This window comes from Dendronephthya gigantea, unplaced genomic scaffold (genome assembly GCF_004324835.1).
Source record: "Dendronephthya gigantea isolate DGI-Jeju-01 unplaced genomic scaffold, DenGig_1.0 000126F, whole genome shotgun sequence".
In the NCBI taxonomy this organism is placed as follows: domain Eukaryota; kingdom Metazoa; phylum Cnidaria; class Anthozoa; order Malacalcyonacea; family Nephtheidae; genus Dendronephthya; species Dendronephthya gigantea.
The window spans coordinates 321065-393153 of record NW_021163136.1 but is presented as its reverse complement, the minus strand read 5'-3'; the positions used below and the strand labels follow the sequence as shown (position 1 = coordinate 393153).

Below are 72089 nucleotides of genomic sequence, written 5' to 3'. Positions count from 1 at the left end.
AGAAACCCTTGGTGCGACCTCCTTTAAAGCAAGTTCATAGAGAAAAGAGACTTGAGTGGGCGAAAAACTATATGAAACAGAACATTGAGTTGCACACGCAGTGTTAAATATGCTTGTTTCAATAAAGGTGACCTTGGTTCACCTTTAGCAGCATATTTTGTGAGATATTCCACATAAGCATAGTGATCAATAACAACTTCAATATCACAATAGTTCTCCATCCCTGCAGTTGAAGACGTTGGTGATTATTTAACCTAGCATCGTTTTGTTTAGTCACAATTTTAGCTCAATATTGTTCATTATCTCCTGAAGCGTGGTTTTTTTTTAGGGTGTCTTGGGTGTCATGTAGAACTTACAAAAAGATGTGTTAACCGTCTCCATTTCTCTTCCTGAAAAACCATTTACCCGACGCGGAGTTTTAGCAGTCATCAATTCCATCTACGATCCTCTCGGTTTTGCAACACCAGTCACGTTACCAGGATGTCTTTTATTACGACAACTGATGACGTTGGGAAACGAAAAAAAAACAAAGAATGTCCTCTTGGATGGGATGATACATTACCTAGTTTACTTTGGATGAAATGGCGTGAATGGACAGTTGCTCTAAATGATTTGCAAGATATCCTTATTCCAAGATGTTATCCACCAGAAAACTCGCACGAAATCAAACGAACAGAAATCCACGCCTTCTCAGACACCAGTCACTATGCAATCGGCATTGCAGTTTATTTAAAATTGATCAATCAAGCCAATGATGTTAAAGTGACACTTGTATTTTCTCAAGCGAAATTGGCTTTTAAGCAAGCGACGATAATTTTGAGATTAGAACTGTGTGCAGCAGTCCTCACAGCCAGAGCAGTGAAATGGATAACACGAGAACTTAAACTCGAGATTGACGAAATCATTTTCTACACTGACTCCAAAGTCGTACTTGGATATATTCAAAATGAAATTTGTTTGTTTTATGTCTACGTCGCTAATAGAATACAAGTGATCCGAAACATCACAGAGCCCTCCCATTGGAGATATGTTGAATCTACCGAAAACCCAGCTGATATAGTAACAAGAGGGAAAACATCTAAGCACTTAACCATCAGTTGTACAACAGCTAAGAAATCCTTCTGCTGCAGAAGTAAGGCAGAGCGAGATGGTGATGATCAAAACCGTCCAAGGAGAAGCGTATGCTGAAGAAATCACTACCCTCCAATCATCTCAGGATACAGTTTCATCAAAATCCAACTTGTATACTTTAGATCCATTTCTCGATGATGATGGAGTTCTGCGTGTTGGAGGGCGATTGAAACAGATGCGGACCAGATGTTTCAAGAAAAACATCCCGCTATAATACCGAAAGGATGTCATTTAGCAAAGCTGGCTATAATGCATCATAAGAAAGTTTACCACCAAGGAAGACAGATCACCCATAGCGCTGTAAGACAAGCAGGTTGGTGGATTGTCGGGGCAAAAAGACTGGTTTCAAAACTCATCAGTCAATGTATAACGGTGCAGAAAACTCAAAGGGAAATTAATGACCCAGCATATGGCTAACCTACCTTCCGACAGACTAGAAACACCACCACCATGTTGGTTTTGACATATTCGGACAGTGGCAGATATGTACAGCAAGGCTAAGAGGAGGGGCTGCAAACTCAAAAAGATGGGGTTTGGTTTTCACTTGTCTGAACAGTCGAGCAATCCATATCGAAGTTTTGGAGACAATGGAATCTAGTTCCTTTATTTGCGCCCTTTGAAGATTCTTCGCCATTCGTGGACCACCGTCGCTTCTGAGGTGTGATCGGGGAACAAATTTCACAGGAGCAAAATCAAAGTTAGATAAAGCACTGCAAGATGATAGCGAAGTATACTGCGGAACAAAATTGCGAATGAATTTTCAACCCCCCACATGCTTCACATTTTGGTGGAATATGGGAGAGACAAATTAACACTATTAGACGAGTCCTTGATGGAATGTTTATAGATCTCGGACCTTCCCAAATTACCCATGAGCTCTTGTCATTCTTATGGCAGAAGAAACAGGAATTGTGAACTCACATCCTATTTCTACTGTGCTGTCCGACGCAGATCAACCTCAACCCTTAACCCCAAGACCACTTATTTCACCACCTGGAGTTTTCACTTCCCTCAACCTATATTCTCGTAGACACTGGAGAAGAGCACAGTATTTAGCTGACCAATTTTGGTCTCAATGGAAGAGTGAATATCTACAAAACCAACAAAGGAGATCAAAATGGAACGAACGTAATCGAAATTTAGCCGTAGGAGATATTGTCTTGATTAAAGATGAGACACATCGTAGTGAATGGTCCCTTGGAAGGGTGGTTGATGCAACCACAAGTGAAAATGACAAACTAGTTCGAAAAGCAAGAATCGTAAGTTGGAAAGATGGGGAAAAGAAATCATATCTGAGATCAATTAACCAATTGGTATATTTAATGAGTACATGAACAAATTCTATAAGTAATAATATAAAGAACAAACTTTAGCTTATTCTTGGACGAGGAGTGTCACAACTAGGTAATTAGCATGTAACTAAAAGTTACTATCGCAAGTGAAGTGCTGCCTTCGTGCACAAACTACGTCCATTGATGTATTAATCTAAAAGTTGTTGACAATATGCTAATGACACACTGTATGTTAATTTCATTTCGTTGGCAAAACATCACGCATACACAATGTGATTATACATGGTATTTGTACATTTTAAATAAGAAATACTTCTAGGGTTCAAAGCAACGTATCCAATGAATACAATTCATGGTACCAATGAGGAGATCTAAATGTAGTAAAATCATTCTTTACTTCAAAGGTGTCAACAGGATATTGAGTGAAATATAAAAAGTATCAAAACAATCTGTTTTAATGTCTTTGTGATCAAATTAGTTCTTATGTTGGTTCTCCAGATATTGATATTGCATTTCCCATCTGCTAAACAAATGTATGACAACAGTCTTTCTTTTCAATTCTGTAAATGTCTCATGTTTATGTACAGTAACATTTGGTTTTCATCAATGTTCATAACCAATGAGTTGTCAAAATTCATGACCATACAGCGAACCAATATGATGGTATCTGTATCCAAAACAATTGTGAAAGAATTCACACCATTAGTGATGATGTAATATGTCCATAATATTTTGTTGCAGCCAATTTTGTATAATCCAGCTGTTCAGATGGAACCACACAAACTAATGATGAATTTAAATTTAGTTCTGAATTCCAAAACTATATAACAAAAAAGGAATAATTAATAAGTGAAGATTTAACCTAATATGTATGGAAGGGGCAGGGAGGCATAAAAATAGTTTAAAGGACAAAACTTGCCATTATCTATTGCCAACAATGATAATTTGGATGAACATCAAACATACAGTGTAATTGTAAGTTAATTGATTGGTTTATATATTAATATGAACAAGTTAAAATTAGGGCAAAATAAGTATATATACATGAGGATGTTACTCGGGAAAGGGGATGATTTTGTAGTAGGATATGACACCGAGTGGCAGCCCGCCATGGCAAGCAGAAAATTCTACTTGACCACGGCAGGATTTGAACCCGCGGCCTTTGGTATACTAGTCCGATGCGCTGCCAACTGAGCTACATGGCCAACACGGGTTTTTGATATTTCGAAACAATACTAGTTTCTTCGATATCAAGAGCTTATCAGCTCAATAGGTGGATTAATTATTTGCATGTGGATGGTACTCGGGAAAGGGAATGATTTTGTAGTAGGATATGACACCGAGTGGCAGCCCGCCATGGCAAGTAAAAAATTTTACTTGACCATGGCAGGATTTGAACCCGCAGCCTTCGGTATACTAGTCCGATGCTCTGCCAACTGAGCTACATGGCCATCACGGGGTTTTTGATATTTTAAAACAATACTAGTTTCTTTGATATCAAGAGCTTATCAAGCTCAATAGGTGGATTAGTTGTTTGCATGAGGATGATACTCGGGAAAGGGAATGATTTTGTAGTAGGCATGCATGGATGGTTGACGTGTCAGAAGTAATTTTGAGTCATCAATTGTTGATTCACCTTTGCATAGTTGTAACAGTAAATATCTGAAATGAACTTGCTCAGGTGTCATACCTTGAACACAGTGATTTACCGTGAGTTTAACAACTTTGTCAAACATACAATATGCTTGATAACCTTGTTCACCAACAGCATTTGATGGTTTAGCATGGTAGAGAGGTTTGCCCGCCACTGGTGGTAATTGACCTGGATCACCAGTTCATATTACTCATCAATAGTGTATCCTTCTTTGCTTGTTTTTATCCATGTTGGCATTTCGTGGATTTGTTGTTCTAGATAATTGGTTCTGTCAAGATGCCAGTCATGAGTTGACTCTGGTGTTTGCTCTGAGTTGTCAAGTGGAGTATTAAGATCTGACAATATCATCCACTCTTCCTGAGTTCTCTCCTGTTCTTCAGAAGGTTCATCTTCTGGTTTTTGACTTTGAATGACAGATAGTAATTTGTCAAACCAGTCTGGGACATTAGATTGTCCATAAGGTGTTTGCAAGAATTCTTCCCAAGAGTTAATTAAAATATTATCTGTTGGTTACATCATGCATTGTTTTGGGTTGTTTGCCAGGGTTTATACCTTAAAAGTTGGTATTTACAGTTAAGTCCAAAATTTGGACCTTTGGGATTAGGAGAATATGTTGGAAATATTCTTCGCCACTATGTTAGGTTTACTTGAGTTATTAGTCACACATGTATCCGTGGCCGCTGTCACTAGTGTCAGCAGGCGCAGGTCTTTGTCTCAGATTGGGTCGGCCATTTTTTGTACATAACTACACATTCATATTATCAAAATGTTATTTACTCTTCTGGCATTGGTTTAATCAATTACTGGCGTAGTGGCAGCGTCTACTACGAACCTAAACTGAGTTAACAATCTCAGATAGCCAGAGAGTACAGGAATGGCCGCATTACGTGCACCGAAGCAGTGGTGTCTTACGAAGACCGAAAATATAAATTTATTTGAAAGTTGGAAGCAAAATTTGATATACACTCTGTCTCTAAACCCAAACTTTGCCTCGTTTCTTACTGAAGATGGTACTTGGCAAAAGAAAACAAAATCCAACCTTTTACGTGGCTTTCAAGATGACGCGGATACGGTACCTGAAGCTAGACGTCGTGCAGCTCAGCAGAAAGTGACCATGTTGGAGTTAATGTTAGGACAAATTGCAAATTTTTGCCCGTTACCTCTCGAAACTCTATTATAAAAAATAGTACTTGTATAGAGTCCATTTGGAGCGCCATTAGACTGCATTTTGGTTTTCAAGCTACTGGAGCACATTTCGTCGATTTTGATGAGATTAAATTAGAGCCTAATGAACGTCCGGAAGACTTATACCAGCGCTTGATTGCATTTGTCGAAGACAACTTACTAATGGCGTGCTAATGGCGTACTGACACATGATGAACAACTTACTGAGGATGAAGAGCTAACACCTTCACTAGAAAACTTTGTCGTACTTACTTGGCTCCGTTTGATCAACCCGGCACTTCCACGGTTGGTTAAGCAACGTTATGGCACTGAGCTGCGTTCTCGGACATTAGCATCTATTAAATCTGAAATATCTCAAGCACTGAGCTCACTGCTGGATGAAATTACGTCTAGTAATAAAGCAAGGATAGATTATCCGTTTTACTGTGGAAAAACCATCTTGTGTTCCAATATGTCCAATCACTGTCTCGTCAAAGTCAGAAACTGCGTTTCATGAGCGGCAACAGTTGCCTCTAAGACTTGCCTGGGCTCTAACAATACACAAAAGCCCAGGACTAACTCTTCCAAAAGCTAGGATAGATATTGGCAAAACAGGAAGAACTGCAGGAGTTTCATACGTGGCCATAAGCAGAGTAAAGTCGCTTTCATCTTGCGTCATTGAACCCATGACATATGAGCGATTAACAAGCTTGAAATCCTCAGCTAATTTACAATACATGCTAAGGGAAGAAAGCCGCCGAGATCATTTCGCACAGACTACCAACAGCAGTGCATTTTAAATTGACAAACAATATTATAGGTTTGAAATTATTGAATAGACATGGGATTGTGTTGTAGATCCCATTAACCTTTATTCTGTAGATTATCTTTATTTTTTAATGTTAACTGTATGTTTCTCTATGACACTATGTTTATATTATATTTATTGTCATTGTATGTGTGAAAATATTATCATCAGCACGTTATTTGGAAAGTTTTTTATTCTGTTTTTGTACCCCACTCCCCCTTTACGACATGTTTTAGAGTAATTGTATTGGATTCTTAAAGTTACGCTCTTTTGTTTTCTAGATTCCTCTTTCTGGATAAATATATAAAGGACTAAACAGCAAACACAATGACATTACTGCCACCCAGACTCTGAAATTAATCTCTTCAAACAATTGGATTACAATCAATAATGAAAAACACAATGAATCTGCAATACTGTTATGTGCACTCATTTCTTAAAAATAGGTACGCTAAGCGTACATGTATCTGCAAAGTGCGAATGGTGGGATCGAACATGCCATGGAGGAAAAGTGAAAAACTGAGACGCAAAACTAGAGTCAGTTAGAATGTACTGTCTATAAGCATGTAATTTTGGTACTACAAAGCAATAAGAATTGAATGATTTTTAAAAGTATCAGTCTGACAGTTGATAATACAATTAATTGTTTTTCTGAAACTTTCACTTGAGGTTTCGTTCATTATTGTTTGAAATGAAGAAAGTTTTGATATAAGTAATGTTAATTTTTCTACTTTGGTTAAATTTATCATATGAGAGATGACAAAAGTATAATTTTAATTTTAATAGAGGAATACATGTAGATAATATATATTTGTACAGATAATTAAATGGGGAAGAAGACATGATAGGAACACCAGAACAGCAACTAACTAATTACAGCAGGTAGCAGAATCTGTGATATCAACTTCTTGCAGAAACTAATTCGACAACATAAAGATTTAATGAAACTTGCAGAAACTAATTCGACAACATAAAGATTTAATAAAACTTTATGATGTCATTTTTCAAATAACTTAGGTTCAGAACCTTCTGCATAGTAGTTAATGATAAACTCATTCCCAACTGTTGTCAGCATACAGGATGTTGCCAATACACTTTAGGTAGTAGTTTATAAAGCCTTCAACAACATGAACATTTCTGTTGTTTATAACCATAGTCTGTGTTGCGAAGACAAATGAAGTGCTCATTCCAAGAAAATTTATTAGTAGCATAATCCATGTATGAAGTTCTTGAATAGAATTATACACAGCATGTCAGATCCATATACTGTAATAATTGTCTTATGGTGACATGGCTCACTGGTATATAGTAATAGGGACAGCCTTGTACCCATCGCGTGCAATGAATAAAATCCAAGGCTGCATATGACATGGTTGCTATTGATGTCTCCTGGATTAAGAAGTAAGTTGAACTTCACTCATATATGCTGCAGCATGTCAGAGCCATATAATAGCATTGTGTCTTGGTAACGAGGTTGAAACACAGCATGGCACATCGACGTACACAATGGATAATGTTGTGTTGCAGAATCCAGTATATGCATTTATAACAGATCCAGTCTTGTAAATGTTGAGTGCCATTAATAAGATCGCAGCCTTGCATGTAACACATGTGCCGATCTTCTCAATTTATGACAAGTGTCAGTGTTAAAATTCTGGTTGTCCTGCATATAAGGTATAGTTGAACAAATTCATCCAACCATTATCCAGTATAGATAATTATGTTTATTGTCTTCATCTACAAAAAAAGTTTATGTTAGACTTGCAATTGAGGGAAATTGCTGGTAAGCAGTACTGGTGTAAGTGGTAGTAAGACACTATAGTATAAAGGAGGGTAGCGGGAAATATATAAAATGGCTTACCTGGTGTTCCTGTTATTGGCACTCAAAGAGAGAGAGAGAGAGAGATAATAATATTAAGGTGGAGGAAGGGGCAAGAGAACCCCCTCCCAGTTTTGAATCTAACGATAGTAAAACTTAAATTATATAGTTTATATAACTATATATACTATTATGACTGGTTCGAATGCTACAAGTACTAGTACTTCCACCTGAGGCCAAATATTTGCTCTTTAGGCAACTACTGCATGACTGCATAAATTATTTTGTTTTAATAAAAACAATTGATTAATGCACATATTGCTCTGTGATCTGAAAAATATGTTTGCAATATGTGTGACTTGTAAAAAATTTGTATAAATATGATCTATTAAAGTGTGATATCTGTAGTGATACTGTTTATCAATTGTCTATAGTTATTATAATTGATGAAGAAATTATATAAAGGCCTTCTAATGGTCTCGTCCAACCAATTTACATTAAAGTCACCTATGAAAATGTTGAATTGAGAAGTACATAACATAAAAATCTCAGTTAATGCCACTATCAATTGTTGCACTAGAATTTTGGGTGATCGGTAAATACCAATAATGGTAACATGTGAAAGAATCATTACTTTCATAATGGTTATCTCAATACCATTAATATTTTGACAATGTGGATATCCTGGTAAGAACTCAACTTGGCTAAAAACTGCCATACCACCCAAAATGTCTTGAAGTCAAAGAGTGCCCATCAATTTCATACATGATATCATTATCTGACCTCATACATTGTGTTTCAGAAAATATATTGATATCCATATTTGTAAAATTGAGATTGTATTGAACGTCATCAATATATTTAATGACCGTGAGTTGAGGTAGCATAATTTAAATGACACTTGGTCTATCTTATAAATAGGAGTATAACAATAAGTTTCAGTGCACGTTCATTCCTCAACAATTCCATTTCAGCTGCAACATGAGGATTGACAGCTATTTTTTCTTCACAAAGGTCAGTGATATATAAACCTTCAATTGTTGTTACCCTGCTTAAACCAACATAATGTATATGTGGTATGCTTCTTCTTGTATTGAAATTGACAACAATTCTTTGTTCAGTGTCACCTTGTGAACGATGAATTGTCTTTAGCAGCAGCAGTGGAAACTGCTTTCTTACAACTTGTGCAGTTTGGCTCCTGCCCACATTTAACTGAGTAGTTATTGGTTTAATTGGAGTCCATGTTGACTCAATACCTTGAACAAAAAGATTTCGATTTTCATGTCTAGTTTTCTCACCAACATCAGAATTATCAAACTGTACCCATCTCTTCTCAACTGAAAGTTGAAGGTTTGAAGCGATTTGCTTTGTTTTCCTAGGGTCATCTGGTATTTGACTCAAAAGTTTGTCTGGAAGTTGAGCGGAATTAGCTCCTATGACACTGTCCACTGCTTTAATGGCAAACTTTTCTCCACTTGCTTCTTTATGTACTTTGTCATTGAATTCATTTACCTTTTGGTTTCGTATAAACAAATGAGGCGCATCCATAGGCTCCTGTATGCTATTTGCTTTTATTAATCTTTCTTCAAGTTTCAAAATGTAATTGTTGGTATGTTTGCCTTCTCTCAGCCTATTTAATATTTCAGCGAAGACTTTGCTCTCTCTCTCTCTGTCTCATTATTTCTTGAAGTTCATACATATTAAAGTGATCATGCCATTTATTAGGAGCAAGAATTGAATATTCTGAATTGTCTAGATCCTTAAATATATACCTGTCCATTACAGGTTCTAATTGAAATAGATCACCAATTGCAACTATGCTCACACCACCAAAGTCATCTCTACTCCCTTTAATATCTTTCAGTCTCTTATTTATTTGAACATTAAACATTGTACTACCAACCATGGAGAATCATCTAAAAATATAAGTTTTAAACCACCGAGTTGACATCTTAGACTATGTGCACACGAGCGTCGTTTTCGAGCGTTTTCAAAATCGTTTTTATCCAGTTTATCGATTTGACGCCCTGTCCACACGATCCAAGGGAAAATATACTTAATATGTTAAATTAGCTTCAACTTCTATTGTAAATTGACGGTGTTTGAAACCGTTTTGGCGTAAAAACGAAAATGAAAACGCTCGAAAACGTTACCGTGTGCACATAGTCTTAAGGTGTTTAGCCTGCCCGAATCAAGTGGTTTGTAGTTCTTCAAGGATTGACATGCTGGTATTGCAAGTGCATTATGAATTGTGTTACCTTTAATGTTACATGCTGCTTTGCCAGTTGGTGCAAGAATTAATATTTTCACTTGATGGAAATAATTGCCTGCTCTTGTGTTATAATATTTTAATGCAGCTTGATAAAGACTCTTTGTCAGATGAGACTTCCCAACTCCAGCTCCACTGAGAAAACAGTAGAATGGATTCTCAGAAGTTTTAATAAGATGCAACACATGATAAAAAAATTCCTTCTGTTCTTTGTTAAGTTTTTGCACCATTCCTCTGTAAACATCATCCTGTTCTTCATGTAATATTAGCTGCTCAGTATTTGATGCAGTTGAAAGAATTCCAAGATCAGCAGATAGGTCATAGTTTCCATTAAATTCTGGATGAAGGTCCTGTGTACCTTTGTCTTCATCTTGACGTTCAATGTTTTGTGTTCCTGGAGCAATAAGATCATAGTTATTATCATCCATATTATTTAGCTGTTGTTGGATATCATTCAGGTCTTCACTACAAATACGCATACTATTCACAATGCTCGAAACAAAGCACGAAGAAGAAAATAACACTAATTATCATGCATAATGTATTTAAATGAAGCGTATAAGCCCCAAGGGGGAATGGTGGCTATAAATTAGGTGGATCTCACTGCATCTCCCACTTCAAATTCGATCGAGCATCCAGGAAGATAGCGGCGGCTTTTCTAAGGATCCACCACGAATTTTCAAGTTACAGAATAACGTTAAGGAGTATAGTATAATGGCCGAGCAACCGCAGATGCCAATTGCACCGATTAATGAACAATAACCTGAAGAGGAACCTGTAAATGATCAACTGGCTCAGAATGAAGGCGAAGCGGTTGAGAATCTCGAGGTATACCGTACATTTTGTATTCTTTTTATATATAGTTTAAAGTGCATGACCTTAGGCGCGTGGGTGCGGCTCAACTGAACAAATGTTTTTAATCCGGTTGAATTCAATAAAATTTTTTAACAGTATTTGTACTCAACTGAACTAATTTGTTTTTTTACTCGTAATGAATTGATTTTGCGTTTTGCTTGCAAGGAGCCGCCTAATAATCACTAATCAGGTGTATTACCAAGCATGATGTATGGGACTTTATGGGACTGAATTTATACATGTATAGACTGATAATTGATTGTGCATTGTTTGTGTGTTTTGATATCTTACTCGTAGTGAGCTGAATTTGTCAGCAAGGGACCGCCTAATAATAACTGTCGAGGTTTATCATGATACATTAACCCCTGAATTAAATTTGTATATTGATGTTGCACTGAATGTGCATAGTTTACTTGTAGTGAAGTGATTTTCTCGGCAAGGGACCATCAAATGATCTCTGACGAGGTTTATTATGAGACATTGAGCTCTGAATAAATTTGTATATTGATGTTGCACTGAATGTGCATAGTTTACTCGTAGTGAAGTGATTTTGTCGGCAAGGGACCGTCAAATGATCACTAACGAGGGTTATTATGAGACATTGAGCTCTGAATTAAATTTGTATATTGATGTTGCACTGAATGTGCATAGTTTACTCATAGTGAAGTGATTTTGTCGGCAAGGGACCGTCAAATAATCACTAACGAGGGTTATTATGAGACATTGAGCTCTGAATTAAATTTGTATATTGATGTTGCACTGAATGTGCATAGTTTACTCGTAGTGAAGTGATTTTGTCGGCATGGGACCGTCAAATGATCACTGACGAGGTTTATTATGAGACATTGAGCTCTGAATTAAATTTGTATATTGATGTTGCACTGAATGTGCATAGTTTACTCGTAGTGAAGTGATTTTGTCGGCAAGGGACCGTTAAATGATCACTGACGAGGTTTATTATGAGACATTGAGCTCTGAGTTAAATTTGTATATCGATGTTTCACTGAATGTGGATAGTTTACTCGTAGTGAAGTGATTTTGTCGGCAAGAGACCATCAAATGATCACTGACGAGGTTTATTATGAGATATTGAGCTCTGTTTATTGAATTTGTATATTGATGTTGCACTGGATGTCTCAATATTGATTATGCACTGCAAATACAGGGTAGTTGCTTCATAATGATGATTATATTTTTTCGAATTTTGAATCCCGTGGTTTCATTTACAGGCATTAAATAGACAATATCTTGAATTGAAAGCTAAAGGCGAAGCACTGACCACTTCGTCTGTAGACAGTTTGCGAAACTGGGCGTCTCATCCCAGTGGGGAATTTTCCCGCTTTGAGGCAATCGATCTTCTTGAGGCTATCAAGAATTGCGCGCAAGCTACCTTATGAAACGTTGCGCTCAAAAATGGAATGGAACGTCGGATGAACAATTCCGGGCGTTTTTTATGCCCTGCTTAGGCGATAAGGATCACAATAAGATACTAGACATCATGGCCAAAGTCGAGAAACGTTCCCGCCCTTCTCAGGCATTGAAGGAACAGAGATTCGCCACGCCAGAGGGCTGGACCGTTGTATCGCCCTCTGCGATGTTATTACTGTCAACAGTGGGGACATATAAAGGCAATTTCTTTCAAGTTGAGGCGAGTCACTGAGGGCCAAGGGTTTAGTCGTAATACAGCAACAAGACACAAAGTAGCCTTACTATAAGCCTGTTATACGTGATGGATGTACTTGCTATGTTTTGCAAGTGACTTATTCCTGAATCTTTTCTTTTCTATGATTGGAATTCACCTGTAATAGGTACTTGTTGTATCGATGTTATATGAATTCACGTGTGTATGTTGTTCCATCATTAGTGACTATACCATCTGTTGAAGGATGTTTATTATGGGACCTCCATTGCATATCTGTGTTTAAAATTGGATTTGATTAATAAACTTTCACATAAAGTGTGTACAAGTTCCCTGTTTGGTTCTGTTATTTGTTTGTGTGTATTTTGCTTTCTGCATGATCATGTGAGGTTTCTTCCCTCTCTGAATTCCTCTTTATGTGGACTTGGGTGGGTGATGGCTGTGAAAACAGAGTACCTCAATCAGCTCTCCTAGTTATGCTGGGTCGCAGCCGTTGCCCCCCGCTGGTCCATGGGGCCCCATATCTTATATTGTCATTTTTATTCATACTCCGGGGAGTTGTCTATGCTCATTCGGTCCCTCGCTGCTTTTAGGCATCGTCTAGATTAGCATGGGACTGGGAGTACAATTCCTGTTCCGATCATTAATTAGCTTCAATGCAACTTCCACCACAAGATATACGATGGGTTGATTCGATGGGTAGCCCCATATGCACCGGCGGGGGTCGGCGGCTGTCCCACCAGAAGTCATGAAGAAAATAGTTCAGGATGAGACTTTGCCAACAATACAAGATTTACGTTTTCGAAACCCTTCTAGCGTGGGAAAAAGCATACTTCAAGGCGGTTTTCTTTAGTGGGGACAGACCGGGCGACATGGGTCAAGTCAAGGTGCCAGAGATACTTCGATTTCCTAACAATGACGGGTTTTATTCAACTGTTTCGGGGGCAAAACGCTCCGAGATGGCAGTTTTAATATATTTGGTCTAAAACGTAATCCTCAAGCTAGCATTTGCCCGGTACGTGGTATTGAGCAGTATATGGCGACAGCAGAGCATCTTAAACTTAATTTGAGGGATGGATGCCTATTGCGACTTACAAATCCCCAGGGTGCTATAGTTTACAGGCCATTCAGTTTATCGACCGCTGAAGCTATAGGCTCATAACATAGTTAAACGAAATACGGAGAAACGATGGTGAGACGCTGCATGGCTTCCGGGCTGGGTGTGCAATCACACTTGCTCTCTCCGGCGTCGAGCTCTCCGAAGTGATGGACCATGTGGGGTGGACACAACGTCATACCGCCCTTTATTATCTCCAATTGGCGAAAGTTCTCAACCCTGCAAGGACGTCGGCTTGCTTGGCCCGGGTGGACTTAGCAGGAGTCACGAAGGATTGGAATGATGTCAACGAATGTAGACAATTTGTATTTGCTTTCTGGAGCGCACTCGAGTAAGCGTCCTCGTAATGGGTTACATGTACCGACGTTTTATTTGTTTTTGTTTTTTTTTTGTTTTTTTTTGGGAGTCAGATTTGGGGTTAAGGTGTGGGATTAAGGTTGGGGTATTGAGGTATATGTTTGGGGATTCTATTTTGTGTGTGATTTGGTACTTTGTAGACTATAAACAGATTTGGACTATAACATAATGGTCCTGGAGCGTCGAGATCAATGCCCCCATACTCAAAACAAAAGGAGTGCAAGTGAGAGCATTGGAAATAGAAAACTATTCACAATGCTCGAAACAAAGCACGAAGAAGAAAACACAGATTATCATGCATAATGTATTTAAATGAAGCGTATAAGCCCCAAGGGGGAATGGTGGCTATAAATTAGGTGGATCTCACTGCATCTCCCACTTCAAATTCGATCGAGCGTCCAGGAAGATAGCGGCGGCAACCCACCCGCCCAGCCCGATCACTGAAAATTCGTGGTGATCCTTGAATACGGATGCACTTGTACCCACATATGCACCTGAGCGCTCGATCAATGCTCCCATACTCAAAACAAAAGGAGTGCAAGTGAGAGCATTGGAAATAGAATACTGTTTCATTTGCTAATCTATTGAATCTTTAACTTGTAAATAGCGCTGTTGGTAGGATGAACAATTTTTAATTAAGTCTATTGTCTCATTTCTCCATGATGTGAATAACATAAACTAATTCAGGGTAATGTCTCTAGGAATCAACTTTCTTGTTAAAAAACGCACTTCGGATAATTCTGGCTTTTGTCCTTTTCTTATTCTTTTGTTTACTTTCATTTTCCTCATTATAATTATCATCATTATCATCCAAATTTGTTTCAATTGGATAGTTATCAATATCTAGTTCACAAGATGGTTTGATGTGTGGCTTACCACAAGAGTCATACCATGCAGCCCAATCGGCAAGTGATAAATTGTCAAGTCTTGCTGGTCGTTTTGTGTAATGCTTTATTAAACCAGATGCATAAGCTTCTTCAGAGTCATCTTCCATATCATTATTAATTTCTTGCAGCGGTTTTAGCAGTTGAACTCTTTCTTCAGGAGGTGCAGTATTGATAAATACAACTTGACGAGAAGATTTTCTCATTGGAAGTTGCAATACTATATATACTGCTTCTTGTGCACTTATTTAAACATTGTTCAAAAATTCATTTCCAATATCTCTCACTTGTTGTTTTTGACACTAGAATTTCCCCTTCTAGCTTCCTCACAGGCAGTTCTCAATAGCTCGCTCGTGCCTTTTTGGGCTTTGGATATATATGATACAATGTACATTGCACATGCATATACATCAAGTACAAACTGAATGTCCATATTTGCACGCCATGCACTAAGACATGCAGCATTATAATTGTTGAATCCTTAATTCATTTGGCTTTCTTTTTAAAAATATGGTTGAGGCCTTCAGGCTGGATCGAACAGCAAGCGAATAATTTTCCTCTGTTAGTTTAAGATTCACCATCAATTGGTCAAATGAAATATCATCACCCTCTTTCATTTCATTTAGATGTTTCTTTATAAACTTCCAAGTATCTTTATTTTAAACAAACGAGACAACATCACAGTCAAAACCCACCCCAAACTTAGGAGCATTTTGTAGCCATATTAACATATGAATATGTGGTGATCCCCTTTGTTGATATTCTACTCTGTAAAACCAGTCTGAATTTTTTCCTAGAGGTGCAGCATTACTTAAAAGGAACTTTTGCAGAAAGTTTTGTATTTGATAATCAAAATGCCTAGCACATGTCACTGGATCACTCTGAATTAACCTGCTTTTCTCTTCCCAGTTCAGGTTCTGAAGTTCATAGTCAGTGTATTCTTTGTTATCAACAAGATTACCAAGTATTCTTAGTAAATGAATCCATTGTGTTTCCGCAGAAGAGAAACTACAGAATAATGAAGCAGATCTAACTGCCTTATCTTTGCAAATATATCCTTCTTGGCTTTTTCAAAATATGGAGGTGAACCGCTCAGAGCTCTTAGAAATTTAAAACCTTGATCATGGTGAATCATGTTGTTTATTGCACCTGGTTGTTTTAGTTGACCAGCAGTAATTAATTGTCCTACCATTTTGTTGACATTTTCTTAATGCAACTTGTGATTGCCCAAGCAAAATCTTCATTTGCAACTTCTTTGTTTTAAAGAAAATATTTTCCACACACATTGCAGCTCTTCGGTCAGACTGCCTTAACTCAGATTTGCAATTATCACTATAATGGACATCAGTTATCCTATTTGTATTGTCTGGTCGTTTCTGTCCACGAAATATACCAGGATATGCCAATTCTTCTGAATATTTATCCCTAAATATACTCATATGTTTATTACCTTCACCAGGTGCAATATTCAAGATATGCTGACGTTCATTATCAGTGACAAAGTCTGGAGATGTTAACATAGTGTCAGTGACTCCAGCCGGTATTTCTGCCTCGTCTTCACTCCAGTTTTCATCATCATCACATGCTAATGTTTGTTAGGTCTTACTGTCTGTGTCACAATCCACCACTTCAGCTGTGAAAAGCACGTGTAGTTTTAGGGTGGGTCACGTGACTCGAAATATGAACATTGCGGACATTTGGCCTGTTGTTTAATAGAAGTGAACATGGCAATGACTGTAGCTCCTGATTAGAATTGCAAATTAAGCGCAAATTATCTTCATATTTTGGTTATCTTTATATCCAAACAATAGTAATATGTCTATAGAAACTCCAAAAATGAAAAGTAAGTGAAGCAGGTATTAAATATAGTATTTTCTGAATTTACAATACATCGGCGTTCGTGATCAAAATGGTCGCGACCAAAAGATGCGCTTGGGGCACATGCAAGAACGATTCCCGCTATCCACATTTGATGGTTAAAAATAAGAACAACGATCCTGTATATTTCCATCGTTTCCCGGCACCAAAAAGATCGCCGAAGAAGCGTTTAAGGTGGATAACATCATGTCATTGAGGCGATAAGTTTGTCTGTTCAAAGGACAGCTACATTTGTAGTTTGCATTTTGTGGGTGAGAAAGGGCCAACAGCAGAAAACCCAGATCCCATTTCAGCGATAGCAAGTGAACAACAACAGGTAAAAATTATGCAACAGTAAGCTTGTAAATAACCTCTGGCTGATTCGTACGGTTTTCATTATAACCTGTTTTCATTATAACCTGAATGTTTATGCTTCACGTCACTGAAGGTAAAGCAACTTTCAAGAAAGCGCAAACCCACCGTGCGAACGTTAGAGTACCCAAAGAGACAAAGGAAGAAGTCTGAAAACGATGTTGCCGTATCTCTTTTGAATTTGTCGGAAACTGTCCCTGTGCTCGAGCCAGAGCCAACAATACCAGTACATACCAAATCCGTGGGGGAATCCGAAAATGAAACACTGTCTGTTGCAAAAACTTTGGTATCACTAGCCGAGAGCCAGAAGGAACCAAATATTGACAACACTGAATCTTCTTCAATTGACATTCAGTCACCAATGATTGACAACATTAACCCAGAATCTGCCATTAGAGAAAGTTCGACACAGGTAAATAGTGAGATTTGTGATTAGTTAGTCAATGGTACGAAGTGAAAATTTGTACTTTTAATGAGTATCTTTTTTATTGCTAGACTATTATTACTGCAAATGGTATTGGGTTATACACTAACCAAATGTTAGAAAACCCAAAGATGTTACGCCGAAAGCTGTTCATGCAATTAGTAGAAAATAAAGATAAGACTTATCACTACACAGGTACAATATATTTATATATTTATATATATATATATATATACTTATATATTTATATATTGTAAGATAGTACAATACCGTATTAAAAAAGTAGGTTGCATCTTGGTGGTTGCTATCTACAAATGCATTGCTAAAGAGACATGCTTCCCTTGCAGGATTGACAAAAGATTGTATGGATTTTGTATTCAGCTCAGTCAAAAAAAAAGCTAAAAATCTAATTATGTGGAAAGGATTTAAACGAACAAAAAAGAATGGCAAGAAATTGCACAAGAATTACACTAAAGTATATGTATAGTCTATTCACATTTTTTGCTAATACTAAAACAAGGTTGATGTATTATTTTGTATTATCTCTGTACTAAAATATTGTACTATATTTAGGCAAAGAAATTACGTACTATTTTAAATGAAAAAGAGCAATTGGTATTTACACTTGTCCGTTTGCATCATTCTCCAACTCTGGCTGTGCTCTGTGACTGGTTTGGCATATCTTGTGCTAGTGGAAGCAAGATTTTCATCACATGGATACTATTCCTTGAGAAAGAATTAAACTTTTTGATAAAGTTTGCAACTTTGTCTGCGATGGAAGGAATTGCACTCTCAAGCTGTTATGTCGAGTTGAAAAATCTCCGCGCTATTATTGACTGTACAGAACTATACATTGACAAACCATCACGACCATCAAGTCAACGTAACACTTACAGTCAATACAAGTCAAGAAACACATTTAAAGTATTAGTGTCACAATCCCCAATATGTCATTTCAACTTTGCTTCAAATGCATATGCTGGGTCAATCAGTGACAAAGAAATTGTGCAGAAATGTGGATTTCTTGATCATTTAGAGGAAGGTGATATTGTAATGGCTGACAAGGGTTTCAATATCCAAGACCTTTTAGCTGTACGTGGAGTCCGTCTTTTAGCCCCACCATTAATGAGGAAAGACAATGTATCAGCTTGTGCTTCAACATTAACCAGGAGAATTGCTACCAAATGAGTCCACATCAAACGAATGATAAGAAAACTAAAGAGTTATAAGATACTAAGGAAATGTATGCCGCTTACATTCAAGGGATATGTAAGTTCAATAATTAAGGTGGTTGCAGCATTAGTGAACTTGCAACCACGTATTATAAAAACCTAGTTAATCAATGAACTAGGAGTATTTCTGACAATGTGTCACTTGTAAATAGTACATGGTAGCCCAATATTTCTTTGCTTTTGCCCTTCTTTCTTCAGCTTGCTCTGTAGTAAACCAATTATGAATTTTTTTTACATATTCATCTGGATTGCTTTCATATATTGCCAATTTCTATTTAAGGAATTTGTGTGTTGTTGTTAGTCATTCTGTTTTCTGTTGCATTTTTGCATCCTTGTATGCTATATAGCTCAAACAACCCTTATAAAGATATAAAATTAGTAGTGCCTTACCTTCAAGAGGTGTTCTAGAAATAAAACAACATAGAAGCCACAGCTATTGCTATCTAGTGGTTGACATGGGACCTAAAAGGTATACAAATATAACTATGTGTATTTGGGTGCATGTTGATTATGTTATTATGAAAGTAATAATAAATATAATAGCAATGAAGGTTTAAAATGTTACCTTAATTGAAACACATTTTAGATTGGTGTATTTATTTTCAATGCCATCTTCTATGCACAGTTTACTAATGTATCTAAGGTAAGAAAATTTATGGCAATTAATGCATGTTTATTGAATAAAACATTATTGAAACTGGTGAAGGTTACAGTTTAATTTTGTAGTGTTTATAGGAACTCTTTACTATCTAGGAAACTAATGGAATTCAATTCCAATTGAATTTTTGAAAAAAACTTACCTACAAATCCTGCTGTTTTCAGTGTCTTTCGTAGAAACATCCCATGTTAGTGAGTCAAACCACAAAATGTGCCTACAAATGATTTTGTTTATTCTTTTTAAACAATATTTTGTGGCATATAGTGCTTTGGAAGTATGTAGTTAGGTATCTGCAATATTGTATTTAAAATTGCCAAATATGACATACAATGGAGTGATAACTGCCAATGACCAGTGACTGCTACATTAATGCACAGGAAGGCGAAATTACTACATATTTTAATTGTAAATTGGTGGAATTTATACATTATCTTTACCTTCTTACAACGGGTATACTGACATAGTCATCTAAAAGGTGGTTGCCATTGAATACATTGTGTGCTGCATTATATCTTTCCATTCTGGAAAAAAAGATCCATTAGGAGATGACAAAACTTGATTGTAAGCAATTTGATCAAGACATTAGGTTAGCGATGCTATTAAACAATGGAAATATTTTGCATATACTGTCACAGACATTACCTATTGGAAGGATTCCATCCATCTTGCTCGCCACACAAGATTGAATAAAATAATGGATCAATTATTGGAAAATGGCAATTCAACTCCCTGAAATATTTAAGAGTGGGATTTAATAATTTTGCAAAGTGAATGTAACTGCAGAGTTTGTTCAAAAATAAATCGTCAGAATGGCTACGCTACTGTTCACAATTCTTACCCTAATAACACTTTTACAATGTTGTCATTCATCATCACCTTTTCATTGAGTGTATTTATGTCATACTCATAAATCTACCCCATGGACAGACAAGCTAGTTGTTGATTCTTGTGGGATAAATGTCTCCTAATTGACAACTGTTACTTCCCCTTAAGAATGAAAGACAGTGTTGTTTATATTCATGCAATAAATTATTCCTCTTGCTGACCAATCTTTGAGGCTATAATAGATCGCATGCAATTTGGATTTTCATGTTACCTACTTTTAGACTGTGTTATGCTTGTCGGTGATACATCCATATCATTCACATTTCTTTCTTTGGCAAATAATTTGCGTGATACAGTACCACTTTCCACATTTCCACATGCTGGAATTTTGCCATCATCATCTTTTCTCATTAAATTAAAGAAGAAAATAAATCAAAGTGTGAATCTGTTGCTAGTTTTCAAAGTTGCAAATGTGATAGATTACTGGTCTTATAACAAATTAAAAAAAATAACAATTAGCTATACATCATCATTTTCCCACTTACATTATAGTGTAGAGTATAATAAACCATACCTGTGCAAGAAGTGTCAAGTTGATTGTCAAGTAACAAGGGAACAACTTGTGTCAACCAGAATTTCTCGAGTTTGACACACACAGAACTCATGAAAGATGGTTCAAAGGGAACACGTACAATGTGAATTCCTTTAGTTGTCCAGACAACAAGGTCACAAATCTTGGCGGAATAGATGAACAGTTGCATCTGAACTTGATAGTAGTATCTACAATTCTTTTGTAGATAATACACATCTTTTCTCAAAATGCCTCCAATTTCTTTTGATACAAATGCTTCTTTCGGATCACTGTTCTGGTGCATCCACGGACACTTGTACTCCACAATGACAAAGCCAAAGCCAGAAGAGCATTTGCAGCTTCTGATATCATCAACACTAGCTCCCAAAAAAGGCTTTTGTTTACATATTTGAAAACCCTTATGTTCTAGGTGGAGCTTGTGATGTTGCTTCCCTGCAACAGATGCATAACATTTCCTGGCTTCTTTTTCCTTTACTAATCCCCAGGCCCTGGAATTATTTGGCTTATCAGGAAGCATATTTACCATTTGTACAACATTCAACGCATTAGAAAATATCTTTCCAGAGAATCTACTGAGAAACTTATTCATGCCTTTATTTCAAGTCGGGTAGATTATCGTAACAGTCTCCTGTGTGGTTTGCCTGAATATCAACTGAATAAGCTGCAAAGAGTTCAAAATGCTGCGGCTAGACTGGTCTTCCAAGAATCCAGGTATTCACATGTAACTCCTCTTCTTCGTGAACTCCATTGGCTTCCAGTCAAGTATCGCATTCAATTCAAGATACTGGTGTTTACGTTTAAAGCCCTCCATGGCCTATCTCCTACGTACTTGAAAGAGCTTATAAGCGTTAGGAAATCCAACAAATACCACCTTCGTTGTGATAATAATGGGTTGTTATTAACTCCACCTAGTTGTAAAACTTTAAGCACGTTAGGGGACAGGGCATTCTCTTCAGCAGCTCCGAAACTTTGGAATGCCTTACCTTACGACATTAGAAATTGTGATTCATTGAGCAGTTTTAAATCGTTTATCAAAACGTCTCTATATCGTATGGCTTTCTCTTAATTGTACATATATTCTAAATTGTTAGGTATAAGTTTTTTAATTTGTTATATTTTTAACTGTTTTAAGTTAAATTATTATTTTATTGCATGACATATGGTTGTAATGCGCATTTGAAAATGTGTATTGATATTTGCGCAATATAAATTAATAAATTATTATTATTATTATTAATTATTATTATTAATTATATTTGGTTGGCGAAAAGATGGCTTTGAAACAATGGATTTTGCTAAAGCAACAATGTGATGACTGTTACCTTTGTCTAGAGTTGTCTGCCTTGTGACAACAGCTTTACACTTGGATGCTGATATAAAGCCAACCTTGTGTTGGAACCAATCTTCACTTTTCCATTGATTCAGGGTTGCCTTTTCCACATCATTTATTTCAGAATCACTGAAGGTCAGTTGGTTTAAAAACGCTTCTGCTGTTGGAGTGCATTTATTAGTGCTCTTTTCAATGAACTGATTAATTTTTTGTTCCATGATACCAGAACCATTCTTCGCAGTTGTTGGCAAAATCAGTCCAGGCAGGTTTGTTGCTTTTGCAGTATTATCAGGGAGGTAGAGTTTCCATAGCAAAGGGAAAATAGCAGGCTCATCACTCAGATTATCCAATTTGCTGGTAACATTTTTTTGCATCAAACTGGTGAACTCAGCCATTTCATCATGTGACTTTTCCTTACGAAACCTCTCTTCTCTTGGATCATGACCAATGTTTTGTAGCCATACATACTCACACTTTCTCTTCTTATCCAACCCTCCATATACACATTTAGAAATGTTTATATCCTTAACCTCGCATGGTTTGATACTCGTTTTTGGCTTTCTTTTCAACAAACATTCACCACTGGTGACACTGTCTTTCCCCTCAGTGTTTAGAAGATATTCAAGGGAGTACATTGCTGCAGCTATATGCTTACACCCTCCATCTCGCCCACCCTTGCATTTACAAAACGCCTCCAGCACACTTCCCTTACTTGGCCCCTTTCCTTCCAGTATAAACCACAAGTTATAAAATTCTTGCCCACCGTCTGTCTTCGTACGCATTGTTGGGTTCAGTTTGCCAACGTAGACGTGCACTCCGCATTTCTTTAAAGTTACTGTGGACAAAGACTCCACATAACCATCATCGAACAGGCGATTAATCATCGTATGATTTGCAAGATGCAAGTCCCTGTTTATCATAATCACTTGAGTGGTAAATTAGATGATTGAAAATGTCGTAAAGTCCGAACGGCGGCGAGTCGATAAAGTTGTTTTGCGTAGGCAAAGTGAATGGATCTGGTACAGCAACATCATGAATAATTAATCTTTTCTCCAGATTTTTCTCGGCATCGTCATGTTTAAAGTTAGAGTCTAACGGAAGCATCATTTTCTCAACAGCAGTAGCAATGACCACCAAAGCGGGCTTCAGGTAGCCATGAATAGTCACGCCGCGTTCTTGTAAATATTTTTTTAGACTAGTGACATTCATCGAAGAAAACTTCTCTGATACAGAGTCTCTAGACATTTTACTATATTGTTTGGATATAAAGATAACCAAAATATGAGGATAATTTGCGCTTAATTTGCAATTATAATCAGGAGCTACAGTCATTGCCATGTTCACTTCTATTAAACAACAGGCCGAATGTCCGCAATGTTTATATTTCAAGTCACGTGACCCACCCTAAAACTACACGTGCTTTTCACAGCTGAAGTGGTGGATTCAAGCTCTTTGCATTACACTCCATGATATTTTCCAAACTGTTTAACATTTGATCATCATTACCTTCATCATATACAAAGCTATTTGAATTATCTTCAAGCCAAGTGTCACTGAAAGTTATATCTTCTTTATAAAGGTTGCCATTAGATACAAGTAATTTGGCAGCTTCTGCTACTTTATTTGGTCTTACATTAAGTGACAAAGCTGAACTTTTATACTTACAATTTGAGATACCTGTAGAATCAACCTTTCATTTATCACCTGTTACGATGCAGGAGGTTGAACAACACCTTATGTCTCTCAATGCGAATAAAGCGATTGGAGAAGACCAGATCCCAGCTAGACTCCTAAAAGACGCAGCCCCAGTTATTGCAAAATCGGTTACATACCTTGTTAATAAGTCTATAGAATCTGGAATTTTTCCAGAATCGTGGAAGCTTGCAAGAGTAATACCTTTCTATAAAGCTGACAATAATATGGATATGACTAACTATCGCCCGATATCTATTTTGCCAGTTTTGAGCAAAGTACTTGAGCGTATAGTTCATCAGCAATTATATTCATATTTAGTATCGAATAATTTGATCTATGTACATCAGTATGGCTTCAGGAAACGATATTCGACGGAGGATGCGGTTGCCCAGATAAACAATTGGGTGATGCAGGAAATGGATAAAGGATCGGTCAACGGTCTAGTTTTTTTAGATATCTCCAAGGCTTTTGACTCCGTTAACCATAAGATCTTACTGAAAAAGTTATCTATTATAGGAGTAGATGACAGTTCTGTTTGGTGGTTCAAATCTTACCTTGCAAGCCGGAAGCAAGTTGTCAGCATTGATGGCGAAAAATCTCAGGACCGGATTGTTCAATTGGGAGTACCGCAAGGGTCAATTTTGGGGCCACTGCTCTTTACGATATACGTGAACTCAATGAAAAATTGCTTAACTACCAGCAAATTGATTCTTTATGCTGACGATGCGGTCCTGTATAATGTTGGTTCTAGTGAAACGGAGCTACAGTCTCTCCTTCAAAGAGACTTGGATAATATATCAATGTGGTATGGAATAAATAAGCTTGCAATAAATTCAAGGAAGTGTAAAATGATGTTGGTTGGTAGCTCACAGCGGCTGACCTATTTTAATGACATAACATTACAAATAAACAACGAAGAAATCGAACGGAAAACCAGTTATAAATATCTGGGAGCAATGCTGGATGAAAATTGGTCGTGGAAATTACATCTTGCTCAAGTATTTAAGAAACTAGGTCACCGGCTTGCGGTTTTCCATCGAATTAAATATCATCTTGATGTAAAGTGTAAGATTGCATATTTTAACGGTCTTGTGCTACCACATATGGACTACATGAGCATTCTTTGGGGTGATCAACCGGGTATAAAGGCAGAAATGACGAAGTTACAAGGCTTTCAAAATAAATTTGCAAAGAAGATACTGGCCCAGACACTAAGTGGTGAAGAAGCAGTAAAGGAACTTGGATGGCTAGACCTGGTAACACGTAGAAGGAACTATAGAGCAATGTTGGCCCATCGGGTTATGAAAGGAGAGTACATTTCACATTTGCATGAACTAACTAATAAGGATGATTGTAATACTAAATACTATTTTAGAGATAATATTTTTAACCGTCTTCCAACCCCAAGAACAAATTGGGGCAAGAGACTAACTACACAAACTGTTTTTGCTGCATGGACTAGTTTACCAAGGACTCATAGGCAGATGATACCCATAAATTCCTTCAAAAAGTTGTTGAAGAACGGGTAGAGTCAGTGAGTGTATTACAGGTTGTCAAAAGACGGTTTGAGAAAGATTTGGACAATATTTGGAATAATCAGCTTGTTTTAAAATTTTTAACTTATTCTTTTTAGTGTCTATGTATATGGTATGTGTGTTTATGTAAACATCTTTTTATTTGAGGGCCTCCATGAAAACCACCTTTGTGTGATTGGAGCTCTCCTCGTTAAAGATTTTTTAATAATAATAATAATAATACTGCAATCTTCTCTTAAGGTTAACTTAAATTGTGCTGGTCTCATTTGGTAACGTTGGTAATATGTTGACTGTATTAGCTACATCTGCTGGGACATTAACAATGTTTCCATTGATTTTTACTTGTCTACCTCTGGAAGCCTGCATTATTTTTTGAAATGCAAGTCTTGGAACAAGTAATCTTACATTCCAATTCATTTAAATAAAAAAATGCAGGCTTTACTGGGAATTGCATCCCATTTATCGCAGCACATGGAGGCACCTTATTGTTCTTTAAATGCTTATTACATGTTTGACGCACCGACTCAAGATTGTTCACGCTTTATTTGTTTAAAAGCTTCTTTTGAATGTCAGGGTTATTTTCTTTAAGTTTTGCAGCTGGAATAACACTGTGATTATACCATAATTGATCACAACAAATGCAAATATAACAAGGACCTTGTGAGACAATACTATGAAATTTGGATATTAATGTCTGTGGTGGTTTACATCAATGGATTAAACTCAGATTCAAACCTACCCCAAACATATATTTTAAAATTATACCAAGATGGCTGCCAGCCATCCAAGATGGCTGCCAGCCATCTCATTATATTTACATCGTGTTTCCACCTAATGCTTCCACTTATACATATTCAGTATTACATAATACACTAAATATTCTACATCCCTTTCTTTTTCCAATGTTTTTCAAGAGTTTTCTAACAATAATTCTCAAGTCCCTAATTAATATAATTTAACAATAATGTACTTTTTTCTCACGTTTTCCATCAAAGCTAAAAATACTAAATACTACCTATAGTGTTTCTAATGTCCTCAATACTGGCCATAGTGTTTCTAATGTTTTAAATATAACCTATCAATTTGCACTTCAAATGTGTTCAACCAAACTCACATACTCTCCATACCTTTGTGGCGCTCGTCGTATGCGCACAGGTCTTGGAGATTTTAAAAATAGACGACTCTCTACTGTTTTGGAAGTTTCTTTGTTAGAACCATCCACCACTTCATCCACCTGCTGTGACTCACTTTCTTCTGGACATATTTCTTCCCGCTGTGATTCACTTTCTTATGGACGTATTTCTTCTTTAAACCCAGTATCTCTGTCTTGGAATGGTTTCACATGAGTCGTGTTTCTGAACAACACTGAACACCTTCAGGTGACTCAACCCGAACACAGTTCCCGTGTTTACGAACGACTTGATACAGTTGACTCTCAAACACAGGTGTCCACTTGTTGACGCGCTGTTGTTTCAATAACACTTTGTCTCCTTCCGATAAATCACTCTCTTTCGCATTCCTTCTTTTGTCAGCATAACTTTTCATCTTCTCCTTTTTCTCTCTATCTTTGTCTCGCAATTCTTCATCCAACCTAACCTCTTCTCTCAGCTCTGGAAGTTTAGTTCTCAATTTTCTTCTAAACATCAGTTCAGCTGGACACATTCCTGTCGTTGGATGAGGCGTATTCCGATATGCAATCATGTATGTTTGCACAGCTTTCTTCCAATCTTCTCCTTCCACTCTTGCAATTTGCATCCTTCTCAGTAGAGACCTATTCTGGCGTTCAATCTCTCTGTTCGCTTGGGGCCACAACGGCGTCGTCTTCCGATGTTCGATTCCGTTATCTCACAGAAATGACTCGAATGTCTCTGCAACAAAATGAGGCCCCATTATCTATTACTAGTCACTGTTTATGGTAATCCATGTGTTGCAAACATGCTTTCCAAACTGGTAATCGCTACTTCAGCCGTATTCGACTATAGTAATCGGTTACAGCAAAAACATATTCGCCTGAAGGCAATGGACCCATGAAATCAATCGTGATATCCTGCCATGGTCCCCGAGGTAACTCTGTCATTCGCAATGGTTCTGGGCTAACGAGCCTGCTTACAACCTGGCACCCATGACACGTTTTACTGAGCTTTTCAGCTTCTTGGTCAATCCCTGGCCACCATACTTTCGTACGCAATCTTTGTTTCATCTTGAGAATACCTTCATGGCCCTCGTGGCCTAACTCAATCACTCTTGATCGAAGTTTTTTTGGTATGACCATCCGTGTACCTCTCAAAATAATGTTTCCAACAACACAAAGTTCATCACGAACTGACTTAAAACTGGCACACTTGGGACTGTCCCAATTACCTGTTACAATACACTGACAAACAGTCATTAGCTCTTCATCGCAAAAAGACGCTTCTTCAATTTCTCTGGAAGTCATTGCTGTTGGAACTGCTGTTTTCGCAACGAAACTGACATACTCTTGAGCTACATTCTTGGATTTTATTTCTGCCATCTTTGTCAAACGTGACAATGAATCTGCAACATTTAGATGCCTGGCAGGTACTTCACTGTAAATGAATACGGTTGTAACCACAAAACCCATCTCTCAATTCTTGCTGATGGTCGCGACCGTGCTGAATAGGTGCATTCTAAAGGCTTATGGTCAGTCCACAGTTCAAACTGTTTCCCATACAAGTAAACAGGAAACCTTTTGCACGACCACACTACCGCCAATGCCTCCTTTGTCTGTGAGTATCGTCTTTCAACCTCTGCTAGCATAACAAATAACTCAATCTTCTCCTTTGTGCTCTTGCAGTAAAATTGCTCCCAGTCCAACCGGACTCGCATCACAAACAATCTTGGTCTTCACATCTCGATCAAAATAACTTAAAGTTTCAGGTTGTGCAAGTCTACGTTTAAGTTCTCTGAACGACTTTTTCTGCTCTAATTATGTCATCTGATATGTTGGCTGTCCCACTGCAATCTTGCAACACTTGTTGAATCACCTGCTGATATTTCTCTGGTGCCAAACTTATGCCAAACATCAACCTCTTGTACCTGAACAATCCCTTATGTGTTACAAAGGTTGTTATACTTCTGGATTCTTCACTTAATTCTATCTGGTGATACCCCCACTTGAGATCCAGCTTACTGAAAATACCACCCTCTTTCATATCTTGGAGTATTTCGTCAACAGTTGGAATTGGGTGTCTCTCCCTGATGATCGCTTTATTGGCACACCGCATATCCACACATAACCGGACCTCACCGTTTCCTTTTGGCACCACCACAACTGGATTCACCCATGGAGTCGGCCCTTCAACTTCCTAGATGTCTTCACTAATCAATTCTTCAAGTTTCCTTTCGATCTTCCCTCGCAAACTAAATGCAGTCCGCCTAGGAGGCTGTGCAACTTGTTGAACTTGTGGGTCTATATGCAGCTTCGTTTGATAACCCTTTATTTTCCCAATGCCTTGAAACAAATCTTTATGTCTTGCAACACAATCAGTCACACTGTTCACAAACTGTTCTGAAACTTCTAATTTAAGAACTCCAAGCTCTGTTGCAGTCTTTCTGCCCAATAATGGTTCTCTCGACCTTCGATAACTGTGAACTCGGTTGTTACATGTCTATCGGCTATATTTATATCTGCTGTGAATGTTCCTATCACTGTAAGAGGAGTTGTTGATCCATATGCATACAAATTCTTTGTAGTCTTCCTTGACGTGCATTTAATGTCCTTCTTTTTTTAACTTTTCCCACAGATATTTGTCAATGACATTTGTACTTGCTCCGGAATCAATAACCATCTCCACTGAAACACCTCCAACAGACACTTCCACTTTTCCTGTCTCTGATTGTCCCTTAACGGCGAAAGCATACTTGTCTTCTTCCTCAACAAAGCTCACATAATGTCTGCCGTAATCTTTGTTCTTCGTTTTGCACACAACAGCAAAATGACCTTTCTGGTGACACTTGGAACATTCCTTCCCTTTGGCAGGGCATTTAGGGTCTCTGGCAAAATGTCCTGGTTTCCCACACCGAAAACATTCACCACTCTTCTTAACTCTTCCCCCTTTCTCACTTTTGCTTTCATATCTGTTTAATCGACCAGACTTTTCGGAAACTCTATTCATTCCATCATTTTGAACATTCATACTCTTTGCCTGTCTTTTCACAGCTTCAGAGGTTCTTGCTATTTCTTGTAATTGACTAAGGTAAGGTGTCTGACCTCTTTCCAAAAACTTTCTGCGCAAATCACTCGAACGACACTTTGAAATAATTTGATCCCTGATTTGAGACTCTAGCTGATCTCCATAATCACACTGCTGAGCTTTCCGTCGCAAACGAACAGCAAATTGATCAATAGTTTCATTTTCATTCTGCGCCATTTCTCTGAACATGTGGTGCTCATACGGAACATTGACTTGTGTGACAAAATGTTTAGTTAGAGCTTCTTCGGCTTTCTCATATTCCTTTGCGCTCCCCGTTTCAGGCAAAACATCGAAAATATCTTGGACTTCCGACCCAGCACAATGGAGTAAAAGTGCTCGTCTCTGTATCTTGTTGTCGTCTTTGTCAGGTTCAATAAGTCCTTTGCCATCAGCATATAACTGAAAACTACGAAGCCATCTTTTCCATTCACACCCAACACTATTCGGATCACTGTTCACATCAAAAGGTCGAAATCCTCCAATATCAAATTCTCTTGAACTAATTTTTGTTTAAACTAATTGTAGAATCTTACATCAACGGATTAAACTCAGATTCAAACCTACCCTAAACATATATTTTAAAATTATACCAAGATGGCCGCCAGCCATCTCCTTATATTTACATTGTGTTTCCACCTAGTGCTTCCACTTATACATATTTAGTATTACATAATACACTAAATATTCTACAACGGTTTCATTAAATTTCTCTTCTCTGTTCCTAATGTTTATCTCAATATTTTTACTATTGTCTATTTTTTGAGAAGAATTTATCTCGTTTCGATTGAACCCATAAGTTGGAGAACATGGTAGGCCTAATGTTGATATGTAATGATACTCATCTATATGACCCAAATAGATATTGGTTAGTTGACATGTTGATGAAACTGGTTGTATTATACTGTATTCATGTGTCTCAGCAATAATAATTTTTAACTTAAGCTGGTCAGCTACAGCTTGTATAATCATAGCATCACCCCATGTGCCTTGCATAGACATATTATTCAGGTATTCTAACCAAGAATTTTCAGTATTAGTTTCAATGAATCTCTCGAGATATTCCCTCATATATGCAACACCAGCTGCTCTAACTTTTAAGTGTTGCTCAGGGTCACTAAATAACTGATGTGACACTGCTCAAAAGAAGCAGTCACCATCACCAGCTACATCAAATGGTCTTAGCTGAAAGCATCTTAATCTTGTTTCTATTAACACAACATTTTGTGGCATTTTGTAACAGTTGCTATTTTGAACAAGACCTGGTTTCAATTCAATATCTCCTGACAGCAATAGCCTCTTTTGAGATATGTAATGTTGTTGATTAGCAAGTTTGCTATGAGGAGCTTTGTATCGAGTGTTTAAACCATAATTAACTGATGGTTTATAATACCTGAACGACTTCATAAAAACATATTGCATATGCACAAATTGAAAACAGTATTGCTTGTAATTGCCAGCTAACTTTTTTAAGATAGATGAGTTAGTAACAGATCTTGCAAAATAATGCTTTAAAAATTTTCTATTTTTTCTCTTTCCCAGAGCCAATATAATTCTTTTTAAAGGTAATCTAGAAGGCTCATGCTCTCTACATCGTTTGACATTTGTTTTAGTTAATTGCTTGACAGAAGGTCTGAAACTATGTGCACAATGACCTGAATTTACACAAGTAATACATAAACTACTATTGACACGTTTCCTCTGAAGAGGTTGTTTTGCTCCCTCAAAAGATTGTTTAGATCTCCAAAGAGGTTTATTTGCTCTCCGAAGAGGTCTATTCAATGTTGCTGCGACGCCAGAAAATACTGGTCCATACAACTCACAAAATCTGTTGCAATTCATACTCGTAATTATATCAGAATCGATGTTTAAAACACTTACAAAACATATTGTTTTTCCAAGAAGAATGGTAACAAAATGAGGACAACTTTGCAAATAAAACAATGACGAAAATGGTATAACCTCCCCAGCAAAATAGAAACAATTTTTTATAGCAAACACGAGGTCAAGTCAAGCATATAATTGGAAGTACTCAACATCTTTGGGTGAACGAAGTCGGTATATCAGGGTATCAAGATTTTGACAAGGGATTTTGACGTGTTGATGTCGTTGTGTGAAGCACATGGTCAAACGTCAAACCACAAACACAAGTCAAGTGAGTTTCGAAAAAGGCAACTGGAAAGTCTGGAATCATGTCATCGACATCAATGTACTAAACTATCTATTTCAGATATATTTTAAGACTATGTTGTTGTTGATGTTCTTGTAATTGTATCATTGTTAATATTTTACAATTCTATTGCCTACAGATCCTCGACATCAAAGTCAAGCAAAGCTTCAGAAGTTGAAGATAATTGTATGTTTAACCTTTGGTCATACTAGTCATATCAGTTTTTTTAAGGCATTAATAAGCTGAGTTAGACCTGGTTTTTTGTTGTTGAACAACATAAAAAATTGGTACTATAAACAAGTGATACCATTATTATAATTCTATATTGTGTGCTATTGTCATTTTATACAGTATGAGGATCTTTTTATATTGAATACAATTTTCACCACCAGTTACTTTTTTATCTTAGCTCAAACACTTGAAGGTTATGTCCACCTCATAAGTGGAGTTAAAACTGCAACAAAGTCTTCAACCAAATACTTTGACTTGAAACTACAAACAACTGAAAATGCTGCTGTACGTATGGTATGCTATTCTCCAGAAAAGCGACAAAAATTACAGCAATCCCAGCAGAGCAAATCACCCGTCAAAATCACTGGCCTTGTTCAGAATAAATCAAAGAGGTCCAGTTGTCAAAGTGAAGAATACACCATATTAAAGAAAGCAAAAATAATGCCTGTGGATCTTCAATTCCATTGTGATAATTCCTTAAGTAACCGGCTTCACACAGTCCAGGAAACTTTAAACGCAAGTGTTTATAAAACTGTTGATCTTAAGGTTAAGGTCATAATGAAAAGACTACATTTAAGACAGATTCTATTGTTGCTGATGAAACCAATGCCATGAAGCTTGTATTGTGGGAAAATGCCATTAAAAAGTCCATGTTGGTAAATGCTATCACATTGAGAATTGCAAAGTGAGGGTCTTTGAGGACTCCAAGTTTCTCAACACCAATGAATTTACTAAAATAACAGAAATTGATCAAATCCTTAACATCAACATGGTGACACCTGAATTACAAGACAACATTGTTGCTGGTCAGTGCCTTGGAGTCAATATCAAGTGCATAATCTCGTGTGCATGCTGCAGTAAAATCATTGAAGATTCACAACTTTTTGAAGATACATTTACATGTTCAAACTGTAATATGACACTTGTCAAAGATGTTCTTCAAACAAAAGTTGTTGCTCAACTACTCATGAAAATTGATGGAAAGATGGTCAATTGTACAGCCTTTAATGATGCCATCCAAAGCTTCTTGTCCAACATCAAATATGAAACAAGCTTCTCTAAAATCACTTCTACTAAATTATCTAAGCATTTCTTTTCTGCTGGAGTACAAAAAATGATTTTTGATCAAAGTGCAAGAGTCATTAGTCAGTTCTTGCCATCTAGCTAACTTTGTCTCACATAGTAGAAATATTTCTGACATTTACTTTTATTTCATATTCATACAACAAAGCATTTGGTTGATATTCTAAAACAATTGCTGCATATATATTTTACGTTAAAAACTTTGATCACTCAATATTGGACAGGAAAGAACCAATATCAGACTATTTTTTATCCTGCTTAGAAGCAAGCAATACTGATTTTATATAGCTATTGTCTTCATTGTTGTATATTGTATTTATAGTTCCTGTTAAGTTCAATAAATCCTCATCTTAAAAATTTCTTTGTCAGTTCTCTCAATATTAGTCCTAGTTTAGAACAACGCACAAGATTCACCCTGCTACTGTTCCCTGTTTTGTTGAGTGACCACTCTACAACCTCAAATCTATCCTATCATAATTCATAATACTGTAGTGTGAACTGTGAAAATAAATATATTTTGATATTTAAGTGAATATTTAACTTGGTAGTTAACTTTACTCAGTGTCTTCTTCAATTTAAAATTGTCAAAGTGGATCACTGCTTTTTTCTCAGTTCATGTTAGTCTTGTTTGCATGTATTTAAATTTAATAAATATAAACAAACAAACAAAACAAATTTCGTACTTAAACCAACAATATTTTTCATAAAGGCTTCAAATCAAGCTATTAAAGTGCCTTATAAACCCAAAATGGGTTTTTGATGATTCGGATATAGCGTAAAAAGTTGCAAAATAAGTTCTATATTAGATTTCGATTTAAAATTCTACTTTTTGAGATATAGGGGCTCAAAGTGAGAATTCTGAAAATAAAGTAGTGCAACACTGAGGGACTGGGTCGGAGGAACACCCAGTATTTTGACACTAGGAAATTGTATTACAAATTGAGTTGGCCAGTGGGAAAATAGCTATTTTTGGGTGAAAAATCCGAAATGTCGAGTTCAAATTCGCTGTTGAGCACCTCTCGCAATTATTCTAATAAAACTTCCTGTGAAATTGATGATGAGTGCGTTGAAACAGATTTTGAGGCCAGTTACGGCGAGCAAAATCAGTAAATGTATGAAGACTCAGTCGAAGAGGCCTAAATGGAGGAACCGATTGCCGACGAAGCTTGGTGTTGCTTACTTCTCTCTGTGAAATGCCATGAGCACAAAATTTACGAAATTGTTGGAGCCCATTTATCGCGTCTGCGTCGAACAAAGCTTGTCCATCTCTTCTTTCTAGTGACCGCTACAGGCGAATTATCACCCCAAAAAGGTATTTGATATAAAAAATACCCTTGTCTGGGTCAGCAATGTTAGAAAAACACGTAAACGACACACCGTTTAGGCATCGTGAAACAATAACTCTCAAAGTTGTTTTTGCATGTAATAGAAAACCCCATTAAACCCTATTAAGTGGCAGCCCTTAGAATTCCAAGCCAGGCTAACTGGCAGCCCTTAGAATTCCAAGCCAGGTTCCAATTGGATCCTATTAGAATTCTGTTTGCATATCTAATTGGAATTCCAATTGGATCCTATTGGAAATTGGCCCAATTTCCAATTGGAATTCCCATTGAATCTTATAGGAATTCCAATTCAATGCAATTGGAATTTCAATTGGATTCAATGGGAATTCTGATTGCATTGAATGGGAATTCCAATTGGATTCAATGGGAATTCCAATTGCATTAAATGGGAATTCCAATTGCATTGAATGGGAATTCCAATTGGGTTCAATGGGAATTCCGATTGAATTAAATCAGGGGCGGATTCAGACCGTTGCAACTGTAGCATATGCTACGGTCAGATTTTACCGACATATTTTTTTCCAGGGTGTACCTTTGGAAAACGAAATAATTGCTAATAATTTCATATTTGAAATTTACAAAATTACCCGGTAATCCAGTATATTGAAATAGTTTTTATTTCATTTTGGATGATTAAATATGGGTTTTTATCAAATTTCAGCCCGAAATTAGCATTATATTGCCTGTATTTGCGGGTTTTACGGCAATTGCTATATCACATCGTTCTGAAATCGAAGCAAGTCATTGCAAACTGTAGCATTTGCCTCATTCTGATTGGCTTGCCCCATCTAACTGTAGCAAACCAATGATAGCGTTGTATTTACAAATTTTTGCAGTGGTCATATTGAAACTGACCGCTGCAAAAATTCGCAAATACAGCATTCTGATTGGTTGCACGCTCACGGAGCAGCCAATCAAAATGAAGCAAACTGCTACTGTTTGCAATAGTCGCTTCGACTTCAGAACGATGAAGTTGACTTGTTGTCGTATAATCGTATTCGCCGCTCCTCGTTGCTTGACTTGTAATCATAGAGTGAATAGACGCGGTAATTACTAAGTAGACATGGCTTTCTACAGACCCACTCGATGAGCTTCTTTGTATACTGAACGAACGTATTTCGTTTGACGAAAAGGCGAATAAAATAGCCTCTGTTAAATCCCTGTGTGAGAAAGTGGTCGTGGAGGAATCGCTAAGGAACGTCTCGGATAATCGAAAGGTTTTGGTGTGCGATTTTTCGCATTTGCAGTTCCCACGAAGCGAACAACAGCGCTGTTTAAATCACCTTCCTGTCAGGTCAGTCTTATGAATAATATATAAATATGTAAATTGTTTACACATTTCATTCTTGTCGAATATATTACCATATTTTGCTTATGTATAAAAAATACAGAACAATGGCCTCTCATCCTAATTTAATAGCCATGTAATATGTGTCATGTGTGTATATTATTGAAGAAATATGTGAGTTAATATGCTATATATTTATATCTTAGACCCTGCAGTGTTTTATCTTAGATACTGCAGTGTTCATGAACTTATTCGTAATTATACCTGCACAGGCTGTTGTCTGACTCTGTTGTCTATATGTGTATATATACAGTGGTAACTGCTAACAGAGTTTCGAATTACACTATAATCACATACCCATAATAGTAAACCAGAGTATTTCCTCAACAGCACAGTAATCAAGTTATCATAATTTAGAATTACATATAGACAATAAAGCCTGCTTCTGGCTGCGATAGTGTATTTTGTATTTGCTTACCTACACATGGTACTGCAAGCTATTAATTGGCACATAAAAATAATACCACTGATTAATTACAGTAAGAGATTCGCAGCACCATTGACACACAAGCTTAATTTATAAATGTGTAATTATTCATTACTGACAACTAACTAAAATACAGGATTTACCTAGATTAATTGAAATTATTTATAAATGTCCTGAAATATATGTGCAATAAGTGGATGTGGAACCAAATGTCAAAGTAACATTATAGATAAATGTGAAGATAGATAAAGATTAATAAAGTAACTAAGTAGGTTAATTACATAATTTTGTCTTTGAGCAATTTCCACAAATGTACAGTGTATTGATAGAGTTATTAACTTGAATTTTTTAACACCTGTATTCTAAAAGCTCATTCATGCTCACACTCAAATAGTGGAGTTTGAATTTCAGCTCCCCTTACGTGTGTCAGTGCATAGCTTAAGGGTCCCACTTATTATATCTTTTTGTATGCAAAAACAGTACATAGTTTTCTGTATTTCCCATATTTAGGACTACTGGAGATGGCAATTGCTTGTACAATGCATGTTCCATTGCATTGTGTGGCAACGAGTCTCTGGCGTCTTACCTGCGTTGTCTGACAAGCATTGAACTTTTTTTAAATTCTTCGTTTTATGCTAAACATCCCATTATTGAGCAGCAGCACAAAAAAGGTGCGTTTAGTTCCATTGCAAATACTTTTGCAATGTGTTGTCTGATATTGCTCTTGGTTCTGTACAAAAGAAGATCCTTGCGCACCAATACTCACTGAAGCATACAGCAACGCAATGAATCATCAATGGAGTTCTTTTATTTGTCTTCTTTCCCTATCAAGTGTTGTTAAACGTCCAATCGAGTCGTATTTTCCAATTACACCTAATGAAGAAAAAATTGACTCCCTGTCTACAATGTTTAACTGCACTATATATCCGCGAGAAATAGCAACATCAATTTCAGATCAGAAAATTCATTTATTTCGTTGTGCATTAATGCCTATGGATTATTCCAAGCTTGGTAAAGTTCCTGCGACCAAAAATCACTATGTTGCTCTTTGTGAAGCAAAAGAAAGCAGCAGTAAGGTAGGTGTTCGACACTTTGTTATGAAGAAAGTTTCACCAGGTATTAATATCAGTTCGACACAAGTACGAAATGTTACGCCGCCTACCAAGCAAACGCCGCCACCGTTATGTAGTACTGTGCCTGTGGCAACTTCCTCTGCCTTTGTACCCGCAAGAAACTCTTCTTCATCGCAACCAGTTAAAAAGAAGCAGACCATTCTTGACAAGCTATTCCCTAAAAAAAGAAAGTTTGCCGAGGAAAGTGACGACGAAGATATTCCAAAGCCGAATCTTTTGTCTAAAAAACGTGTACCTAGTTCATTGGTTTCAGAACACGTACCTGAATGTTCAAGATCCGAAACATCGTGTTCCCCAAATGATATAGCTAACTTTGTCAACAGCAACTCCTTAACTGATACGCAGAAGTACGAGGTTCTTTGCAACGTTTGGGTACCATCTACAAACTTTCCATTTCCTTTGGTAAACGGCAGGAAGTTTCGCTTGGATTGGATCAAGTTGTTTCCGTGGCTGACGTACTCGCAAAAGTTGAATGGAGCTTTCTGCATAAACTGCGTGCTGTTTGGTTCAGAATGTACTGGGATGCACAATACGAGTAAGTTGCAAAGGCTTTTTAAAACCCCATTCACCACATGGCAGGTCGCACCCGCTAAATTCAGGGAGCATTCGAGAAGTCACCACTTCACAAAGCAGCCACAGCGCGTGCAGCAGTACTAAGATCTCATATGGAGCAAAGGTCTGCACCCATTGATGTTATGTTGGATGATATGAAAAGGCAGCAGATAGAGGAAAACAGAAAACTTCTGAGACCCATTATCGGAGCAATCGTTCTTTGTGGCAGGCAAAATATTCCCTTGCGTGGACATAGAGATGATTCTTCGAACTATCTGTCAGATGAGGTTAACTGTGGTAATTTTATTGAAATCCTAAAGTACGGTGCAATGTGTGCTGGTAAGACTCTTGAGGAACTTTTCAAAAGCACTCCTAAGAACATGACCTACAAATCAAAAACCACTCAGAATGAAATAATTGATATATGTGGCGATATGATAACCAAAAAACTTACTGATGAGATCCGCGAAGCAAGGTTTTACTCCATTCTCGCCGACGAAGCATCAGATTGTAGCAACATAGAACAGCTTAGTATCGTTATCCGGTTTGTAGACAAGCAGTGTCAAATAAGAGAAGAGTTTCTTGGCTTTGTCCCGTGCAAAAAGGGTGTGTCTGGTGAAGCTGTTGCCGCTACAATTGAAGAATTCCTTCGGACCAAAATTTGCCGATTGATGATTGTCGTGGTCAGGGTTATGATGGAGCTGGGAACATGGCAGGGCGATTATCTGGAGTAGCAGCTAGAATACAAGAAACCAACAAGAAGGCTCTGTATGTTCACTGTAACTCTCACCGTTTAAACCTTTGTGTCGCCACTTGCTGCAAAGAACAACTGGTAAGGAATATGATGGAACATGTTCGTGTTGCCTCGGAGTTCTTTAATTTTTCTCCGAAGCGTTTTGATTTGTTGGTCAAGACCATCCACGAAATGCTTCCTACAGCGAATCATAAACGGCTGATAAATGTTTGCAAAACAAGATGGGTGGCCAGAATCGATGGTTTGTGTGTTTTTATCGAGGTTTTCCCTGCAATTATTAGATGCTTGGAAAATCATTCGTGACAATGTCGGCGACAATTGGAATCCAGATTCTGTCCGAAAAGCTGTTTCTTTATATTCAGCAACCGTGTCCTTTCCATTCATTGTCGCGTTAGTTGTGGTTTCAAAATGTCTTCTGGTGACTCAACCGCTCACGGTTCAACTGCAGGAATCCGCTATTGATGCTGGAGCAGCTAGAGAAAAAGTATCCGCTCTTTACGTTCATCTAGAGAAAATGAGAAATGACGTGGACGAGAACACGACTCGTGGTACAAAGAAGCTGAATCCATGGGAACCAGTGTTGGAACTCAACCAGATCAGCCAAGAACGACAGGGAGGCAACAACACCGCGCTAACACACCAGCTGATACACCGTCACAATATTACCGTAGAGTAATTAGTGTGCCCTTTTTGGATCATCTTAAATCGGAAATCCAAACACGATTCTCGGAGACAAACCTTGACCTTATGGATGCAGTGTATGGTTTGCCAAAAAATGTTCTTATCTACCCTGACTGGAAAACCAAATTTTCTAAGTTCCTCAACATGTATATGGACGACTTGCCTTACCCTCGCTTTCTCGACACTGAATTGGAAATGTGGGCTGAACGTTGCCAAATGGAAAAGGGTCCTCTGCCTTCTAAACTGGCTGATGTTTTACCGTTTGTCGACAAAATAAGTTTTCCCAATATATTCACCGCTTTTCAAATTTTTGCAACAATTCCTGTTACCACTTGCACCTGCGAAAGGTCCATTTCCGTTTTACGCCGATTGAAGACTTATCTTCGCAGCACCATGTCAGAATCCAGATTAAAAGGCCTAGCCTTGTTAAATGTCCATCGCAAAATTCATCTGGATACTGAAGAGATAATTGATCAATTTGCCCAGAGAAACCCAAGAAGAATGATGCTTAAACTCTTCTGAATCATATTTTATAACTGCGCATTCCAGGAAAACAACATTTGCCCTAACATTTACTGTCTCCAGATGATTCACCAGTGGATATTTTGGTTGCCTTTCTCCTTCATTTCAAGATGATTTATCAATGAACATTTACTTAACTATCTCCTTGCTGCTGTCTCCAGATGATTCACCAGTGGATATTTTGGTTGCCTTTCTCCTTCATTTCAAGATGATTTATCATGAACATTTACTTAACTATCTCCTTGCTGCTGTCTCCAGATGATTCACCAGTGGATATTTTGGTTGCCTTTCTCCTTCATTCAAGATGATTTATCAATGAACATTTACTTAACTATCTCCTTGCTGCTGTCTCCAGATGATTCACCAGTGGATATTTTGGTTGCCTTTCTCCTTCATTTCAAGATGATTTATCAATGAACATTTACTTAACTATCTCCTTGCTGCTGTCTCCAGATGATTCACCAGTGGATATTTTGGTTGCCTTTCTCCTTCATTCAAGATGATTTATCAATGAACATTTACTTAACTATCTCCTTGCTGCTGTCTCCAGATGATTCACCAGTGGATATTTTGGTTGCCTTTCTCCTTCATTTCAAGATGATTTATCAGTGAACATTTACTTAACTATCTCCTTGCTGCTGTCTCCAGATGATTCACCAGTGGATATTTTGGCTGCCTTTCTCCTTCATTTCAAGATGATTTATCAATGAACATTTACTTAATTATCTCCTTGCTGCTGTGTCCAGATGATTCACCAGTGGATATTTTGGTTGCCTTTCTCCTTCATTTCAAGATGATTTATCAATGAACATTTACTTAACTATCTCCTTGCTGCTGTCTCCAGATGATTCACCAGTGGATATTTTGGCTGCCTTTCTCCTTCATTTCAAGTTGATTTATCAATGAACATTTACTTAACTATCTCCTTGCTGCTGTCTCCAGATGATTCACCAGTGGATATTTTGGTTGCCTTTCTCCTTCATTTCAAGATGATTTATCAGTGAACATTTACTTAACTATCTTCAGGCTGCTGTTTCAAGATGATTTGTCAGTGAACATTTACTTAACTACATTCGTGCTGCTGTTTCGATATGATTTATCATTAAACATTTACGTAACTTGCTTCGGGTTGCGGTTTCAAGATGATTTGAAGTGAACAAGGTTCCTATTATACTTCCGCTATTCTGCTGATGTACAGATTATGATTGCAAGATGCTCCCTAACTCCGCCATTCCCGGTCCCAAGCCCGGATGAAAAAGGAGGAGGGTTGGTCAATGGGTCCGAAACCTTTTCCCATAAAAGACCTATTTTGCAACTGAAACGCCTAAATGAGTTCAATGTTGTCAGAGATTTTTCTACGTCAAAGCGCTTTATGATTTCTGGAGCAGAATCTGTAATGCTACATTACAGCATGGAACAGCACGTGATATTGCCATACGTGTCCTGCCGTTGTCTGTGGTTTGGAATAGTGGTCGCGTGTATATATGTAAATGAGGTGATTGTCCTCTGATGTTCTGCTATTCAGTAGAGAACAAAGTATGTTTCAATATTTTTCTGCTATTGTTTATGATATTTTTTTTACTTATTGTTTAAAATCTGACTTGGTTAAGGCCATATTTCAGAACAGAGTCTGATGCTCAGAACCCAGGAAATGTCATTTCCGGGCTTCAAATTTCAAAAATTTTCCGGGGGGGCATGCCCCTGCACCCCCCTACCTTGCATAACATCTTAGAATGCTACTGTCAGATTGAACGGCTGAATCCGCCCCTGTAAATTGTATTACTATTGCATCCAATGGCAAATTGGCAATAACAAATTATGAAAAAGAGGTAATTAAATGCGATTAGATTTCTATTGCATGCAATAGATGAAACTAATTACAAGTACCTGTAACTCATGATGTGGCTGCCTATCCCTACATAGTTACTCCTGCTATTTGTTAAACAGGCATTACAGCTAGTTTCTGCAAAACTACTATGTATTACAAATAAAGACAAACAAGTTAGACAAATGAATAAAAATAATAAAATTAATAAAAATTCAAACAGATACTACAATAAAAAAATGAGAAATGGTGCAAATTACCCAATGCCAATGATATCTTACAAGTGGCCATAGCAATTAAATTACAGAATGTTGAATATGATCTTCAAGTCTATTTTTGTTATAATCCTAATAGAACTGGACAAAACATTGATCCACTCATTTTGTCTTTTTAGTGTTTTCACATGCATAGAAAGTTTAATTTAAAGAACATTAACATTCAAACATTTTATTGTTTTATTTGAAAGCTAGCTAGAGCATGAAAAAATAAGCTGTGTGACATCATTAGTTGGGTAAGTATGTTTATTGAATAGCATAGCTCACTTATTATTGACCCGATCAAACTCAACGAAGTTTTGCATACAGATACTACATGACGAGAAACATTAAAAAACATTTCTAATTTAGTTTCAAACAGGATTTTTCAAAAGGTTTTTATTTTTATATTTACAACGTTTCGAACAGTGTAACTGTCCGGACGGTCAGTTAAATTGTTCAAAACGTTGTAAATATAAAAATAAAAACCTTTTGAAAAATCCTGTTTAAAACTAAATTAAATTATATGATTAACAATAAACAAAGGTACGGTGGCCCATAGGGGACATGCTGGAAATAGATATATTGCAGTAATTTTATTAACTTTGCAGAGATTATATTATTATTGCAGTAACTATACTATTATTGCCGTAATTTAAGTAAATTTGCTGCACGTTATATATAAAGTAGCTGCAAGTTATATATAAAGTTGCTGCAAGTTATATATATAAAGTTGCTGCAAGTTATATATAAAATTGCTGCAAGTTGTATATATAAAGTTGCTGCAAGTTATACATATAAAGTTGCTGCATGTTATATATAAAGTTGCTGCAAGTTATATATATAAAGTTGCTGCATGTTATATATAAAGTTGCTGCATGTTATATATAAAGTTGCTGCAAGTTATATATATAAAGTTGCTGCATGTTATATATAAAGTTGCTGCAAGTTATATATATAAAGTTGCTGCAAGTTGTATATAAACTTGCTGCATGTTATATATAAAGTTGCTGCAAGTTCTACAAATATTTTCCCGCCATTAGACGTTTATCACCATTCGTAAATTGATGACCGCCATCTTGACTCAGTCCTATTATCTTTTAAAAAAGCTTCTAATATTGGGGATATGTTTTGTCGTTCTTGTGGTGTGGTTTGTATAGAAGAAGCAAACTTTTGCCATGAATGTGGTACCAGGATAAACGTTGTTAATAACTTTGAAAATAATAGAGATAACATTGACAATATATTAGAGGATTATTTTTATCGTGGTTATCAGTATCACGATATTGTAGGCTTGCTTGCAAAACATCACAGAGTTCAGTTTCACGTAAGAACACTTAAAAGAAAACTAAAAGAGCTTGGCTTAAAGCGAGGAGAAAGTGATTTTAACGAAGAAGCTGTTCGCATGTGCATAGAAAAGGAGATGCAAGAAGCTGGTTCGCTTGCTGGATATCGTTACATCTGGCACGTCTTGCAATTGAGGCATCACATAACCGTACCACACGGAGTAGTATCTGCCATTATGAGAGAGATTGACCCAGATGGAGTCAGGGAGAGGAAGGCAAGACGCCTGCGGAGAATAACGTATGTTTCATTTGGGCCAAATTTTGCCTGGCACATAGATGGTAGGTACATACGGAGACTATATTAACGCAGTCAGTACATGGTTTTGGTAATTACGTCATAAGTATTTTCAAGAATGTTGGGCCAATCTCGGAATCTCCCTTATTTATGAAAGCGATGTTTCCAGGCCAAAAAGTATTTATGACGCAACTATAGGGTAGGGTTATTGTCCTACAATTTTCTATATACGGCTTGGCTCTCGTTTGTGTCTGACAGCATGATGACATCTAATTGAGTTGGGGCATGACATAATTTGGTAAATTTTCCTCTCAAAATTTAAAATGCCTGAATAACTGAGAGTGTGAGTCTTTAATTAGAAAACATTTGGTAATACCTTTTCAGGTTACGACGAACTGAAACCTTATGGGTTTCCCATACATACATGGGTGTATTTGTGGATATAGCAGGCAAATCATCCGGTTAGAGGTTGTCAAATCAAATAATAATCCTAAGATTCCTGCCAGGTTGTTCCTTGATGCCATAGAAAATTTAAAAGAATGTCCTCGAGTTGTAAGGTCGGACTGCGGAACAGAAAATGTTTTAATTGCTGGGATGCAGTCCTATTTCAGAGCTCATGGTAATGATGAATATGGAGGAGTGAAAGCTCATCAGTACGGGTCATCACCATCAAATCAGCGTATCGAGTCTTGGTGGTCTTTCTTTAGAAGGAGCAATTCTTTCTGGTGGATCAATATTTTTAAAGATATGAGTGACTCCGGAATTTTAGAACTTGGTAACAATTTTCACATGCATTGTCTGTGGTTTTGCTATTCCAAAGTTATACAAAACGAACTTGACAAAGTATAGGAGCAATGGAATAGCCATTACATTAGAAAATCTCGTCATGATACAATTCCTGGAGTGCCAGATATTTTGTATTATCTACCAGAAAACTCTGGTGCAATTGATTGTCTTCTTCGCGTTCCTCAAGATAAAATCGTCGAAGTTGAACCACGATGCCACATGGAGATAGAAGAGGACCGGTACAAAGATTACTTTGAACATATCATGGAATCAGAAATGTGGAACTATCCAGCAAACGTGGAAGAAGCTTTTTATCTTTTCCAAAGTTTTAACAATTTACAAGAAGAACAATTGTAATTTGAATGTAACACAACATGTTATACTATTCTTGAATTTTGTGTTGCACTGTATGTTTTCGCAGTATAGTAAATATAACATATTTTACGCTGTAATAATGCAAAAACATTTATATAATATGGGTATCTAAAAGGATTTATAACTTCGCATTACTAGCATTGTATACCAACCAGCAAAAGAAGCGTAAATATGTTTAGGTTTTAGGTTCAAACAAAATATGAACAAAATAATTTACCTGATAACACAACATATGATATGATCATCTTCGACTACTTACCAATTATAAAAAACCAAATGCTACAAAATTGGTGACTTTCTTCAACATCTATTCTTGATACAGTAGAGCAATCCATTTACGACCTAAATCAAATCAAAACCATAAGAGTCTTGAATAGCCGAAGCAATCATTTCTTTCATTGCTATTTCATCCGTGATGTGCACTGGCAGTTTGATGGTTATGTCACACGTTGATGCTGTTGGTCTGCAGGCACATCCTTCTTGGCAACCATGGACAAGTGCAACAGAAAACGGTTTGGGAAAGCCAAGCGGTGGTATTTGGTAGGATCCTGTTAACCACTTTAAGAAATCTTTCAGCTGTAATGCCGTACCTAACAAATTACAATGCATAATTGTGTATATAACATGTAAATGTGTCACAAATCATGCTATGTCATGTGTAGTAGTTTTGTTCCTAAAAACATACACACATCCACATCAAGCCAACATACTGTAATCAATCTTTGTTACCTTTTCACTATTTACAGTAATAGTAATTTCAATGAAGTAATTGCAGGATTTGTAGTTTCATTTGAATACCTACCTTCACTTAAACATTCAATTGCATCACAAAAGTATTTAAAAGTATCTATCTCAGCCATTTTTTTTATTTGAGACTCTGCTGTATATTGCAACTAACTGATCCAAAAATTCACTGCCTGTTTTCTCGAATGAATTACCAATACCAAATACTGGTTCCCAAATTTCTGGCGATTTCTTTATAACATCCATCAAACCAGTTGCTTCTATACCCTGCATAATTTGGAGAAGTGCAGGAAGAAAATCACTCAGCTGATCTTTTACACATATAGACCTAAAAAATAATATGATATTGTGCAATGTATTATGAGTATAATTCAAAATTAACATTTTTAATATGTTAATATGAACTATAGTGTAAGTATGGTTCCAATCACAATCAGCCATGGCTTTTGACTCTTGAGCGATTTTAAAGAAACAATCTTGCACCAAAAACGTTTCAAATGGTGAGCTCTAAATTGCAGTAAGCTATTTCTGGGGTCCCCTGTTAATTGAATTGTTCTTACTGTAGGCAGGGAAGGTATGGTTTTTTTTTTAAATGAATCTACTAGGAACCTCCAACCTATGTAATTAAATGTTTACCAAATGAGCTACAATGCACCCCAACAATTTTAGTCTCATCAACGGAGAAGCTCTGCAACTCAATGTGTTAATTAAGCTGGTAAAGGACCAAACATGAGATGACTCACTGTACAATGACTTCCACACCAGACAAAGTTTCTCTTTGCGGAATTCCTCTATATCCAATTTCACTGAGGATGTCTAACATTTCTTCTTTCATTAGCAGCTCCTTCACTTCTGCATCACTTGTGGCATTATGCAACTATGAGTTGAGATATAGTTATAAAACATTTCAAATACAGTACATGTACTACATATATAAATATAAAGTATACACAATTATTTGCCCTCAGTTTGACCTTGTCGGATGCAAAGTATGCTTTTTGAAAGGTTAGGTGTGTGTTACTGTGCATTCTTGGATTGAACATTGTGTACATCATATAAACATACAACAGACATGTGTTTCGTTTTGAAATATATACTTACATTTTCACATGCTGACTTATACATAGAGTTACGAATTTCTGAAGGTAAAAGTGGTTTTCCAGTAATATAGAAGACCACTGATGGTGCAAGGAAGTTAGGTGCTGGGCCACCTTGCATTAGACATCATCATGATTTCACCACATAATTTAAAATCACCACCATTTATTGCCATTGTTGATTGAACTGGATATCCATCACAAAAGAACATCCGTTGAATAACTGTTAATAGCTCTATTAAAATAAAGCATGAAAAGTCATGGTTGCAAAGTAAAATGCTTTTTTTACTATAACCAACATGCTTACAAAAAATGGCATATTGCTATCATTGTACATGTGATGTGATTGGTTCTTTAATATAATGGATTAATTACATACTGTTGACAGAGGTGGTTGACAATTTGCATATGTTGCACCATGGTAAATTCTTGATTAACACATTGGGTCTCATTATCATTTCAGTGTCAATGTGTCAAATTGTTTTCAAATTGTTTTCTTTTTACTTGTCTAATGCCAGAGGATTTTACTTGTCAATGGGGGAAGCTCTGCCGCAATCTTTGAATAATGCCATTTTCTGATAAATTCAGTAACATATTTTTTTGAGCAAATGCTATTAAAATTGCTTAGGAGCTTCATTAAGTTATCTTTGAACTGAGGAAAATATTTTTGGTTGGGGATTGGTCTAGACAATATCGAAATAATTTTGATCAGGCTATGATTTAACATTTTAATTCACTCTTAAGAGGTTGACAAGACTTACCGCAAAATAATTCCCTCTTAGGCCCACCATCATTGATTGATGGTTCCCCAACAAAAACCACCTTCAAATTAGAAAGTGGTCCAACTTTACTCTTCCTTGCAGCCTTAAAATCTTCCCATAAGAATCTTCTTCTCATATTTATACGTTTCACATTTGTCGTGGTAGCACACCCTGCAATCTGGTCTTTTAACAAATGCTTGTACTGTGACATATGTAACTGTGTCAACTGCTCCGTTGATTCTTCTATTTCTGCTGGAATTCCACATTTAAACAAATCTGCTGACTGCTCTGATTCCACAGCCCAAGGTGAACAATTATCAGCATGTTCTTGATTATGTTGCATGAGAAGCATCAAAAAGCACATGGGGCACTGTACATCTTTTGATGTTGATGGTTGCGGTTGTTGACCACGAATGTAGAAATCACGCTCATCTACTTGTATCACAACTGGTGGAGGTGCTTGTTAAACACTAGGCAATGTTTCAGGTCTTTCTTGCTACATATATTTACTTACTGCATCAATTTCAGAATCTGAGTCAGAGTCAATGAGGTCATTGAAAATGCTAGCCATATAATCTGAACAAGAGCACAAGAATAAAGTAATTCGGCTGTGCGGCTCGTCAATTTCCTCTTTATATCTTTTCAACGAAAATGCTTCATCACAACCAGGCAGGGTATCAGCTTTTTTCTTGTCACCATAGAGGAGATAATAGAACATTTTGTCGTTGTGTTTTATAATGTCTTTATTGAAACGGTGATGTTTCTCCACTGCTTTATTTAATAATTCATCATAGTTTATACTTGTTCTTACTGTTACTGGAAGGGTTACACCTCTTTTTACAACAAGCGTATCCTCTCTTTTTTTGTCATAATCCCAATGTTTATTTTGATGTGGGTTGATTTCCCAGATTTATCATGAAATTTCATTCTTTTACTATCTTTCTTTTGTTTAAAATGTTTGCTTCGATCGCTCTCCTTGCGAGAACAAAAGTCAGAGAAGGTGAGTGGTCGTGCATTTGTTGAAGTACACATAGACGTAGTAGAAGAAGAGTTGCCCATTGTCGCACTGTTTATATCACCATTGGCATTGCCTTCTGCTCGCAAAACAGGCTCCTCTATTTTGTTCACTCGATTTGTTGTATCACTATTTGTTTGGTTGACACTTCTACCACAACTGTGACAATACTTTGCGTTAGGAATGCCGGATTTCCCCACAGTTAGCGCAAAACATATTTGTAATTGTAAATCATGTAATATATAAATAATTTATATACAATATACACTGAATATACATGACTTCGCAAAAATTAAAATAATTCGCGAAAACCACTGAGCTATGTTTCCACTTGATGCTTCCACTTTCGAATACAACTTGCAGCAACTGTATATATATAACTTGCAGCAACTTTATATACAACTTGCAGCAACTTTATATATATATAACTTGCAGCAACTTTATATAACATGCAACAACTTTATATATATAACTTGCAGCAACTTTATATATATATAACATGCAGCAACTTTATATACATAACTTGCAGCAACTTTATATATATAACTTGCAGCAACTTTATATATAACATGCAGCAACTTTATATATAACATGCAGCAACTTTATATATAACATGCAGCAACTTTATATATAACTTGCAGCAACTTTAAATATATATAACTTGCAGCAAATTTACTTTAATTACTGCAATAATAGTATAGTTACTGCAATAATAATATAATCTCTGCAAAGTTAACCAAACCACTTCACCATAATATATTAATTTATCAGTAACAGTGACTTAAGCACAAAGCATTTATCTTTGTAACATCAAGACATGGCTTGGGCTCTTTGTCTTTGTGTGCATTGGAAACTCTTCCACTCATCGAGTGACTGGCTAGCACTTCCCTTGACCAAAACATCTCCATTATGGAATAGGTATACGACTTGGCATCTCCACAGGTGTCCAACATTTTCTTTTGAGCTTTTAAAATTGAAATGCCAGGATGGATAACCACCTTTGATACCACACAACAAAGACATACAAAATAAGTTTGGGAATATGATGTCAAACCAATATGTATTTTAAGAGAACTTCCAACCTCATATCAGAGTAAATGTAACAAGATTGGAAAACTTATGCTAGTACCGTACTAAAATTGTTGTTCAAAGAAAAACTAGCAAAAAACCCAACATATAATTGCCGAGGTGCAATTGCAAGAAATGCATAAGTCAAATACTTCTGGCCGACTCAATCTGGGGATTGAACTGACAGGTCTCTTTTACTCTTTAATTAACTTCTTCACAAACACCAATAAGTAGTTGCAGCCAGAAACAATATACAAATTACCCTGCTAGCAGAATGTCATTTTCTGTTGCTTCTGTGTGGCTGTTGCTTTTATGTTGCTATACATGTACCAAACCAACAACCAGCAACAGAGAATGACACTCTGCTAGCAGGGTATGCACTCATTTGTTAGCAAATATAAATGTTTGAATAAAGTCAATAAACCATACCATATTATTCTCCACATTCTCTGAATCATCACTGTCTTCACTAATTGGTTTAAAACCTGCTTGTGATGAAGATCTCAATGATATCGAATCTCTTGATGAAGATGATGATGATGGAGAATATGATGATATTCTCTTCACAGGTGTCATTGATTTTACAATTTTTGTAAGCTCTGATATGGCCAAACTTACACTTGATAACTCTAAATAAAGAAAAAACAAACATATATATATATATATATAAAAAACAATGCTTCTCATATTCTCGTCGCTTGTCTTTGGATCTAGAAAAATTTATATAATTACCATAATATTGGCTGTATGAAATTGTATAAATGACCACAACCCGAGGAATAAGTAATATATGGCCTGAAATTAAAATTACCTTCCACATTGGAAGCAATACGACGCATATCTCTGACTTCCTGTTTTAGGTCCTTGACTTTATCCTCTAGGCCTTTAACTTTTAGGTGCAAATATTTGTTTTCTACTCTGAGTTCACATACTTTTGCTGGATTCCCGACATCCTCATCTGACAAGTCTTCATTATTCTATTAAATAATATTGTCTCAGTATATAATAATCCAACCTCAGAAAAATCAATTTGACATGAGATAAAAATGCACTTCTGTGGGGCTTTGGTTGTGCAGTCGTCAGAGCAAGGCACTGGCTACAGACTTATGCGAAAAGAGCCAGTCAACGCTCTGCCGAAAGTCGTGGGTTTTCTCCGGGCACTCCAGTTTTCTCCCACATGGAAAGTTGGCAGGATGGGCTAGGATAAACGTAGTTAGGAAAGTAATAGTACAATAGTTGTAAAGATATACAGCCTAGACAAGCAAGTAACACAACTAAGCGCAATACTTGTTGATACTGGAAACTCTTGTTTGCTCGAGTAACACAGTTACATATCTTTAATTATCTATTACATGGTGTCTGTTTCAAAGGGTGGTGAACAACAAAATGAAAAATATGTTGTATTATTTCATTCCTCTTCAGAAATTTTACATTTATAACATAACAATACGTACTGTTCGGTCATTCAAACTATATTTTGCTTTCACCATGGCTACCATATTGTCAGTATTATTGGTGCACATTGTTCTACTGCATTTAGGTTTCTTAGGTGGAGCCTAAAATAACACATTTCAGCCTCTATCTGGTGTTTTGGTGTCACCAGTCTTTAAATAGTTGTCTAAGTGTTTCTTAATGGTTTCAATGTTGTCTGAATGAGAATTTTTTTAATATATTAACATCAGTGTGGGCTACGAAGTTCACTATGTACATTACACCTTACCTGCTCTGTAACAAAACACTCCTGGCATTGCCAACTTCATGTGTTAGTTGTATGAACTACATATTGTATAAACAAGCAATGTGTGTATGCTAACCATCATGCTTTGCACGCTCAAATTATCTATTTCGCGCCTAGTAAATTTGTGGCCATATTAGATTATTCAGATGTCCCTGTTTTCAATCCATAATATTATCGAAACCATTAGAGTGGTAAATTGATCTCTCGAGATTTGAACGCGCGGGATAGATATTATGTACCACATGATCATGTTTTTAGCGCCTTCGCGATAAGAATTTATGTACCACGTGATAAGAATTTTTGCAAGCGGCTCTGACAAACAACAAGCATGGATTTCAGGCGTACGCCAACAAAAAAATGGCTTAAAAATCTTAATTTAGAGCATTATCCTTCACCTTTGAGAATAATGGTTTTGATACTGTGGGGGCGATTGCAGCTATGGATTATGGAGACATTGACGTGATTTTTGAACCGGATGGCCAAAAGCTTGGAGAGCGAAGATTGCTGGAAAAACAAATCAAAATGCTAAAACGAAGGTACTGAACTCTAAAATATTACTGTCTCTATCTGGTGTAAACACGCTGATTTGGATTTTATGTTTGTTTTGTAGTCATTGGTTACTTCGTGCTCTGTCGAAAATATGTTTGATACTGCTGAACAAAATGTTTCATAAGCCAAAGGCGAAGCCTCAAACAAAGCTTCTGATCGGTCAATTAATCGTGTGACAACAGCCAGGAAAGGACTTACTTACCACTGCTGTGAGAGTCCATCTTTATCCGCAGTTAGTCCTTTACAGTCTTATATTTTACATCAAAAAAGTGCGATTGAAGATCAGGAGAGAAATCTGTCTTCCATTGAGAAAGAGCGCGATAATTTCGTTTGAGAACGAACGCCAAATGAAAATAAGTTGTCTACCCTGACTATGCCAACCTGTAGCAAGTGTCACTTGAAAGAGCATCACAATAGACTAAATTGTCCATATCCTAATCTCTGTTCATTGTCAACGTTTTGCAAAAATATTGAAAAACGTCCGCAGGAAAAGCAAACCCTAAAGGAGTTTAACAAGAGAATCAGCGAAGAGCGTAAACGTTTATCGTCTTTGAAAGAAGACCTCAAAAGCAGAGAATACTCATATGAAAGTGTTAAAAATTGGTATGTTACGCTAGTAAGAGAGACACGAAAAATACACGACTGAAATTGACGGTGTATCTATCGAGAACTGGCGTATGATAAATAGGGACAGTAAAATACTTGAACAAGAATTCAAGGGTAAGATTCCCACTCCCGAGGAGGCTAGAAAGGCAATAATGTCAGTCGAAACTCTGGTTCCACACAATACGAGAGGAAAAACGTCCGTTCATGAGCCATATAAAAAGTTGTGGGAATCACATGGGGTTTCGTGGCCCAAATCCCGTGACTTTAACTGTCATTTTAAGTCCTCGAAAATTGGCAGTACATTCACCAGTGCTCGTGCCTGTGATGTTTCAAAGGAAACGCACGACCCTGCACTTTGCTCTCCACAAAGAAAAAAAGCCGTGTTAGCAAGCAATAGTTCATACGTTAAAGACGACTACCAGCTTGCTTTAGGAATGCAAAAGAGTTATGACACATTGCCAGATTCGTTGGATTTAGACGCCTTTGAATCTGCAGAAATCTCTGCAAACGTCGAACGCTCTGCAGACGTTGATCAGGATGAGACTGTCGATCCGAATGAGACTGTCGATCCGAATGAGACTGTAGATGCGAATGAGACTGTTGATCCGAATGAGACACAGCAAATGCCCAATCAATTACCAAACGATGAAGCTTTCACAAATAGAAATACGGAAACGTCTGCATTATGCCTGGGAAATTTCGGCGAAACCCAGAGTCCTAAGTCAACATTAAATTTGTACGCCCTTGCAGAAGCTGCGTTGGAAATGTTAAATTCCGACGATTAGCTAATATGATGTGTTCAATATTTTGTAAACTGTGCAAATACTTTTTCGCAAACTAAAAGTTATTTATAGTACTCACAAACAGGTTTATATTTAGTTTTGTTGACATTGACATGTTAAACATTTTATGTATATTTCGCTGTTCAACCCAGCTTTAAAATCGCAGGTGTGTTTTTACATTGATGTAAAATTTTAAGTTCAATTTTAGTTATATTGTTTTCATTAAACAGTCAAACAAATATGTATTTAGTGTGTCTATAAAATCCAAGCATGTCATTTGTTGAAATTTCTTCCATCGCCTGATAAACGGCTGCATGCAGATTAGCGGATACTAAAGGCTCTATCTCTTCCCTCTTTAAAATAATCTTTAACTTTTGAAAGACAATTTCAACGGGGTTCATTTCAGGTGAATAGGTTGGCAAATAGACAACGTCAACTCCTAGAGTATCAAGCCACTGTCCGAGGGCAAATCCGCCTGCATTGCGATGTGTAGAACAGTTGTCTAGCACAATAATATCGCCCGCCATTAATACTGGATTTCCGTTTGGCTGAAAGCTTCTGCTCGCTTTGGTGAAAAAGTTTAAAAATTCAACAGTATCGGAGGAACCGTCAACAGTATTTGCATACATAACACCGTCCAGACCACCAAGAAAGTTTAATGTAGTATTTTGGGACTTACGAAATCCACCAACTTCGATGCACGGCGTGTTCTTTAGGGAATGGCCGTACCGTTTGTTGCAGTCGGACAGATTGACGCCCATTTCATCAAAAAATTTGAGCCTGTACGGATCAATTTGACTGATAAAATTAAAGTAGTCTTGAGAATAGTCTATATTCTCAGGATTAAATTTGTTTTTTACAGTTCGACACATTCGTCTCCACGTCCAAGCACCTTCACTTATAGAACCTCGAACAGCTCGCCCAATGGCTGAGATTGAGGTTCCGCCAGGTAAATTTCTGTGTTCTAACAAGTCGTTTTTAATTATCTTGTAAGAAGTGGAAGGCTTTTGCGTTTTAATAACGAGCATCAACTCACCCGCTCCTAATTTAGCAGGGTTGCCCGAGATTCGTTTCCTTGGGCTAACAGAATGACTGGCGACAAATTTTTCCCAAATGTCTTTGACAGACTCTGTACTTAGCACCAATTGTGTAGTCCACTGCCCGGGAAAATGTCCTGTATCACTACAACCCCTACCTTTCAAAATATCATCAATAATACTGCCTTGTATAGATTCCTCTACACATTTCCCTCTTGTAAAGAACCGTCCCTTTGAGTTAAATGCCATGTCGAAATTGTTCGATGCCGCTTGCAAAAATTCTTATCACGTGGTACATAAATTCTTATCGCGAAGGCGCTAAAAACATGATCATGTGGTACATAATATCGATCCCGCACGTTCAAATCTCGAGAGATCAATTTACCACTCTAATGGTTTCGATAATATTTTTCAACATCTTATGGGTATACTTGCTCATTTCAAATTAGTTATCCTGAAAACTCCTAAAATAAATATATTTCATGTCCATTGGTTGCAATAGCAATGCGATGAACAACAGAAACAAGGCTACATGTCTTATAAATTCAATATAGTCAGTTACTTCGCAATTTTATGGAAGTATTTTCCCATTCTCAATACTTAAAATATTCAGTGTTGACTGTTAATTGTGTGCTTACCGTTCAACTTCACAATCGTTGCAGTGGAAAACGTTGAAGCAATATCGTCTATCTTTATTGGCCATCGAACGACGACTTTTTTATTTGATAATGAGCAAAGATCGTTTGTTAACTTGCTTTTGTCTTTGTTGAGAATCCATGATGTCTCGCCAATCTCGCATGTGTGGTCATCAAATTCGAATATGGCAAATTTCATTTTGACAGACAATATGAAAAGCCTGAAAATCCTTCACAGAGTCAGAGCAAAGCACTGAAAAATCACAGTAAATTTGAATAAAGCTTTCAGAAAATGGCGGGATGTATTATCATATGGTTTCCCACAAATCATTGCGAAAATGCACCTGTTGTCTTGACCGCTGACCAACGTAAACACCATATGGAATTTTGAATTTTCAAAGTTTTCTTCGTTCAAAGCTGTGTTTTTACCTTCGTAAAACGAAGTTTAACTAACTAATACATGATGGCACAAGGCGAGGACCTTACAAACAATATAAGGTGAATGGAAGTAGTAATATTCCGAGAAGAACCAACTACAGGAAACGTCTGCGATTGCAGTTGGAAGCTACATCAACCTCAAGAAGAGCTCTTGAACAAGTCGAGGTTTGTCTGCCTCTGTTTATATCACCTTTTTTGCATGTGTTTGTATCTTGCAAAGTGTATAATTATTTTATCATTATTGAATACAAAGTATGATTAATTCTTTGTATGGGTCAATTTTAGGAAGGTCTATTCAACGACTCTGAACGTGAAAATACTGACCAGCAGGTATGATACATTTTATATTTCTATTCAGATTTGTTACTCTCAGTAATGCTTGTGATCAGGGACCGCAGAAGTTTTTCAAGGTTATATCTGATATATTATATCTGATAATGGAACACAAGAACTGTGGAATGGTTTCACACACCTTATAATTACATTCCCTGTCACAGGAAACCAGGATACCCAGAGAAAATGCCATTTAAATTTGAAATTCATATTCATTAATATATTTATTCAATATTTCAAGTTTTCAAATTACTTTGGAATGTACATACCATACTATTTATTGATCACACATTAATTTTAGGGCCTGGATGATAACAATGAATTGCTGATACAACAAGAAGATAGCAGCAGTAACTCTGGTGAATTTGAAGGTGAAAACATGCAGGTATTTATTTAGTTACCATAACAAATTGTTATACCTGCTAGATCTTCCAGTGTTAGTATACTTGTATTTAAAAAAAAAAATTGGTAATGCATCACCACCATGTTGGTGGTGTTATACATAAAAATCAAAACTTACTTGTCAATTGATTTATTCGATGTTTGAATTTTGGCAAGTTAAAGCACTTATTGTAGTTCACGTTTTAGAAGATATAATGAATGCAAATATATTTATTTCTCATACATTAATTTTAGGACCTGGATGAACATAACAATGAATTACTTATACAACAACAAGATAGCAGCAGTAACTCTATGAATTTGATGATGGAATTGTGCAGGTATTTGTTTAATTACTGTACCATACAAATTCGCATAGAAATTTATGCTGTTTGAGAAGTAATAAATAAATAATAAAAATAGGCTAAATAATAAAAAGGTAATAAAAATAGGCTAAATATTGATATAACCATATAATGTATGTAATAACATTAAATTGTCTTTTGTAGAACAGAAGGTGTTCTAGCAATGATGATGATACAGATGATTATTCAGATGATCAATCAGATGGAGAGAATGATGTAAGATAAGATTATAAGTATTTAAAATTATATAACATTTTTACTAAGAGTACCCTGGGTCTTGTTCCACTGCTAGTAAAATCGTCATGTGTTAAACAGATCTATGCATGCTAAGCAATTCGTAAATTAATGTACATTTAAATTGCAATTCGTAAGGCGTGGATATTGAAGATGGTAATGAACCTGTTTACCAAGGAGCAATAATTACCAGAGCACAAAGTATTTTGATTTTGTTGTCGTTTCTCCTGCGCCATGGCTTGACAGATGCAGCTCTGACAGATCTACTAGGAATACTGAATTTGCATTTCCCAAGTATTTTTCCAACTTCAAAGTACAAATTTTACAACACATTTAATTCAACTGAATCACAGGTATGTATAGAGTAATTAATTGGACTATATGTCTTCCAAAATATCTCATGGGTATACGAAGCATATGAGATAAGTTAACCTAAAACACAAAGTTTGTTCCCTTTGGGATATAAAATGCATTCTAATCGTGCGAGAATTAATAAAACTGTAGAAATTTGCCTGGAACTCTACGGCCTTTTACATTCCTGCCAAAAGTTCCGGCTAATTTGAATTTCAAAGGTGTCAGTTTTTTTCGACTCACCCTGTATATATATATATATATAGGAGTTGAATATAGTTTACAGCACAAACTTACAGCGTTAAATACTTTACAGCACAAACTTACATGTATGTGCTATTCTGGACTGGTGTATCACATGGTGACCATTACCTGGTTATTAACATGGTACTAACATGATTACTACCATGATATATGCTGCAATCAGTGGCACTAAAATGTGGGACACTTGTTTTAAGGTTATTTTAGTAAGTGTCAAATTAACTTTGTTAGAGGTTTCCTAGTGACTACTAGCTTTAACCGATTTTGAAATGTATAGAAGCTATTAAATCTAAAGGATTTCTACATTGAATTTTGTCACTGATTGTACATGTTTGATTATATTTTAGGTGCACTTTTATTGCCCTGTGTGTGCTGCCTACTTGGGAAAAGACAAGGTTGCAAAACCCTGCAATGACTGTGGAGAGGAATTCATCCCTGATGACTGCATTAAAAGTGGTAATTTTTTCTTGTACATCCCCTTGAAGCAGCAGCTTACTGACCTGTTAAGTGATCCAAAAATACATTCCTATTTGACGAATCATGACCTGACTACCCAAACCATCTATATATCAGACATAACTTCATCTTTGCTGTACAGGAAACTCGTACAGAAACATCGCCTTTCAGGGAATGACATTACACTAACGTGGAGCACAGATGGTGTACCTGTATTCAAATCATCATTGTACTCCATTTGGCCAATTCAGTCCATGGTGAATGAGCTGCCTCCACATCTATGATCGAAGAACATTCTAATGATGGGGCTATGGTTTGGCCAAAATTGAGGGGATTCAACGTAAAGTTTTTCCTCTCATATGCGCTGCCGACTCTCCTGCACATGCCATAGTTAAAAATTGCAAGCAATTTAATGGCAAGCATGGGTGCGACTGGTGCGAGCATCCAGGAGAATGTGTGGTGAGAGAAAATGGTCCACCAACCCGCTACTACCCCTCTCGTGGTGATCCTGTCTTAAGAACAGCGAAGAAGCAAGGGCAGTATGCCATTCAAGCCACTGAGACAGGTGAAGCTGTCATGGGTGTGAAAGGGATTTCCATTATTGATGGATTTCCAACTTTTGATATCGTGCAAGGTTTGACACCTGAGTATATGCACTCCGTTTGCCAAGGTGTTGTGCGTCAGCTGTCTAATTTATGGCTAGACTAAAAAAATCATGATAGTGATTTTTATATTGGTCGGCAAAAAGCACAGCTTGACGAGAGGTTGACATCAATTTCTCCACCTTCCGAAATTACACATGCTCCCCCGTTCTTTAGAAGAACGGAAATTTTGGAAAGCCTCTGAGTGGAGAGCATTTATGTTCTATGGTTTGGTGATACTTCGAGGTATTCTTCCTGACGTGTACTTGAGGCATTTCTTTCTCTTTGTCCATGGAATCTACATTCTCTTGGGTGATAATATCACCCATTCTCAAGTAGATTTGGCAGAAGAGTCCTTAAAGAAATTTGTTGTGCAAATGGAAGATTTGTACGGGTTATCTTCATGTACATTTAATGTGCATCAGCTGACCCACTTAGCAAATGGAGTCGGAAATTGTGGGCCATTATGGGCTACGTCGGCTTTCATGTTTGAAGCTAACAACCACATGTTACTCAAGATGTTTCATGGCACCCAGTACATTCCTAGGCAGATCAGTGAAACATTTATGCTTGCTCCCAAGTCACATGTAATTGCTAGGCGCTATTTCAATGATGACACACATCCTGCAGTTTTTCATATGTACCAGAAGTTATCAGGTGCGAGTATACATCAGAAGAATTCCCATGTGCTGGATGACAACATCACTGGACTCGGTAATGGAAAGCCTGCAATATTAACTGCATCGCAAGTTCTGGCGGTAATGCACTTGACAAATTTAATGGTGCACAATCACTCAGCCATTGTGTTTGATAGGTTTATTGCCAATAACCAATTATACACAAGTGAAACGGTCAGCTCGGCATCACAACTTTGCTGTAAGTGTTCAACACCCCAAGTTCAAATATGGCAATATTTCCGGCTTGTACATTGTCAAACCAGAATGTGACTGCAATGGGGCTGAATTACAGCAGTACTACAAATGTACCAAGTACAACATTGTCCTGGTGAACTCCATGAAATGCACTGGTCAACGATTGTACAGAAATTCGAACTGTCAAATTAACTGTCATTTTGTGGAAGTAGTTGAAGACACCAGGGTATTTGGACTATTCCCTTCAGTGATGGACGTCAGGAAATGCATCACAATAGAACTAGGAAATAGATGTTTTATGTGTGCATTGCCCTGTCGCTTTTATGGTGATTACGCATATTGATGGACATGCAAATTGTGAACAAAATAACATTCTCTGACTATGTATGTGTTATACATAATTTGTATTAAGAACATCAGTTATCGAATTATATTCACTACAGATTCATTTCAAACAGTTTAACACATATTTGCATTTTTCTTTCTATAGGCATTCCCTTTAAATTAAATTTCCTATTGGAATTTATATTGGATTCCTATTGGAATTTCTATTGGAATTCCAATTGCAAGATTATTCCAATTGGATTCAATTGCAATTCCAATTGGAATTGATTATTCCAATTGGAATTCCAATTGGATCCAATTGAATTTTTTTGTAAGGGAGGAATGTGTCCATCCGACCCAGGCCTTTTGCAGTTGCGTTTGTTGCACGACTTTTTTTCAAAACATTGATATTTTTTAGTGTTTCAGCCCCTATATCTCAAAACGTAGAAGTTTAAATCAAAATCTAATCTACAGGGTGTATAAAAAAAAATGTCCCAAATGTAAAATTTTCGTTTTTCAGGATATTTTGTAGAATTTGGCAAATTTTTGTGTTCGTAGAGATAGTTAAGATTTATCTGGTATACCTAGGCCATGTTTGGTTTTTCATTAACAAAATTATGTTACCGGGGGGGGGGGTTCCTTTCCACTGATATTGAGAGGGCTTGCCCACGAAAATGTGAAGCTGAAATTGAGACATTATTTAGCTGTCTAAAAGTAGGGAAGTTTTTGAATAAACTGTCGAAGTTTCAGGAAAAATAATGCATACTGGGAGCAACACGCGACCCCTAAAGGTGACAAATATTTCATTGCGCGCAGTGGATTAAATGCATCGTTGATTTTAGCGTGACCGATCTCATACAAGGTGGGCAAATGAATAAATTAAAGAAACTGAACACAAAAACAAAGCGATTTATTCGTGATGTTAATCCTCAGCATGTCCACCATTTCATTCTAAGCAAACTGTGGCTCGCCTAAGCATAGTAAACACTGAACAGCGAACCATTTGTCTGTCCATTCGCCAAGATTTGCCGGTGGTAGCGTAGGCAATTTGCCAGAAAGGATTTCGAACGAAATTGAGAATTTGAGGCAGGACAGACAAAGGGTTCGTCGTTCAGTGTTTACAATTTCATACCAATTTCAGCGGTATTTTTTAATGCTTGGTGCTCAAATCTCGTACCACTCCTTTAACAGTCGCCATCTTGTTTGTGTGGTAATAATTAGAAGTTCTCGACTTTCTTTCGGATAAACGATTTTTGGGGTGCTCTGATTGGCTAAGGGTTACTGTTAGTAGCTAACAAGACAATAGCATTATATTGCTTCGCAAATACAAAAATGATTCATCGAGAAAAGTGATAAGACATTCTTTTGTTCAGGAAAAATACAGTTATAGGCAAAGAATCGTGTATTGTTACCTGTCGGTCGTGTAGTATCAGCAGACACATGAGCCAAATGAACACTCAAGCTCATGGATCTGGCAGTTTCAAATAACATCATTTATTGATGTAATATTGACAGTGTTCTACTGCCAAAATATTTCTCAAAGAAGAAAAAAGTTAATTCTCAAACATTTAAATACGTTATTATATAAGATATTTTCATACGTGGAATGTGATAATGGTCAGTTTCCGAAAAAGGAATAACGAACAACTTATCAAGTATTGACAAGTAATCCAAATGAACTAATGAGAGATAATTTTTTTCACAAAATGCTTACATACAGTGTCACCATGTACATAGAATTCTTCATTTTTGTGATGTCATGTATGTGATAATCAATTATGTTACTAATGTGATGTCGATGTAATGTGATGTCTGTTCTCTTTGTTTAGTCATATGAAATAATACAAGAATGTTAAATAATCTTCAAATAGAAAAACGTGTTACTATGAATATTATGTTAATTATATTTTCATAAAGAATGGATGAAACCACTTTAAGACTATAATTTTAACACCTGACAATATTGTTTATCTGGAACTGCTGATATGTGATGAGGTTATATTGCACATACAAAATTATGAGCCAACAACAGGGGCCGGTTGTATCAAGCCCGTTTAGCTTAAACAGTGGATAAGTCAAAATTAAATAACACTCTTACAACTCTCTTGAATGAGTCAACTTGAATATTATGCACTGAATTTGTAGTTGTAAACAGTATCTTTGTATTGAGGTCAAAAACATTTTGTTTGCTTCTTGAATAAAACGGCAGGCTTGCTTTCTATTTTGAACGTATCTATCGTTTAAGCTAAACAGGCTTGATACAACCGGCCCCAGTACTGTATCAACCCTGGTATTACCATTTGCGTTCAAGCTTGCGGCGTGCGATTTTAAAACATACGTTTGCTGTTTCAAAACGTACGTTTTGTCACGCCCCCTTTCATGTTTGGGTTATTTGTAAATCGGTTTTAAAATACCGAATGCAGCTATTTGAAAAAAGAAAACTGCTCCTATATAGGTTAACTTTTCTCACAGAGTAAGGTTCCATTTGTAATTGCTTTAAAACACTTCTGCAAACGTTGCAAATGTAATAAACCAATTTTATGGAAAAAGTACTAAATTAACTGTGAAAAGCGGCAGTAATCTTTGTAGAGTCAATCAAAATAGCACCTAATTAGAGATTATGATGTCATCATATTCTAAAAATAAACGTTTTGTTGCATATTTGACTGTTGAGTAGCGTGAAGTGTTGTATTATTACCATTTGCGTTCAAGCTTGCGGCGTACGATTTTAAAACGTACATTTCATGTTTTAAAACGTACGTTTGCCGTTTCAAAACATAAGTTTTGTCACGCCCCCTCATGTTTGGGTTATTTGTAAATACGGTTTTGAAATACTGAATGCAGCTATTTGAAAAAAGAAAACTGCGCCTATATAGGTTTACTTTTCTCACAGAGTAAGGTTCTAAGGTTTCGAACGAACTTCTTACGGTGAAGGGCAAACAGGCTGATGCTTTCCAAGATGGTAAAACGTACCTGTTTGACAAAGTCTGGGTAAGATTGGTCAAAGAAGAAATCCGAAGATGAATGTACAATAACTGAAACAGAGGACTTAAACGAAGATCTTCCTGCCGTTGATGTTGTGTCTACTGTGAAACAAGCAACGGTAGACATACTTGGAGTGACAAACACGTCAAAAACTACACGCTGTTGCTCCTGCTCAAAGACAGTTGTCATAACTGGCTTGTTGGCATTTTGTGACAACTGCAAGATGTCACAAAAACCAACACGCTGCACACCTCATTGGTACCTACGCCTTTTTGTCGAAATGGTTGGTGAACCAGCAAACAAACTCCGACTGACTTGCTTTTAATGATGTGGCAACGAAGTTCCTCGGCATTTGTAAAATTCCCCAAACGTCCTCAGAAGAGCAGCTCACTGTCGCAATTTTAAATTTGAACTCTGTCATCGTCACATGATTCTCAAAACAAACAAGTTAATTGATGTAGAGACTGTTGAAAAATTTATTTAGATATATTGTTATAGAAATTACACAGACTATATGGTACTTGTAATAAGACGATAATTGTTGCGTTCGATTATGTTAAGACTATCTGAACTTTATTAGTTTGTTTAAATTTTCTTACATTTATATTAATAAAGCTGCCAGTTTTCAGACATTTGCTTTGTGCTAGAAAGTTTTATTTGTTACTGTGTATAAGAACGGAATAAATTTCCCCCCATACACAAATAGCAAATAGAACACAACACACTATTTGTCATAAAAACTGGTTTGTTGTAAAGGCTTCTGGATTTTGTTGAAATTTAATTGTAATAAAAAATTACTTAAACATCCCATTGTTACTGTTCATAAATCACAATTTTACTCTACGTTTTACCATAGCCAAACCCAAAGTTGTCACTGAATACATTCAACATCAGCTTGAAACCTTGTTGCCCATTGCGCATTCAATGCTTTAAAATGCGTAACAGTAGAAGAATAGAGTTTTCGAAAGAGTACATGTTACTTAACTGGAGCGCGCATAATATTGTCTTTTGAGTAACAAATGTGTGACTAGGCCCATAGCTATCAGTTCAATACCATTTCTATCTTCGATTCGCCGCTTCTGTTTATATTTCAGCAATCGCAATTTAATTCCATGTCAAAAAACAAATTAAATTTAAAATACTATTGAGTAGCATACGTTTTTTGGCAGACTGATTTAAGCTTGCATCGTTCCTGGTAACGCGCAAATCCACTGAGAGGGTATATGTGCAACTAAACGTCCTCCCAGGCAGCATTTCACTTGCGATAGTAACCTCTAGTTATTATAATAATTGTTAACATAAACTAAAAAACAAATATCAACATTGTAAAACAAGTGTTGCCTTCAAGGCAAGCAGAATTCTGTTTGATTTTTATGTTATGATGTGCACCAATTTGGGCGTGGTATTGCTTTGATTGTTACTCCCCTTTTTGAGTGAGATCAATTGCCAGTTATATTCTAAATACAAGGTCTTACCTGTAAAGCTGTGATAGCCTACCAGATGTTTCATTTTTGCACATGAAGGCTTTCATTTTTGCACATGAAGGCAATAAAAAAGCTAACATTTCCTTGAGAACTCAGACTTATATCAATTGATTAAGAGACATATGGGTGATCATAGGTGTCTTAACTCGCCAAAAGAATCTTTACATGAACAATTAAATTAATTAATGGGTAGAAATTGAAATATCAATAGAAATATGTTACATAATTAATCATGTGACACATGTCACATGACTTATAAGTATTCTGGACACTTTATATTATAGTTGTTATATTCACATAGTAGCATGCTAGAGAAGACACAATAAAGCTTTTATGAAAACATAACATGGTGGCAGCGGTGTAAAGATATAATTAAAGGAGATCAAAGAAGCCAGATTAGGCTACTGAAATCTGGATCTGAAATCTAGAAATTAAGCCGAGAATTGGAGGACACATAAACAACGCTGGAAGAACTACATAATTGTGACACACAACCAGAAGAATATCGAGTCGCATTATTCCTATATTGCATAGGACAAGAAGTTGTAAAGTTTACAATAGTTTCGATTTAGTGCCTGAAGACGAACGCAAGTTAGTAAAGATTATTGATGAGTTTGATAAGTATGCGATTGGCCAAGTTAATGAAAGTATGAACGATACAACTTCAACAGCTGTGGTCAACAAGACGGGGAAACAATTGATGAGTATGTCGCCAAACTAAGAACATTGGCACAAACATGTGGTTTCTGTGTTTCCTTGCATGATTCACTTATTCGCGATAGGATTGTGCTGGGGGTGGCTGATGCTAGCACATGGAAACGACTGCTACAGCATTCGAAATCAACTTTACAAGAAAGCATTGAAATATGCCAAAGTTTTGAAGTGACCAATTCGCAGATTAGACAGATGGGCGAACAGAATAAATTAGACGAAGTAAACAAAGTGCAATCAATCAAATCGAGAACAAAGCAGGGCGGAGCAAGGAACAAAACAAAGTATGGTGAATCCAAACAAGAGTCATCACAATACAAAGCGTGTGGATATTGTGGAAAAAAGCATAAGTTTGGACGAGAATCGTGTCCAGCATGGGGTGAGACGTGTAATTCATGTGGAAAGCGGAATAATTTCCCAAAGCAATGCAGACAACACAGGAGAGACAATACGAACCAAGTGAAAGAAGCAGACTCGAGCTCCGACTGTGAGTATATTGATAGTGTGACTCTGAAACCAGAAAAGATAAGCTCGATTAATCAACAGTTATCGAAAGAAGTATATGCTAAAATGATTGTGAGAGGCAACCAAATTAAATTCCATGTCGATTGCAGGGCAACCGTAAACGTGTTACCAATGAAGTATTTAGTAGGTAAAAACATTCAACCAACAGATAGAACTCTACAGATGTGGAATAAGACAGGATTAAAGCCAAAGGAAACTTGCAGTCTTACAATAAGGAACCCAAAAAATGACAGGAAATATTCCGCGGAATTTATGGCAGTTCGAGAGAATTTGACACCATTATACTCCGGGGCTAAAGCGATTCAACGCATGGGAATTGTTGAAATACATAAAGAGAACTTTGAACAAATAGCCAAAGTGAATAGTTGTATCAATGACGCAACAGGTGCACAATCAACAATGACAGTTACGAACCAAATAATTGAAGAATTTGCGGACTTGTTCGAAGGAGATCTGGGTACGCTAGTGGGAGAACAACATCTAAAAGTGGATACAACCAACAGTACAACCAACGACAGCTCCATCAAGACGAGTGCCATTGGCCATAAAAGCAAAGGTGAAAGAGGAGTTAATGCAACTAATGAATCTTGGGGTTATACAACCAGTTGATGTGAACCCACTGACTGGGTCAGCAATATAGTTGTGACAACAAAACCATCTGGCAAATTACGCATCTGCATCTATCCCAAACAGCTGAACAAGGCCCTCAAACGTGAGAGGTATCCCATACAGTTATTGAAGATGTGATGCCAGATATAGCCAAAGCCAAAGTTTTTACAAAGGTGGACTCCCGGAATGGTTATTGGCATGTGATGTTGGACGAAGAGTCCAGTAGATTGACAATATCTGACACGCCGTTCAGGAGATATCGTTGGAAACAGTTACCCTTCGGGATCAGCGTTGCATCAGAGACCTTTCAGAAAAGGATCCATCAAGCCTTGGAACGGCTTGAAGGAGTGCTTGCCATACATGACAACATGGTCATATACAGAGTTGGTGACACTACTGCGACAGTTGGTGACAGACTTTCTCACAAGATAGGGAAACGGGAGTGAAGCTCAACAGAAGACAGTTGGAGTTATGCTGTACGGAAATTCCATTTATGGGTCATCTTGTAACATCTGAAAGGTTGAAAGCAGAGCCTTTCTGACTAGCAGTGCCAACACACAAGGAGAATTCGAAAGAATCAACGCACTCAAAGCCATTCCACTTTCTAAAGAGATAAAAGAACAGATCAAAAGAGATGCTGAGCACAATGATGTTCTAAAGAGACGCTGAGCACGATGATGAGGGTGGCCTGAGCAGAAGCAAGATCTACCAACCATGCTTCATCCATAATTACAGCTACAGAGATGAGCTTAGCGTGTACGATGGTCTGGTCTTCAAGGGAGAATGATTGGTCATTCCAAAGGGAACGCAACAGCAAAAGAAGCTTGATGTACATAAATCACATATTGGTGTAAATGGGTGTTTAAAGAGAGCTCGGGAATGCATGTTTTGGCCATAGTTCATAGGTCAGTGCGAGACGTTTCGAAGATATAAGACTCTACAACAGAAAGAAACACTGATGAGCCACTAGATAACAGAGCGACCATGGAGAAAAAGTGGGCGCTGACATTTTTACCATTGGTGACAACAACTACCGTATTGGTAGATTCTTACTCCGATTTCTGGGAGATAAACTGCCTCGAACATACCATGGCCGGTACATGTATTAGAAAAATAAAAGGTCATTTTGCCAGGAATGGAATTCCGGATATCCTTGTCAACAACAATGGTAGCCAGTTTGTCTCTGAGAGATTTGGAAACTTTGCAAATTTGTGCGGTTTCGAACATTGTGTAAGCAGCCCTGGACACCAGCAAGCCAATGGAAAGGCAGAATCTGCTGTAAAATCTGCAAAGAAGCTGATATGTAAGGCGGTTGAAACTGGAAATGATCCCTACCTGGCGATCTTGGCTCATAGAAATAAATTACCCCCACTGAAGAAGCGGAGTCCAGTCCAGCCCAGAGATTACTTGGTAGACAATGCAAAACCCTCCTACCGACCCACTACTGAGTTGCTCAGGCCGGAGAGGATTCCAAATACAAAGATCATGAAACAGAGGAAAGAACGAAACAAGCAAAATACTACAATGTTGGTGCTAAAGATCTGTTGCCTTCTGGAAGAGGGAGATACTGTGCAAATGCGGCCATTCAGACTTGGACAGAAATCGTGGGATCAAGCAACAGTTAAAGAAAGATATGATGAACGGTCATATGAGGTAGAGACTGATAGGGAAAATTACCGACGAAACAGAGTGGATATTAAGAAGACGATGGAGCAAAGTGAATGAGACCCAGCCAGAGATACTGGAAGTGTCAGGAAACGAGCGACATACCGTTCCAGCGATTAAGGGTAACAATGATAAGCAAAGAGTAACATACATGTTCAACGATGCAGCAACGGGCAGCTATGAAGATCAGTACAAAGCTCAAGATCCTCCGGTAGCACAATAATCACATAGACCAAGACGATTGAGAAAGAAACCCAGTAACTTGAAAGACTATGTCATGAACAAAATTATTAAAATTATCATCCTATTCATTAACTTTAACATTTTGAACTTAATAATTACAGTTCTATTATCATTCTTAAAAGAAAACTGAAAAAAAGAAGAAAACTGAAAAAAAGAACAACACTTCATAACCTACAATCTTATGCAAAATTAACGAGACACTACATACTCCCGCACCCTGTTTCAATGTTGGGTAGTGATGGTTTTCACTATTCGAGGTGTTAGTCTTCATTAACTGTTAAAATACAACATTGAGATAGGGGGAAGGGGGATCAACATTGAAAACTCATGGTGGCACATATTATATTGCATGGGATTGTCTATAGTATAGTAATAAAGGCGTGCCAGCACATTAACACACTATGTCAAGTATGTGATGAAAGTTATGACGCGTTGCAGTTCCAGCTAGAATTAGCGAGAAATGGGGAACAAGCGCAAGTCAAAATACACTAAAAAATTATGTAATGAACTAAAAAAGGAGAGGACAAAATACTTATAAGCCAGTGGTGCAAAAAGCCCAAACATAATGTTCACCAAACGTTTCACAGAGACAAAGGCAGACAAAACAAAACAGCTGAGTAAAGTGCAAGGATCCGGATGGCTATTGACTCTAAGACAAGAGCTTTGGTGTTTTATTTGGCCAAAATGAAAGGACTTTCCATCAGAAAAGTAGCAAAAGTATGCAACGTTTCAAGAGCAGCGTATGGAGGATTAGCAAAATGGGTATGAACGACCAGAAATGTGATAAAACACCAAAAGAACCAGGGGAAGACCACGGAAATTAAATGCGTGCCAGGAAAGAAAACTTCGGCGCTCCATTCAAACATTAAGACAGCGAGAGGGGAACTTCACAATCAAGAGACTAATGGAAAACTCTTGCATTTCCCAAATGATGTCTCGGAGAGTACGATTTCTCGATTTCTGAATAGAGAGGGTTATTACTACCTACAAGCTCGTAAAAAGGGACTTTTAACAAAGCAGACATGAAGAAAAGTAGAGTTTTTGCACACAGAATGAGAAACGAGTTTTTGGATGATATTTGGACAAAAACCATCGCATTTTATCTAGATGGCACGGGGTTTACCTATAAAAGAAATCCTTTGGATCAAGCTTTGTGTCCTAGAGCAAGAGTGTGGCGTAAAAAGAGTGAAGGACTAATGCAAGGATGCACCACAAAGGGAGCAAAACGGGCACTGGGGGACGAGTGGTGAAGCTTATGGTAGCTATCAGTTTCGCCAAAGGTGTGATCATATGCGAACCTTATGAGAAAATGAATGGCAGTTATTTTGCGACGTTTATTGACGAGAACTTCGAAACGATGTTTTCAATGGCAGATAAAGGGCCAAGACGACTGTGGATACAGGACGGAGACCCAAGTCAAAATTCAGCGATGGCTCGCGCAGCCATGCAACATGCGAACTGTGAACTTCGAAAAATCCCTCCAAGAAGCCCTGATCTCAACCCAATTGAAAATATTTTTAAATTAGTTTCAGATAGGTTGCGTGAACAAGCAATCAAATGCAAAATCACGAAGGAAACCTTCGAGGAATTCCAACTTAGATTGATATCTACAGTTAAATCTATTCCCGTAGACATAATAAACAATACAATAGCGTCAATGCCGAATCGCTTGGCAGAAATTATTAAGAAAAAAGGACAACGTTTGAAATATTAGATTCTAGAACTTAAGCTTACAAATACTCTTGTGACTTAAATCATTAATATTTACAAAAAGCCGATATTACTGCATATGATTATTATATACAATGTCCATGCATTGCAAGGACGAGGACAAGGTAACATTATACGCATGAGAGAATATAGACCGAATGTCCTTTATATATGTTTAAACCGTGGTAAATGTAACATAGGAGTGACAACATCGACTAATGTACATATATCATATGTTTGTAGAACGATTGACAGTGTATTATTGCCGATTCTATGCATCAATAAGCTACATTGATTTATGATTGGAACGTTATTTAATAATTAACGAGTTACCGAGACGGTTCACCATTTAAAAATTTCCAAAATGAGACAGTTCAAATGCACCAGAGCAACATTAATAGTGCAACATTTCAAGTATTCACTATCATACACCGGTTCATTTCCTTTTTCATAAAAAAAAGTACGAAATGACGGAGATTGAGGTACTGTACAACGGTGACCCGTTGTTCTGAAAGTAGAATGACATCATCATTCTATTTCAGTTTACAACGAGTCACCATGGTGGTCCGTTCTTTTTAGGTCTTTTAAAATGCACCAGAGAATTAAAAAGCCTACCGTATATTGAATGACATAATTGTCGTTTATCACAAAAAGAAACGCAAGTTAAAGATGCCAATAAAAGCATGAAATTTTGGTTTAAAAAAATGGTGACCCGTTCGCAGCACACTGCATGCACACGCGATTAGTCAATAGTAATTTAATACTCTAATTACATGTTATGCTGAAAGCAATATAATCACACAAATCTATCCTGCAATAGTCTGCGATCAATGCAGAATAAATTCAGCAAAGCATCGTGCGCATGGCTTCATTTTCACCTGCTCGTTTTCCGGAATTTGTGAAGAGAAACTAAAATGGCGCCATCTAACTCTCATCATCTCGGTCTCAACCAAATCCAATGCACCGCCACGCACGAAACTGAAGTGCTCTTTCGCCGTGCAGAATATGGGGGCATCCTTCTCAAAGACAATGTCTTGAGAATAATGCGTTTTCGGTGCTGGAAAACGTACCATCTGCCCTTCGAGCAACAATAACAGATTATGCCAGGGGATAATCTGCGCACACCATCGGAAGTCATTCAAAAATATGACTTCGCAACTCTCGACTCCAACCCAAGCAAAGCTTGTTGTAGCGGGATTGCTGAATGTGTCATAAATAACGCTCAGTGGATCAAGAATAAAAGTCTTTCCACAATTAGATGGCCCTGTTATTAGAACGTTCCGATATTTGCCCCTCCCTTGCTCGAGTATTAAATGTATAGCGCCCACAAACTCGGTCAAGTCGATGTTGTTTCGCATCAGTATATCTCGTGCAAGTTCCAGCCATCTCTTGTCGCAATTTGGGATGCACTCTCCTTGGAACGCAGCTTCGAGACGCTCCAAACAACTTTGTTGCAATCGCGCTAACAGTCTCGGTGCTTCGTTTAATTCCCATCCCACTCGGATTGCTTCATCGACCGTTTTGGCACCTCTATTTGCTATAAATTGAGCCAAGTCGGTTTTACCTTCCCTTTGCTGTTGCTGGGCAAACGCTAGAAGCTGAAGACGAGACCTAATTTTTTTGCTTACCACCAGTTGGGAAACTTCGTAGACACTCATTTGACGTTTACGCCCTTTTCCCTTCGTACTTCGTCCCGTTGTTCGACCTGTTGCTCCTCTGCGTACAGCCTCGGTTGCTCGTGTGGTTTGAGGAGGTTGAGCGTTAGTAAGATCGGGATGACCCTCGGATTGAATATACTCTATATCTTCTTTTGTCGTGTAACTCCAAGCCGAAAAGTAATTGTCATGACGATTAGAAAAGTTAACATTAATACCGTGCTGCGCCAGAATATAATTCCTTACTCTTAACCATCTATGCCTTTCCAACAATTTCACGGTCATGTGAAAATGAAATCCGGATTCTGCATGGTCTTCTTTGGCACATACCCATTGAATAACTTGCATATTACAAGATGTGAATGCATTCTGAATTACAGTCGCGAAACTTTCACGCGTTGGACACAAATCGACATTCACTTGACTATACGTAATTAAATAAACACGTCTGACTTGGCGACTACGAAACGATTCGTTTTGCATTATGTGTGTATAGTTTTTGATTAAATGGATGTTTTTAAAATACACACGTCTCTGTATTACGTTACTATCTGCTTAACAAGTTGCTAGCCGGTCATGCTTACTTTAGTGCTTATGTCAGTTAGCAAATTACTTCACAATTTTCGTTAATTAAGGGCCCGTTAAGCAATTTTTATGTCATGCCTATGTTTTTTACCAACAAACATGCATTTTATTGCCACATATATAAAATTGTACCATTAATATAATACTTCAACAAATGTAATAATTTTTCATCGTGTTCCGTTACATTTCTCTACGTTTAATCGTGATAAAAGAACTTGACAAAGTGGTAGTCTATTAAAAACTGTACTTATTAATCGTCTGCATTCCAAACATTCCCGCTCAAGACAATCTTATGCAAAATTAACGAGACACTACATACTCCCGCACCCTGTTTCAATGTTGGGTAGTGATGGTTTTCACTATTCGAGGTGTTAGTCTTCATTAACTGTTAAAATACAACATTGAGATAGGGGGAAGGGGGATCAACATTGAAAACTCATGGTG

General features: G+C 37.1%; 3 protein-coding genes, 1 long non-coding RNA gene and 2 pseudogenes across 4 annotated transcripts; 3 read left to right on the top strand and 3 right to left on the bottom strand.

Moving 5' to 3' along the window:
* Positions 1-22182: 22182 nt before the first annotated feature.
* Positions 22183-23524, bottom strand: LOC114535823 (annotated as a pseudogene).
* Positions 23525-29240: 5716 nt separating this feature from the next.
* LOC114535822 (serine/arginine-rich splicing factor RS2Z32-like) lies at positions 29241-29900 on the bottom strand. Its single transcript, XM_028557143.1, has one exon. The coding sequence runs from the start codon at positions 29898-29900 to the stop codon at positions 29241-29243; it is 660 nt and encodes a 219-aa protein (XP_028412944.1).
* An 8220-nt stretch (positions 29901-38120) lies between these two features.
* Positions 38121-38741, top strand: LOC114535821 (52 kDa repressor of the inhibitor of the protein kinase-like). The gene has a single exon (XM_028557142.1). The coding sequence runs from the start codon at positions 38121-38123 to the stop codon at positions 38739-38741; it is 621 nt and encodes a 206-aa protein (XP_028412943.1).
* A 4428-nt stretch (positions 38742-43169) lies between these two features.
* Positions 43170-44990, top strand: LOC114535820 (annotated as a pseudogene).
* A 406-nt stretch (positions 44991-45396) lies between these two features.
* On the bottom strand, positions 45397-47512 carry LOC114535814. Its single transcript, XR_003688363.1, has 4 exons — positions 47388-47512; positions 46631-46861; positions 46273-46406; positions 45397-45857 (listed from the first exon to the last, which is right to left on the bottom strand). It is a non-coding gene; the product is annotated as an uncharacterized LOC114535814 (long non-coding RNA).
* A 19364-nt stretch (positions 47513-66876) lies between these two features.
* On the top strand, positions 66877-67512 carry LOC114535819. Its single transcript, XM_028557140.1, has one exon. The coding sequence runs from the start codon at positions 66877-66879 to the stop codon at positions 67510-67512; it is 636 nt and encodes a 211-aa protein (XP_028412941.1).
* The last annotated feature ends 4577 nt before the right edge of the window (positions 67513-72089 follow it).

Bases quoted from the DNA above. Each gene is read 5' to 3' on its own strand.
- LOC114535822 (XM_028557143.1), bottom strand. From the start codon at position 29,900: ATGGCGCAGAATGAAAATGAAACTATTGATCAATTTGCTGTTCGTTTG.
- LOC114535821 (XM_028557142.1), top strand. From the start codon at position 38,121: ATGGAGCAAAGGTCTGCACCCATTGATGTTATGTTGGATGATATGAAA.
- LOC114535819 (XM_028557140.1), top strand. From the start codon at position 66,877: ATGGCCGGTACATGTATTAGAAAAATAAAAGGTCATTTTGCCAGGAAT.